This window comes from Macrotis lagotis, chromosome 1 (genome assembly GCF_037893015.1).
Source record: "Macrotis lagotis isolate mMagLag1 chromosome 1, bilby.v1.9.chrom.fasta, whole genome shotgun sequence".
Taxonomy (NCBI): domain Eukaryota; kingdom Metazoa; phylum Chordata; class Mammalia; order Peramelemorphia; family Peramelidae; genus Macrotis; species Macrotis lagotis.
Window position 1 is genome coordinate 775106619 of NC_133658.1, and position 72089 is coordinate 775178707.

The 72089-nt window shown below is 36.2% G+C and overlaps 1 protein-coding gene across 1 annotated transcript; it reads left to right on the plus strand.

The window, feature by feature from the left end:
* Positions 1 to 396: 396 nt before the first annotated feature.
* Positions 397 to 29585, plus strand: CFAP300 (cilia and flagella associated protein 300). Its single transcript, XM_074216552.1, has 7 exons — positions 397 to 554; positions 638 to 719; positions 3455 to 3530; positions 18662 to 18828; positions 20534 to 20706; positions 23657 to 23723; positions 29276 to 29585. Exons 1-7 carry the CDS (start codon positions 448 to 450, stop codon positions 29405 to 29407), a joined length of 804 nt encoding a protein of 267 aa, XP_074072653.1. The 5' UTR covers positions 397 to 447; the 3' UTR covers positions 29408 to 29585.
* Positions 29586 to 72089: the final 42504 nt, after the last annotated feature.

The window sequence follows — 72089 nt, forward strand, 5'->3', positions numbered from 1 at the left end:
GGGGCGGGCATCCCGAGGATGGAGGCGGAGCCCCGCCCCGCCCCGCCCCCCGCCGCAGCCCGGGGCGGGAGGGGCCGAGCCGGCGCCCCGAGGGGCGGGGCCTGCGCGAGGGGCGGGGCCTCCTCCAAGGCCCAGCAGGCGCCCCGAGGGGCGGGGCCTCCGCCGAGGGGCGGGAGAGGCCGAGCCGGCGCCCCGAGGGGCGGGGCCTGCGCGAGGGGCGGGGCCTCCTCCAAGGCCCAGCAGGCGCCCCGAGGGGCGGGGCCTCCGCCGAGGGGCGGGAGAGGCCGAGCCGGCGCCCCGAGGGGCGGGGCCTGCGCGAGGGGCGGGGCCTCCTCCAAGGCCCAGCAGGCGCCCCGAGGGGCGGGGCCTCCCAGGGGGCGGGGCCCGCGCGCCGCGCCTCGTCTCCATGACAACCGCCCCAGCGCGTCCCCCCGGGAGAGCGGGAGCATGGCGACTTACTCTGGGGACCAGGCCGGCTTCACCTTCAGGCCGCTCCCTCAGCGAACCTTCCAGTCCCTCCGCTGCCCAGACACGGTCCAGCGGCTCCGCAAGTGGTGAGAGGGCCCGCCGGGGCGCGGGCGGGCGGGAGGGAGGGAGGCGGCCCGGCCGCTCAGCTCCGCCGTCCTGCCCCGCCCAGGTCCATGCAGGGACGACTCTGCGCGCAGGCCTTCGGCTTCGACCAGAACTTCCAGGCCTACTGCAAGGATGACTTCGTCACGGTAACGTCCGCCCCGGCCCCCCGGCCCCGGCCCCCCGGGCCCCCGGCCCCCCGGCCCCGGCCCCTCGGCCCCCCGGGCCCCGGGCCCCGGCCCCGCGTGAGGAGGCACGTGTGCGGGAGGGGGAACCGTTCTAGAAGGGAATTCCCGCCCCCCACGGCGAGGTGCCGTCCGCGGGGGCCCGAGGGTCTGGCCTAGAACCCCCCAAAAGCCCATCAACTTGTGTGGGGCGCGTGCGCCCCCTCCGCGCCCCCCTGCTGGCCGCGTGGGGAGGGGGCGGGGAGCCCGCCGAGGGGCGCCCGCGGGAGGGTGCCCGCCGTCCGCGGGCCCGGCACAGCGCCGGGTGAAGGAGAACCGAGGGCACGGAGATGGGGGCGCCGGCCCTGGCAGCGTGCCCCCCAGGCCGCCGGACCGCGAGGCTGCCCGCACCCTAGGGGCCGCAGGGCGGACGCAGCCGGCCCTGGAGTCGGCGGGACCTGGCAGGGCCGGCCTTGGGCCAGCCGCCTCACCCCGCTGCCTTGCCAGGACCTCAAAACAATTGAAGAGTCATACAGGAAAATCCATTTTATTCGACTATCGACTCAATAATTTTTTTTTTATTTTTTTAACTAAAAATTGTATCATGCACCTAATTCATGAGATCTACTTGCGGTTTTTTCCCAAAAATCAAGTTCAGCCTTAAAAATTGTCACCATTTAGTAAATTCCAGAGACTATATCACAGACTTACTCCATAAACAAAGGAATTTCAAAAAAAGTTTTTAACCAAAGAATTTTGTACTCCAGAAGAATAGGAGAAAGCTTCTAGTTCAAAATCTTTTCACTGAGGCCCAAGAGAGGCTGAGATTTTATACAGCTGCTTATTTGGCGAAGCCACAACTAGGACCCATATCTCCTGACTTTCAGTCTTGTGCTCCACTATACCACAAAACTGTATTGTTAAAGTTAGTCTGAAGGCTTCCAAAATGACTCTTTTGAAGAATATAAAAACTTATCTTTATGTTTGAATTCTGCCATAATTCCTTTAAAAACCTTCCCTATTACTTTATAGTCGCAGTCTGCATCCACATTTCTTTCTCAGTCCGTAAATTCAACAAAATTTAGGTACATTTGAGATTTTTAAATTTTTCCTTCAAAACTTTCCATTGATGCTCAATAACAATCATACTTTCATAAACAGGTCAGCACAGTTAACTGCCAAACCTTTTCTCATATTGTTAAGAAAAAAGATTTTTGAGGCAGCTTAGGTGGTATACTTAAAAACTACCTAGCTGTTTGAGCTTGGGCAAGTCACTTTACCCTCGCTGTCTTGCAAAAAAAAAAAAAGAAAATAGATTTTTTTTATCCTTCTAAACAATGAAGAGAAAAAAAATTCCTTTTTTTAAAAAACTTCTGGCACTTCAGAATACAATAACCATGTTTCCTTAAAAGTTCTGTTGAATAATGTCATCACAGTAATAATAGAATTTTTTCCACAACAAGGAAGAGTTAGATTAGGACTGTTTCTGTTTTTTTCTCCCCCCAAAAGGGCAAACTTCATATTTATCAGTTCTAACATTCTCACATAGTGATTAAAGCAACCTTTTCCACCTTTTGCAAATGTGGGAACTGATTAAGTGATGTCCCCAAAACTCATGGTTTCAAGGATACCTACTTAGGTGGGTGGTGTCTTCTTCCTAATCTCTTCTAATTTAATTTATGTACCACTGCTACCACTATTTTTTATATTATCAAGAGCAAATACATGTAAATCTCAGTTTGAACCTTGATTTATGGAATGTCTGATTATTTCATCAGTTCCCAGACTAAGTTCAAGGCATTCTGCTAGGATTAGGAAATTCAATGACAAAACCAAGTCTGACTTGAAGGACCATACATGCCATATATGTCAAAATGTCTACAGCTAAGCATAAAGTAAATAAAGGGAGCAAAGAATACATAGGTGGAGTGGGAATCAAAAAAACATCACTCAAAAGTCACATCTGCACTAAAATTCAAAAGTTGTATGTTGAAAGTTAACTTTTTTTTTTTTTTAAAGATTTGCTTTACAGAGGGCGGCCCGGTGGTGAAGCCAATAGAGCACTGGCCCTGGAGTCAGGAGTACCTGGGTTCAAATCCAGTCTCAGACACTTAATAAGTACCTAGCTGTGTGGCCTTGGGAAAGCCACTTAACTCCATTTGCCTTGAAAAAACCTAAAGAAAAAAAAAGATTTGCTTTACATTTAGTATTGTAAGAGAATTGTTTTCAGGTAGTTTTTTTTTTGAAAAAACATGGCATTTTCTCCAAATAGAGTTCTTAGCTAATTATTATATCCTAAAGCAGGGCTATCCAAAATGCAGCCACCTGTGGGCTTACTAAATGCTTCAATAAAACAAAAGCTGAGCTCTGACTAAAATGATAAATCAAATATATTGTCTATTGTTTCCATAAAAACTTTAAAAAATAAGATTGAATAATCCTGTCCTAAGGAACTTGTAATTGGAATATTCTTTGTTAACTTTTTATAGTATTTTATATTTGTGAAATTAATAAAACTTTAATTCTTTTAAAAATATGTCAAACTTTTCACTAATTTACACGAATCTCTTTAGTTTCTAGAGAGATTTTTTACTGTGGTTCTTTCATGAAAATGTTTAGTACTTTACATGGAAAAGTCTATTACTATAATTATATTAGAAATGAAACTTCTTGTTATTAGAAACAAAATGCTTGACTTTTTCTTCCATTTTATATTTTAGGCTTTTTTTAAAGATCCAAATGTTATTTCAGATTTGAAAATGCTTTCAGATTCATCTGGACGATGGATTAACTTAGGTAAGTAACTGGAATTTATTATTAATATTTCCTTATGTAATATTATCCAATTTTTCTAAAGAAAAAATTTACTTCACATTTTTCTTTATGTTTTGAATAAAATCAGCAGTGTAAATTTAAATATTTGTCTTGGTGAAATAATTAACATATCAATCTGCTGGAGAGCCAACATGAGTTGGCTTGGTTCAATTCTGGTTTTTCACAGCTACCAGCTGGGTACATACACCCCATATACCATCACACACACCCTTCCCTGGCTTAGTACATTAATAAAGAGAATTTTCTACACTAATGAAATCTTGTATCCAGCCAAGATCTGCTAAAAATCTTTCCTTCCTTTACTGAAAGGAAGTAAAATCTTTAGTATTTATGATTAAACTGTCCCTATTCTTACCTTTAAAAAATTGAGGTTGTTAGCTATCCTTAGACCTGGATATGTAAAAGATCACAGAATGTAAAACTGAAAAGATATCTTTAAGATAATATTTTTCCTTTCTTTTCTCATTTGATTAGATTAGTAACTGCAGATTACTGGGGGATGTGGGGTAGGGGAGGGAACAGTTTGCATCATCAGAAATTCAATCTAAATTTTCTAACTCAAAAAAAGGACTTGGTGACCTTAGACAAGTCACTTTACCTCTGCCACATTTTTTGTAAAATGGGAATGATAATAGCACTTACATTCCAAGGTAGTTAGGAGGATAAAATGAGATATTACTTCTAAAGTTCTTTGCAAACTATAAAGGGGCATGTAAATAAATGCTTCCTGTTGTTATTGTTATACCTAACCGTTGAATTATAGGATCTTTGAGTTAAAAAGTACTTCAGAAGCAACCTAGCACAATCCTTACCTGAAACAAGATCTCTAATACAACAATATCTAGCTTTTGCTTGAAGACATCTAGTGAAGGAGAAATCACTTGTCTTTTTTGTGGATAGTTCTCATTATTTTCCCATTTGATCATTTCCTGAACAAACTATTGGTGTGTTGGTCAACATTTAACAATTGAATCTCTGAGTCAGCAACTCTGTAACTTAAGTCTTAAGGTACTGAATGTTTAAGTAACTTACCCATGTTGATATAACTGATACATGTCATAAACAGAACTTGAACCCAGTTTTTTTTTCCCAAAACCTAGTTACCAATATAAAAACCAATAATTGATCATCTTCACAGCTTTTAAAAAATTCTGAAGACTTAATGATGAGGGTCACAGTTTGAAGCAATCTTAAAGTTGTTCTCTTATCAATGGGTCTTTCACATTTGGACTTGAAAAGTAGTTTGCTCATAATATTTCAGTATTTCAAAAGATGTTTGATTTCAATATGCACTGCTAAAAATTACAATTCATTTTTTTTTTTGGCAATCACCTAATTTTTTTAATTGCTTCCAATTTCTTCACAACATTATTCATACAAGTTGCCCAAATAATTTTCCTAGCCCACAGTTATAGCTGTATCACTTTTGCTTAAATACCTTCAGTGGCTCTCTGTTCCCTGAAGAAGTATAAAATAGAAACTACTTAAAGTGTAAGTATTTAAGCCTTCTTCAATCTTGGATCCAAGTTACCTTTTCCATTTGTTGTACATTTGCCTTTCACTTTATATTTCATCCAGACTAAGCTACTGGCTCTACTTCAATCTCATCCTACCACTTCACATTCATATAAGCCATAACTACTTACTTTGGAACGGACTCATTCCTTCCAACCTCTACCTTAATCTAATTCCTTCTATTAAAATCCTTTTCTTCCTTGTAAGGCTAGTTCAAGTTCCACTTCATGCATAATGCCTTCCTTATTGCCCAGCTGGAATTTTCTAGTACACTCTTATAATTCCTTTACTAGTCTCCATATCATTATCTGCATAGAAGATTATAAACTCTTTGAGTTGAGGGACTCTGTCATCTTTGTACTTTCATTGTCTAACATTTAACGTCTTAAAAAACATTTGTTGCATTGAATTCATTGTTGCTACATAAATCACAATGTTTGGTTCTAGTGGATAGAAATCAAGTTTCTCCTTCGCTTTAACATTTGGATAAATAAAAATAATGCCAAATTGAGAATGGTAATCAGATAATTTATTACACTGTAGTCAGGGAGGTAAATATGATTTTCTATATTATGATTATTTTTGAAGGTTGAGGTCCAGCATCCAAAACATGTGAAGTTTTAATACTCTAGAAGTTCACCCTGCTAAGTTCAAAGCCAGAGTATTATGAGTTTCCACACTCTTGGAAGGACATTGATTGCCTGGAGATTGTCCAGAAGGGTATGTGGGTGGTAAAGGGCCTTGAAATCATGCCATAGGATTAGTTGAAGGGACTTGGGATATTGAGAGAATAAGAACTTGGAGAAGAGAATACTTGAAGAAGATGGAGAGGAAGAAAACTAGGAAAGTGTGTGGTCAAGTAGTTGAAGAACTGCTACCTAAAAGAAAGGTTAGACTTGTGTTTGCTCTCAGGAGAACTGGGTGGAGGTTTCATCATAGGAGGTTTAGGTTTGGTATAATCTTCCAAACAATTAGAGCTATGCACAAGAGGAGTGGGCTGCCTCAGGTGGCAGAGGCTTGCCCCTTCTTGGAAGGTCTTCAAACAAAAACTCAGTGTTAAGTATGTTGGAGAAGAAATTCTTTTTTCAGCAGTGGGTTTAACTAAAATAAACTCTGAGATCCCCTTTCAAATCCTGAGATTTTTTTGATTCTTTTTGTAATAATAGAACCTTAAATAAAAATCATTTATTAAAGCATGAAATAAAAAAACCTACTGATATTTCATATTTTCATAGTCAGTATTTCAATCCTTCTATGAGTCTGTGGGTTCATCAATGAGGGGATTCCCTCCAATGCCATAGATACCAACCCATTCATACTTTTCTTATCCTGTAAAACTATTGTTTATGTTTTCCCATAAATCCTCTAAGGGGACCTACAAAACATACTTTGAAGCATTTTATTGTCTTTGCACAAAGGCTATTTTTTTTAATTCCAAGAAATTATTCTTTTGTGGTTCATTGATAGTTTTATCACCAAATCATGATTATGTTAGCTTTTATCCACTGACCTCCCTGACACTCCTACTTTCCTTAATTGGTTCAATGTCTGGCTCAGTCTTCTTTCCAGCTCCTGCCCTTTCAGCAATATATAGTGATATTCTACATTATCTCCCATGGCCTGTACCTCTACCCCAGCTATACACAGAGACGATCATAACTTTCATCTAGTCATCATCCAAAAGTGTTCTACTTGTAGGTTCATGAACTCTAAAAATTCCTTTTTCTGATTTTAATATTATTATTCCACCTTTCTGTCTTCCTTGCAACAACTCCACCGATCATTTTTTCCCCTTAGACCATCTCCCTGGCCCTGGCTCCACTCTCCTTCCTTCTCCATTTGATCTCTTGATGAACCAATATGATTTTACCCTATCCTCTTCTCTCAAGTCATTTACACGCCCCCCCCCCCCCTTATCTTGTTGCTAGACTTGCCATGTCAAGCCTCAGCCTTGGATTACTTCCACCATCTGCTTCCTTCACTTCCAGTCATGTACTGCTGAACAAAGCTAGAGAAAAATCACAAAACTGGGTTGATGGTTCTCAAAGAATTCCAACTGAGCCCTCACTGTGGCAAGGTAGTCCTTTTACATAATTTACAGAAGTAAAATTACCTTACAGGTAATTTCTTTTATACCTCCCTAATTAATTCACTAATGTACTCACCACAGCTGCTTTCCCAAATCTTTTTATCCTTCCTCAAATCTCCCATCTCTTTCCTTCCTCCTTACTCTTAACAAAGATTCTTGCTTTTCACTGGAAAAAAAAATGAGGCATTTACTGAGAGCTCCCTCTAATCCCCTTATTTCATATCTTTCAGATATTTCCAATTATTATCTCTGTCCCTATCCAGCTTGAAGACATGGCCTTCCTTGCCAAGGAAGGCCCCATGCCTTGATCCCATTCAACGTGTCTTCTCCCATTCTCATTAATCTTTGATCTCTTCCTGTGACTTGCAAAAATGCCCATGTTGCCAAATTCTTAAAAAACCCTCATTTGATTCTTTAATTCCCTTATATCTGTCTTTGCTTTCTTGGCTAAACTTCTCAATCACTACTTTACAATTAGTTTTTTTTGGGAATTTTTTGGTTTTGTTTTTTGTTTTTTAGTTTTTGCAAGGCAATGGGGTTAAGTGGCTGGCCCAAGGCCACACAGCTAAGTAATTATTAAGTGTCTGAGACCGGATTTGAACCCAGGTACTCCTGACTCCAGGGCCGGTGCTTTATCCACTTCGCCACCTAACTGCCCCTTACAGTTAGTTTTCAATTCCTTTTCTCTCATTCTCTACTTCAGTTTCTACTAGCTAGCTTACAACCATCTTTCATTGGAAACTGCTCTCTCTCCAAAGATAACCAATGGTCTCTTAATTGCCAAATTTCATTCTCTTTTCTCAGTTCTCATCCTTCTTGACCTCTCTACAGACTGACATTTGTTGATTACTCTTTTCTTGATATTCACTTCTGTTTGAGTTTACATGACATTGCTTTTTCTTGGTTCTCTTCGTTCTACCTGTCCAACGATTCTTCAATCTCCTTTGCTGGATCTTCTGGGTCAAACTTTCTAATGTGGGAGTTTTCCAAAGCTCTGTTCTAGTTTCTTTTCTCTTATTTATACTGCTTTGCTTGGTGATCTCATCAGAGATGATTTAGTTATTATTCCCAGATCTATTTATCCAGCCTCAACCTCTTTCTTGACCTCCAGTCTCTCATTTCCAACAGAATATGGATATCTCAAATTAGATGTCCTATAAGACATCATAAACCCAGCAAGTTCAAAACAGAACTCATTATTTTTTCCCCAAGCCACTTCCACCTTTTCCTATTACATTCAAAGCCACCCTCCATCCACCCAATTATACAAGCTCTGTCTTTCTTTATCTCTCTCATTTAAACTTCTGTGTAGTCCTGAAGATTATATCTTTAAAATATTGCCCTTATCTTTCCTGATAAGGCCTTTTCTTTTATCCCCTGCCTGGACTATTGTAGTAGCAATTGTACTGGAAAATCTCCCTTTTGTGGACCAGACCTAAATTAAAGTGGAAGTTAAAATAATAACATTTATGTACTGCTTTAAGGTTTGCTAAATTCTTTGCTGAAAGCAGTTTGTCAAGTTGGATTTGAACTAAAGTCTTCCTGACTCCAGGTCCAGTGCTCTACCTACTCATTGCTTCTGTAGGAGTGATAAAAGGGTGTGGTTCCATCATAGCCACCCTTTCTCCTAATTGCCATTAATATATATATGTAGTAGATTTTTAGAGGCACTGCAGCTAGTAATTCTATTAATATACCCATTTTCTTTTTCCTTACTAGTCTATCAATTGTGCTCCATGTCATACTCTAAGTCTTAGCTTTCTCCTAACAAAACCAGATAATTTTACCACAGAATTCACTGAAAGTTGTGTTATAGTCAGCTAGCAGCACTCTTTATACTTACTACTTTATGCTTTACTCTCAGGGAAATACTGTTCCTACTACCTCCAAACCAGTCCACCCAAGAACTGTATAAGGTATCCAGCATCTCCTGTCAGTGCCTAAAATTTCATAGAAGACTAGAGAACATCAAGCTCTAGAGTCAGAAAGATCAGGGATCAAATTCTGCCTCTTATAAACTACTTTGTGTTACCTGAGAAAGTCATGCAGTCTCTGTGTGACTTGTTTCCTTTTCTTTAAAAAAGGGGATAACAGTACCTATCTCCTACAGCTTGTTGTATTTATTACTGTAATTGAATGGGGTTCCTTAGCCTATTTGTAAGAATAAACAATAATAAGACATGCATTTGAAAGGGATTTCTTCATTTTAACTATGAAAAAACTGAAGCCCTTTGGAAGTGAAATGATCACACATATGAATGGAGAGAGTTGCAATCAGCAATGGCAACGGTAGAAAAATATGGAAGTAGCTTTTGTGATGGACTTATCATAAAGAATGTGATCCACCTGTGACAGAGCCGGAGGTGTTGGAACACAGACTGAAGCATATTTATTATTATTATTATTATTATTTGGGGGGGTTGCCTGGGGCCACACAGCTGGGTGATTGTTGGGTGTGTCTGAGGCCAGATTTGGACTGGAGTGCTTCTGCCTCCAGGGCCGGTGCTGTCCACTGCACCACCTGGCCACCCCTACTACTACTACTACTACTACTACTACTACTACTACTACTACTACTACTACTACTACTATTATTATTATTATTATTATTTTGTATCTTTTTTTTTTTTGGTTTTTGCAGGGCAATGGGGTTGGGGTGGCTTGCCCGGGGTCACACAGTTGGTTGATTGTTGGGTGTCTGGGGCTGGATTTGGACCCAGGTGCTTCTGGCTCCAGGGCCAGTGCTCCGTCTGCTGTGCCACCTGGCTTCACCTATTATTATTATTAATTTTAATTTTTTTCTCTTTACTTTATTACTCATGAGGGTCTATATTTTGGGGGGGAGGGGGTCTTATGTTTACTCTTAAACAAGAATATTTTGGGCGGCTAGGTGGCGCAGTGGATAAAGCACCGGCCCTGGAGTCAGGAGTACCTGAGTTCAAATCTGGTCTCAGACGCTTAATAATTACCTAGCTGTGTGGCCTTGGGCAAGCCGCTTAACCAGTTTGCCTTGCAAAAAAAAAAAACCTAAAAAAAAAAAAGAATATTTTAGTAAAGTATAAAAAACATTTGTACAAAAATAAGAATAAACAAATAAATAATAATAAAAAAATTTTAACCAATGAGTATCTTAAATACTTACTGTGTACAAAGTAGTATTAAGTACTGAAGTTAAAGGACAAAAATGAAAAAAATCCTTGTTTTTTTAAGGATTTCACCTTCTTTAGGAGTACTACTTTAATACATAGATCAGAATCATCTATATAATTAGGATATAAATTACTTTATGATTGCCAAAAGTATAAAACTTAAGCTCCTAAAGGAAGAAACACAAATTGGGTTCAATTGAGTCACATCAAGTCAATTCTTTGATGATGTCTAAGGGAACTATCTGATAGCTATATACCTATATTTTAGAATTTTTTAAATTTGATTTCTCAATTGTAACACTTTTCATAATGCATTTCTGAGAAGGAAGTGGGAGAGAAATTTAGAAATTAAGGCATGGGAAATGAAAGACAAAGGTAGAAGCTCAGGAAAAAAATAAAATCTATCCCTTTGACTTCAGCTCTTTTTGCCAATGATTTTTGGTTACAAAAGTTGAACTGTATTCTTACTCTTTTCTCTGTCATTTTCCTTCTTTGACTAATTACTTCTTTGAGCCTTCAAATTTAATTTGCATTTCCTAATAGTATCTAAAAATTGTAAAACTCCTCAAAGGTCATCATGCTTACTTCAATTTAGCCTATGGTCCGCTAACTTTGGGGTACACTGCTGTAAAGCTTAGTGACAATGTCCCGATAACTGCATATTTCTAAATTATCTTGTCTTGGAACTTAGGCCATATCTTCCTCTTGATGAGCATCCCATTAAGCATCTGGATGCAAAAAAAAATCATTTTACTCCATGACTCTATGAGTACATTAGCAAGTAAACTGACAGTGTAAATGTGTTTCTAGAGTACTTTTTGACAGTCAACACAGTTTATATTCAATTTAAATTTTTTCTCCTTGCAAAATTTTTCTTTACAATTTCTACAGAAGGGTTTTCTAGGTAAAGATACATTTTAGTCAAATTTTGTCCAAAATATCAAGCTCTTGGTTATTGTAAATGAGTTTTACTATATCACAATTTCATTATGTTTCCCTATATCTTTATATTTCTCCTTCCCTGTTCATTCAATCCTGTTTTCTGAATATCCCATCTGTCGCTTTAAAAATAGGTCATGAAACTGGGGCAGTGGATAAAGCACCCGTCCTGGAGTCAGGAGGACCTGACTTATTAATTACCTAGCTGTGTGACCTTGGGCAAGTCACTTAACCTCACTGCCTAGCAAAAACAATAACAAAAAAGGTCATGAAAGGAGTGGGGAGTTCTTTCAGAATTGAAGCTTTATGGTATCATGGAAAATATTATACTTGCAGTTAAGAAATCTGAATTTGAATCCCAGCAGTCTGTCCCTCTTTTTTTTTTCAAGGCAGTGGGGGTTAAGTGGCTTGCCCAAGGCCACACAGCTAGGTAATTATTAAGTGTCTGAGGCTGGATTTGAACTCAAGTACTCCTGACTCCAGGCCCACTATCCACTGTGCCACCTAGCTGCCCCTCTGTCCATCTTCTTAAAGGTACTATAGGGTAGCTGAGTGGTGCAGCAGAAAGAACCCCAGCCCTGGGGCCAAGAGGCCCCAAACACACATACCACCCCTTAGGCCCAGCATATACCCAGCCCTATGGTCCTGGACAGGCCATCCAATCCCAACCCCTTGCAAGAAATAAAAAAGAACATGTGTTATATCTGACCACTCCTCCCCCCCCCAGTCCATCCTTTCCTCCATCATTCACATATCCACCCCTTCCCCCTGTCGCCTTTCTCTCCTCCTTACTCCAGATATCTATACCCCATTGAGTATATATGTTGTTTCCTCTCTGAGCCACCTCTGATGAGAGCAAAGGTTCCCTCATTCCTCCCCTTGTCTTCACTCCTTCCATATCATTGCAATAGTTCATTGTAATAAAAAAAATCTTATTATATGAAATATCTTAGCCTAGTCTACCTTTCCTTTTTCTTTCTCCCATTACATTTCCCTTTTTTCTATTGACTCCCTTTTTACACTATATTATATCTTCAAATTCAGCTCTCTCCTGTGCTTCATCTATAAAAGCTTCTACCTGCTCTGTTAAATGAGAAAGTTCATATGAGTATTATCAATGTCATTTTTCTATACAGGAATACATGCAGTTCATCATCATTAAGTCCCTCATATTTTCCCCTTCTCCTCCACTCTTTATGCTTCACCTGAGTCCTGTATCTGAAGATCAAACCTTCTGTTCAGCTCTGGCCATTCCAACAGGAACATTTGAAATTCCCTGGTTCATTGAAAGTCCATCTTTTTCCCTGGAAGAGGACATTCAGCCTTGCTGGATAGCTGATTCTCAGTTGTATTCTGAGCTCTTTTGCCTTCCAGAATATTATATTCCAAGCCCTATGAGCTTTTAATGTAGTTGCTGCTAAGTCCTGTGAGATCCTGATTGTAGCTCCACGGTATTTGAATTGTGTCCTTCTGGCTGCTTGTATTATTTTCTCTTTGACTTGGGAGTTCTGGAACTTGGCTATAATATTCCTGGGGGTAGTTTTATTTGGATCTCCTCAGGGAGATTGGTGGATTTTCTTAATTTCTATTTTTCCCCCCTGCTTCTAGGATATCCAGGCAATTTTCCCGTAGGAATTCATTAAAAATGAGGTCAAGGCTCTTTTCCTGATCATGACTTTCAGGTATTCCAATAATTTTTAAATTGTCTTTCCTGAATCTGTTTTCCATATGAGTTTTTTTAATGAGATGTTTCACATTTTCTTCTAGTTTTAGTTTTGAAGTATTGAAGTATTTGAAGTATTGTATCTTGATTTCTCATAAAATCAGCAGCCTCCCTCAGTTCCAGTCTACATCTGAAGAATTTGTTTTCCTCAGAGAGCTTTATTTCTTTTTCGATCCGGCCAATTCTGCTTTTTTAAAGCATTCTTCTCCTCAACAACTTTTTGAATTGTTTTATCCATTTGACCTAAGCTGGTTTTCAACATCGTATTTTCTTCACCATGTTTTTAGATCTCTTTGACTAAGCTGCTGGCTTCTTTTTCATGTTTTTCCTGAATCTCTCGTTTCTTTTCCCAATTTTTCTTCTATCTCTCTCTCACTTGATTTTTTCAAAATCTTTTTTTGAGCTCTGTCATAGCATGAGCCCAATTTCTGTTTTTCTTGGAGTCTTTAGATGCAGGAGCTTGTACTTCCTCTTTTTCAGATTGAATATTTTGATCCTTCTTGAGATCATAGACAAAGTATTTCTCAATGGTGTTCCTCATTTTTCTATGTTTACTCATTTCTCCAGCCTATGCCTGGTTTTAGGGTGCTTCCTGAACTTTTGAGTATTATTGGGACACCCCCCCCAAAGGCTCTCCTGTGTGTGTGTGAGGCTCTGTCTTCCCTCCTGGTCTATGAATGACCACAAGCACAGCCCTCTGCCACAGGGCTGCTATTCTGTGGGGGGCCCAGACTGCAATCAGGATCTGAATGTGGTCAGAACGCCAGAGTGCTGTTCCAGGGAGGTCTCTCTCCACTCACCTACCTAGGCTCAGCACTCAGGCCTGGGGGTTCCTACTTACCAGTTTTGCCTGCTTCCAGTTCCTGGGTCTGGGCTGCCACAGCCATGCTGCTCACTGGGTGCCCTGAGGGCTGGGCTTCACGTGCTTGCTCTGGCAGAGGTCCCCCCACTGATCCCCCAAGTTGTGCCTGGTGCTTCCCGGGGTATAGGTCAGAAAACTGCCCCCACTGCTATGTGCTGTGGCTCCCAGTGCCCTGGGGCTGCCTCTGGGAGGCTGAAGTTCCTTCACTCTAGCGGGCCACCCCTCTAACCCCATGGAGCCGAACCTTTCCACTATTTTACAGGTTACCTTGGGCTGGAGAATTGCCTCACTGGATCCCTCTGTGGATTCTGTATCTTTTTTATTTTTTTTAAGGTTTTTTTTTTGCAAGGCAAACGGGGTTAAGTGGCTTGCCCAAGGTCACACAGCTAGGTAATTATTAAGTGTCTGAGACTGGATTTGAACCCAGGTACTCCTGACTCCAAGGCCAGTGCTTTATCCACTAGGCCACCTAGCCACCCCTGGATTCTGTATCTTAAAAATTCAGTTAGAGTCCTTATTTTATAAGTTTGGAAATATCAGAGAGAGAGAGAGTACCTAAGAGACTATCCTCTCCTGTCGCCATCTTGGCTCCACCCCCCCCCCCAGTTAAAATTGCTAATCAATGTAGTGACCAACCAAGATTCCAGCAAAAAAAAAAAGAATGAGTAAAGAGAAGTAATGGATTCAATATGTAGAATGATACTTACATTTTAAACATGGACATGTGGGAATTTGTTTTTCTCAATTGTGCCTATTCGTAATAAATTTGTTTTTTTCTCTTTTTCTCTCTTTGGGGAGGAGAAAGGAAGAAAATATTTGTAAATATATGCTGAGTTTATTGCATTTCTTCTTTCATTTAATTTTTCAGTTAATAAGCTTTTATTTTTTCCTCTCCAACCCCCATCTGCTACCATTGAAAAAGAAAAAGAAAACAAATTTTGTAATACATTCATATTCATGAAAAAGAAATTGTTTTATTGTCCATATCTAAAATTATATGTCTTGGGGTGGCTAGGTGGTGCAGTGGATAGAGCACCAGCCCTGGAGTCAGGAGTACCTGAGTTCAAATGCAGCCTCAGACACTTAATAATTACCTAGCTGTGTGGCCTTGGGCAAGCCACTTAACCCCATTGCCTTGCAAAAAGCTAAAAAAAAAAAAAAAATTTAATATGTTTCATTCTAAATCTTAAAGCTATAACATACCTCTTAGGAGATATGGTTAGAAAGTTTCATCATCAGTTCTCTGGATTTATGGTTCATCATTGCATTGATAAAAGTTTTAAAATCTTTCAAAGTTGTTTTTCTTTATATTACTGTATAAATTGCCCTGGTTCTGCTCACTTCACTGTGCATCAGCTCATGACTTTTCCTAGTTTTTCTGATGCCACTCATTTCTTTCTGGCATAATGATATTCTGTTACATTCATATACGCTAATGTTTTTAGTCATTCTCAATAAGTGAGAACTCCCTAAGATTCCAGATCTTTGCTACCACAAAAGGGCTCCAGTAAATTTATTTGTAGATATGGATTATTTTTCTCTTTATTTTATTTCTTTGGGGTATAAATCTAATAGTGGTATACCTGGGCATTCAGAGTTGAGGAACTTTTTGTACTTATTTCCAAAATGCTTTTCAGAATTCTTGGACCAATTCATAACTCCAGAAGTTTATTAGTGTGTCTATTTACCTGTAACCCCTCCAACATTTGTCATTTTCCTCATTTATTATCTGATAGATAAGAGGTGTTTTAATTTGAATTTCCACAAATATTAGTGCATTATATGTTTTTCAGATGGTGTTGATAGTTTAGATTTCTTCCTTTGAAAGCTTCCTATTCTTATCTTTTAACTACTATCTATTTGTGAAGGACTCTTACTCTTTATATACTTATACTCTTTTTTTTTTGCAAGGCAAGCAAATTGGGTTAAGTGGCTTGCCCAAGGCCACACAGATAGGTAATTAGTAAGTATCTGAGACCAGATTTGAACCCAGGTACTCCTGACTCCAGGGCCAGTGCTCTATCCACTATGCCACCTAGCCGCCCCTATACTTATACTCTTACCAGTTCCTTAGGTATCTTAGATATGAGACCTTCATCAGAAAGTGATTTCAAAGATTTTTTTCCACCCAAGTTAACTATTTTCCTAATTTTAACTATATTGGGGGGTTTTTTGAGTGCAAATCTTTATTTTTTTTTAAATCATCAAAATTGCCCTCTCGGGGTGGCTAGGTGGCACAGTGGATAGAGTAACAGCCCTGGAGTCAGGAGTACCTGAGTTCAAATGTGACCTAGCTGTGTGGCCTTGAGCAAGCCACTTAACCCCATTGCCCTGCAAAAAAAAAGCAACAACAAAAAGAGATTCATTTCTCATGCTTGCAAAACAGTCTATCTAATATAGGAACTAATTATAATTATTCTTTGAATATTAGACAGCATTCACTTGTAAATCCATCTGATCCTAGAGGGAATTTTTGGCTTTTCCTTCCTTTGGGGAGTTTACTTACTACCTAAATCAATTTATTTTTTTTATATTGGGTTATTTAAATAATCTGTTTCTTTTATTAATTTGGATATTTTATATTTTTGTAAATATTTATCGATTTCATCTAAGTTATCTATTTTGTTGACCGATAATTGGGCATAAAAGTTCCTGATAATTTCTTTTATTTCAAGTGTTGTCAATTTTACTATTTGGTTTTCTTTTTAAAAATTAGATTATTTATGTATTTGTTTGTTTTTAAATCTTCTGGTTTCATTTACTAGTTCAGGATGGATTTTTTTCCTCCTTCAATTTTGTTATTCTTGGATTTTCAGAATTTCTAATTTTGTCTTTAGGGGAGTGTTATTTGTTGTTCTCATTTTTTTAAAGTTTCATGTCTAGTTCCTTGATTTGTTTCTTTCTCTGTTTTGTTTATAAAGCATTTAGAGATACAAAATTTTAAAATAATCCTTAATATCGTACAAATTTATCTTCAAATTAGTATAAGTCTGAAAAGGGTACATTGAAGTTTCATGCTATCATATTTTTTTTTTAGGTTTTGTTTTTTTTTTTTTTGCAAGGCAAACAGGGTTAAGTGGCTTGCCCAAGGCCACACAGCTAGGTAATTATTAAGTGTCTGAGACCAATTTGAACCCAGGTACTCCTGACTCCAGGACCGGTGCTTTATCCACTACCCCACCTAGCCGCCCTATCATATTTTTTACTGTCTGTTTTTACAATTAAATATTTTCTTGAGTATTTAGATGCTATGCTGTTTAGTCAGTGCATACATACACACATACACAAGTAATGATAGTGATACATTGATGTGTGGTGCCTTTAAGCACATTGAATTTTCCATTTACCTCTTCTTATTATGCCTCTATTTCTTAACATTGTATAAAATCATGATTACTTTGTGCTTTTCTTTTTTTTTTTGTTTTTTTTAAAAGGCAAACGGGGTTAAGTAGCTTGCCCAAGTCCACACAGCTAGGCAATTAAGTGTCTGAGACCAGATTTGAACCCAGGTACTCCTGACTCCAGGGCCGGTGCTTTATCCACTACGCCACCTAGCTGCCCCTACTTTCTGCTTTTAATTCATCTAAAGCATAATAAAGATTTTGATTTCCCCCATTTTCAAATCTATGTGATCATGTTTCAAGTATATTTCTTATAAAGTAACATATTGTTCTATTTTCTAATCTATACTTCTACTCTCTTTGATTTTATCGGTGAATTCATCCCATTCTCTAGGGAAATAATTCCTAATAATATAAGCTTTATTGTATTTCCTTTCACACATTCTGTAACTCAAGGTTTTTTTCCCCCACTAAAGTATGCTAAACTTCCTTTCAGTTAGCTTGCATTATTGACCATTTTGCTGCATTTAAAAAAAAGATTACAAAAATGAAATGCTGGAAATGATGAATATTTTAAGTATTTGAGAAGTTTAAAGACTTAAGATTTGAGAATTAAAAATTCATTATTTGTACAAATAAAACAAATGTTGCCAAAATCAGATGGAAAGCAGAAACTGGGGGGGGGGGGGCGGGTTTATAGAAAGTTTCTCAGATAGGAGCAACTAGGTGGCATAGTGAATTGAGCACTTACCCTGGAGTCAGGAGGACCTGAATTCAAATCTGGCCTCAGACACTTAATAATTACCTACCTGTGTGACTTTGGGCAAGCCACTTAACCTCATTGCCTTGCAAAAAAAAAAAAAAAAGAAAAGAAAAGAAAGTTTCTCAGAGAAAGGTCTCATATCTCAAATATATAAAGAACTTTGTCAAATCTATAAAAACACTAGTCTTTCCTCAATTGATCAAATGGTCAAGGAATATGAACAGGCAGTTTTACAAAGAAGAAATCAAAATAATTTATAGTCTTATGAAAAATGCTCTAAATTATTAGTGATTAAAGAAATGCAAACTAAAACAACTTTGAGGTTTCATTTTATACCCACTAGATGGACTAAAATGATTGAAGAAGAAAGCAACAAATGTTGAAAAGAATGTGGAATGTTGGTAGAAATGGTCAAACTTTGGAAAGAAATCTAGAATTATACCTAAAGGATTATTAAATTGCCTATGCCCTTGGACCTAGCAATACCACTACTAGATGTATTTCCAATGGGGAGGGGGAACCTATGTGTTCTTCAACATAAATTTTAAAGAAATGTCTTTAAACATGATTTCATCTTAGTAGATTCTTGAACTCTTGGATAGTAGATTCTATTTTATTTACTACTGTCCTTAATGATATTCTGAGAATTTTGCTTTTAGTGGTAGTTAATAGATAAATTTATCTTATTCTCTGTAAAATATCATCTTTCAGGTACAGAAGTAAAGAAAGTTGAAGCCATAAATATTTCCTGCACACAAATTTCAATGACATTTTTCGACCGATTATGCTCTGAAGGAATTGTTCGAGAGGGTGGACATATTGTTAAGTGTTTGGATAATTTTTGTGATCCTTTTCTCATTTCTGATGAATTAAGAAAAGTAAGTACATTAGTAAAATTTTTGGAGTAATCTTTATACTTTGGGCACTGAACAATATATGGTACTTAATTATGTATAAATCTTACCTGTGAAGTATCTAATGTCTATATAATAAATTAATATGTTGTACTTATTTGAGCATTCCTACTCTCACCTTAATTTTTACATAACTACTACTCTATCTTGTCTAGTCTTTTGTGTTCTGTACCCAGTTGGTCTTTGATTAATGTATTGTGTTTGGTCTATTAAGTTATAACTATTGTCCTCAGAGATTTCGAAAGACTATTTAGAAACAATTTGCCTTGGAACAGAGCAATAATTTTTCTAGGTTCAAAAATTATTTTTGTAAGATAAGGATTCCTTATCACAGATCATAAAGGTAGAGCTGGATGGAACCTTAGTCAAGGCCACCTAATCCAACTCAATCTTTACACATGAGAAATAGAGACCCATAAAGGTAAAGTCACTTGACCATCACACATGCAGTAACCAGAGCTGAAATTTGAATTCCATTCTTCTGATTCCAAATCCTGCATTCTTTCTACTACATTATGTCTTATAAGAGCTGTTATTTAAATAAGCAATTAGGTTAAGAAAGGAAATAACAACTTCTACAATTTGCTGATCATTTAATGATTTAGTTTACCTCTATATACACACACATCTGTTGATATACTATTCAGTCAATAAACAGTTATTAATGAATACTATGTGCCAAGACTTTCTGGAGAATGGGAAAGGGCCTATTTATAAATTGTTGACTTTACCAAATTGTAAAGACAGTTTAATCCAAAACTTTAAGCAATAAAACTTAGTAATACTTTTATTAAGTTTATAATTAGTACTTTTTTGTTTGAGTAGTGCTTTACAGTTCATGTAAACAGACATGTGTGCATACATATTGGGGATATGTACATATATAATATAGCAATTGATTCTTCACAAAACTCTAGTCAGATTATTATATTCTTATTTTACAGAAATGGAAATTAGACCAAAATCATATAACTCACAAGTATCACATCCAAGACTTGAACCAGAGTTTAAAAATAGTAATAACAACAAGTTAATGAAAAAGAATATATTTAGGAATGTTTGAAATAAAAATAACAAAAGAAACAACCTCATTGAGTTAATATTGATCAGCAGTGGATAGAACCCCCCTGGACTTTTAATCAGGAAGAGCTGAGAACAAATTTGACCTCAGATACTTACTAGCTGTGTGATCCTGGACAAGTCACTTAACTGTGTTGGCCTCAGTTTCCTCATCTGCAATATAAGTTGGAGAAGGAAATGGCAAAATTTCAAAATCAGGTTACAAGTTAGATATGACTGGAGAGACTGATAATATGTTGCTTTATAAAGCTAAATACCAAGAATAAATGAAAAGCATTTTTAAATGATAAGGCCACTGCCCCAGGGTAAGAACAAAGAGAAATTACATGTGGCAGGTGCTAGAGAAGACCTTCAGTGAAATATCTAATGATAAGGTAGAAGGAAAACAACTACGATACTCATCTGAATTGTTCTGGCTTTTGGTCTTTATGTAGGAATTTCAAAAAAATCATTAATTACTGTGATACCTGTAAAAAAATAATCTTTACTAAAAAAATTTCAACACAAACTCATTTTCAAAAATAGCAGATATTCTTAAGCAAGTCAGTGTTACCTTAAGATTAAACCATATTTTCTCATCTTATATGAGGTTTTACTAATGGAAGACTCAGAGAAATACGAGATATTCAGCCAATTAGATCGTCAAGAGTTCCTTTTCTGTATTTTTAAACATCTTTGCCTTGGTGGACTTCTTTGTCAATATGAAGATATACTTGATCCATATCTGGAAACAGCAAAGACTATCTATAAGGATCTTGTGAGGTAATATTTCTAAACCATACCATATTAACATTGATTAATTGATTGAACATAAGCAAAATTTTTGTTTGACACTGTAAGCTCTCCATTTGTGACTACATTAAAACAGCACTGCTCTGGCTGGCCTACTCTCATCCTTACCTCACTATTACAGGTCACTTCAACCTGAGGTGTTGCTGGCCTTACCTTGGTCCTGCATTCACTAAGCAGCTACCTTTTTCTTCTCCCTACCCAGCATTTACTCCATATCTAGTACTCCAGTCATATCCAAATCTTAAATAATTACCCATATACCCTTTGCTACTTCTGATTCTTTTGGGGAGTCTTTGAATTTTCTTAATAGTAAAATTATATTTTTATACTTAGAAATGTTTTATATGCAGTTTTTATAATTGATTTCATAACAGCATTTTCTCTTCAGCATGAGTTTTAATGGATTGCACAAATTCCTTATGTGTAGTTCATTTACAGTTGCATTTTTTGCTTTTTGGTTTTGGTTTTTTTTTTTTAGGTTTTTGCAAGGCAAATGGGGTTAAATGGCTTGCCCAAGGCCACATGGCTAGGTAATTATTTAGTGTCTGAGACTGGATTTGAACCCAGGTACTCCTGACTCCAGGGCCGGTGCTTTATCCGCTGCACCACCTAGCCACCCCTACAGTTGCATTTTTTTTTTGGTCTCTCCTATATGAGGTTCCTCTCCTTTTCTCCATCCCTGCTTCTTGTAAACTTCTTATAAAATTCTTTAGTAATAAGAACAGAAAAATTAATTTCTCAACTGACTTATAATAGCAACTCTGCTACTATTCACCCTTCTGATGTAGCATTTCCTACAAAGTATGTTTCATGTTTTTTCCCCTGAAGTTGTATTCCTTAGAATCTCAAAATTCACTTTCAACGGGTTAGTTAAGTTGCTTTTTTTTTTGCTTCTCCAAAAAGGTTCAATTCCCAGTTAGGGAGCATAGTAGTATTGGACCTGGAGACAAGACAAGCAGGAGGTAGAGGGTCCTTGAATTGCCTCAGTTTCCAAAACTGTGAAGTGGGGATAATAATAATAGCATCTACATCCCAAATGAGAGCATATTTATAGTGTTTACCCCAGTACCTGGCCTAGCAGATGCTTAATAAAAGCTTCCAGTTATGCAGAGAGTCTCTCAGTATCGTCTCATTCTCTAATGACTCTAGCTCTTGTTTTCTAGTAAACAAACTCTCAGAAAAATCTCCCTGTTGTCTTGGATGCCTTAATTTTGATTTTGTAATATTTAGGGGATACCAGTGTACCACCTGGGAAGCCTATAGCTAGTGTCTTAATTCATAACTGATTCATCTCCTTTCCTACTTGTGTTTAATTAGGACAGTTTTTTACACAACTGACATACAACCATAATATCATACTCATTTTTAGAAGATAACCTACTAACACAATACATTTCCCATTCATCATTCATTGAGTTACTTATAATTTGAATTCTTCAAACATTTATTAAGTACCTACTATGTCCAGAGATTGCTCTAAACCGATACAGATTGTATTAAGATATACAGAAGGATAAAAGACAATATCTATTCTCAAGGAATTCATGATCTAATGAGGGAAACAACATAGAAACAACTATGTACAAGCAAAATATGGACAGGACAGATTGGAGATAATCAACAAAGGCACTAGAATTAAGGAAGTTCACAAAAAGTCTCCTGTAGAAGATGGAATTTTATGTAGGATTTGAAAGGAGTCATGAAAGCTAAGAGGGCAGAGATGAGGAGGGAGAGAATTCCATGAATGGGGAACAGTCAGAGAAAGTGCCAGGTGTCAGGAGATGGAGTGTCTCATTCCAGGAAAAAGTAAGAAGGCCCGTGACACTGAGGCATAGGGTCTAAAAAGTCCAGAAAGGTGGGGGAAGGGTAGACTATGAAAGTCATTAAGTGTCAAACAGCATTTTATATTTTATCTTCAAGGTGACAGGGAACCAGTTGAGTTTATTGAGTAAGGGAAGTGACATGGTCCAAACTTTATTTTAGGACAATTCATCTTCACAGAGGAGGTGAGGATGGATTAGAGTGGGATAATAATTATTATAATTGAGAAAATATTATTATTTAAAAAGGGATTTTTACAGCAAGGAATGGTTAGAGGTTAATAAAAGCACTGGGGGGATTTTCCAAATGTGGTCCAAGTTCAAAAATGCATAATGTCTATTTATCCTATATTCTTTTACATAATACAATGACAATGGTAGAATGAGATTTTTTCCTTTAAACCTCTATTCCTCACAGTCAGTATTCTTCATTTATTTTATCAGTAAATAGATTAAAGTATTTCTAATGTCCCTCTTATTCTACTCTGTTGCTTCACTTATATTTTTGAATCAACAGTGGACTCCACCTTGACAGAGACTGTCCAAGACCAGTTGATGTGAAATCCTGTTATGATTTCAATTTTGGAAGAGGGAGGAATAAATATCTTGGTTATAGACTTTCAATGCAGCTAGGTGGCGCATTGGATAGTGTACTGAGCCTACAATCAAAATTCATTTTCCTGAATTCAAATATAGTTTCAGACACTTAGTAGCTATCTAATGCCAGGCACTTAACTTTGTTTGCTTCAGTTTCCTCATCTGTAAAAAGAGCTAGAAAAGAAAATGGTAAGCCATTCCTGTATCTTTGCCAAGAAAATCCCAAATAGGGTTAAGAAGAATCAGACATGACTGATAAAATGAACAAAAAATAAAATATGCTTTGGTGAATGATATGCAGCATAAGTCATGTAAAAGAGGATCATCTAACTTTAGAGCATTTACTAAATATTTATGGATTATTTATATGTTATTTCTATGACCAGGATGAATGAAAGGATAATATTCTATCTAAATTTTTAATAACTGTTGACTAAAACTATGTAAAAGATACAAGTGTATATAGATATATGTTTAAAATAAATGTTTTTCTTTGATTCTAGTGTTGTTAAAGAACCTCAAACCAAGAACATACGTGTTACTTCTGTCGTCTTTAAGGTTACAGCATATGTAAGTCTTATTCTATTGTTCTTTATATATGCATTCATTTTTTTTTAGGTTTTTGCAAGGCAAACGGAGTTAAGTGGCTTGCCCAAGGCCACACAGCTAGGTAATTATTAAGTGTCTGAGACCGGATTTGAACCCAGGTACTCTTGACTCCAGGGCCGGTGCTTTATCCACTACGCCACCTAGCTGCCCCTATGCATTCATTTCTAAGTGGGTTGTGGGAAAATTGGATAGAAAAGCATTTAGGTACTTGTTACTGATGAAATTATAGTAGTACTACATGTTGGAAGAATGTTGATTCATCTTTCTTATTTATAAGAGCATATATAGACAGGACACAGGAAGAAGCTGAATATAGTGGCATAATATAGTAAAAAGATGGAGTCAATGGGTGATAAAGGAAAGTACTGGGAGGAAGAGAAAGGAGATGAAGAAGAAGCTAGGAAATTTCACATAAGAGTCAAGAAAAAGCTTTTTCAGTGGAGTGGTACAGGGGGAAGGCAAGGGGGAATGAGTGAGCCTTCATTCTCATCAGAAATGGCTCAAGAGAGGAAATAACAGGGATAATAACATTAACATAGGCTATAGGGTATAGAAATAACATAGGGTATAGAAATCTATCTTACCCTAGAAAAATATGAGAAGAAAAGGATGGGATAAGGGGGAATGGGGGGAGGGAAGGGGGAATAGGTGGTAGAAGTAGGTGGTAGAAGAGAGGGAAGATTGAGAGAGAGGGTACTCAGATACAACACACTTTTGGACCGGGCCAGGATGAAAGGAGAGAGAATAGAATAAATGAGAGTGGGGAGGAATAGAGTAGAGGGAAATACAGCTTATGATAGCAACTGTGGGAAAAATATGGAAGCAACTTCTCAGATGGACTCATGATAAAGAAAGCAACTCACCCCAGAGACAGAACCACTGGAATCTGAACAGTCTGAAGTACATTTTTTTTTCTCTCTCTCACTACTCTTGAGGTTTCTCATCTTCTTGGTGGTGGGGGGGTTATGTTTACTCTTATAACAAAATTATTGTAATAATAGATTGGCTAAAATAAAGAAATATTAAGGGGCGGCTAGGTGGTGCAGTGGATAAAGCACCGGCCCTGGAATCAGGAGTATCTGGGTTCAAATCCTCTCTCAGACACTTAATAATTACCTAGCTGTGTGGCCTTGGACAAGCCATTTAACCCCATTTGCCTTGCAAAAACCTAAAAAAATTTTTAAAAATTAAAAAAAAGAAATATTAAAATAAAAAAATGTTGATTCATTGAACAGATAAAATCTTTATGAAATTTGTCTTTATTGCACAAAATACTTAGTGTGAGAAATACAGATATGAATAAAGCATGGCCTAGATTGCCTCATTCTCTCAGTCATTTATGTTGAAGCCTAGTAGGACATGGTTCCTCCATTTACTATGGAGAGTGAGATAAGCATACAAATTACTGAAATATGAGACAGAATTTTATACCTCTCTTATGAAAGTGAGAAGGCTGAATGATTGAAATCTTATTATTTTTTTTTCTTTTTAACAAAGTCATCCAAATTTGGAATGTGCTGCTAGGGAAGTGAAGCAATTTTCCCATTCATTGGATGTCTCAAAGCAAAACCTAGATAAACCATTTGGAAACGGAGAGCAGTTTTGTAAAAGATTTTCTTGGTCAGGTATGGATTGGGCCAGATGACATCTAAGGTCTCTTCCAACTCATAGATTCTGTTCTTAAGGTTAATCATGTGAATGAATCAGGCATCCTCAGCAAGTTAGGTTTTAGTAAAATAGAAGGTGTGGAAGGAACATTGGAGAAAAAGCTTGAGGATATAGGGGAGTTGATTTAGAATAAAGGCTACAGGTTGGTCTCAAGGCACAATGGATTAGACAAGGAGAGAAATGGGCATGAGTAGAATAAATATGAATCATTTTCAAGGAGCAGAGGGAAACAGCTTTATCTCATGTTGGCAATGGGGGAAAAACTTTTGTTCAGTGGTCAGAAATTAGGAGAAGCATGGAGAATGATTTGATCTCTAAATTCTCATTGTAATGTTAGTTTCTTTGAATGTGCCTACTACAGATCTTCTGGGTTGGGGAGGAATCCTGAACACCTCTGCTTTGCCAACCTCTTATGCCCTTGGGATGTAGTGCTGGAAAAGACCATTAAGATGATTTAGTTCAGACTCCTCATTTTAGAGAGGAGATGAGCCCAGAGAGATGGTGACTTGGCAAAGATTACCCAGTGTATACAGCAGAGCTGAGATTCAAACATCTTCCTCTGGCTCTACATCCAGGGCTCTCTGATAGACTATATTGGCACTGACCTTGTTCAGTCTGGCTAAAATATGACATATGTTAAGGGAGTATTAATAATAACAGCTAACATTTAGAGAGAGCTTTAAGGTTTACAAAGGACTTTAGATATATTATCTCATTTGACACTCAGCCCCTGTGAGTTAGATTGTCCTCATTTTTAACAAATGAGGAAATTAAATTTAAGAGGAAAGGTGATGAGGCTAGAAAAGGAATTACAGAATGTCAGAGTTTAAGAAAAAACGAACCCAGAGACCATCTAATTCACTATGTACCTAAATAATAATCCTTACTACAGCATACCCAATAAATATACTCAAGTATTTTCTTAAAGACTTCTAATGAGAATAAGCCCACTATCTCCAAAGGTCACCCTTCCACTTGGAACATTTGTAAATGTTGGGAAGTTTTTCATCACACTGAATTGAAATGTCTTCTTTCTGTATCTATAACTTATTGTTCCTAGTTCTGCCCTTTAGGGCCAAGGAGAACAAATCTAATCTCTCTTGTACAGTCTTTTAGATATAAGAATGTCAACTCCAAAGAATGGAAGATCTTAAATACCAGGTGAAGGAGTTTGTTTAGACTATATTTGAAGGGTTTTATACAAGAAAGTAAAATTATCAGAATTGTATTTTGGAAAGATTAATCTGAAAGTTCTAAGTATTAGAGAAGGAAGAATTTGATACCAGTTAGGGGTTTGTTATCATAGTCTAGATGAAATAATGAGTATGGATTTTAGTGAGAATAGAAAGGGAGATGACAGGAGTTATTATAGTTAATTCAATAGTTCTTGGCAAATGTTACATTTAGGGAGAAATGGTATTTTTGTTTTTTGTTGTTTTGGGGGGGGGCAAGGAAAGCCCAAGGTCACACAACTGGTAAGTGTCAAGTTTCTGAGGCCAGATTGAATTCAGGTCCTCCTGACTCCAGGGCCAGTGCTCTACCCATTATGCTACCTAACTGCCCCAGAAATGGTCTTTTTAAAAATTATACTTGTATTGCAGGGGGAAAAAAAGATTTATCAAAGAAGCAAAATAACTAAGAAGGGATAGTCAATAATAAGGGGTGATAGAATGACATTGAACTGCTTGACTCATATCTTAACTTCTCTTTTGCAGCCAAGGAAAATGATCTTCAGACAGTATAGGAGAGAACAAAAATATTAATAGGCATTGATTCCCAAGATAAGTAGGGAACTAGGAGGGACTATTAAACTGCCCTCAATGAGTCAGTAGACTCAGATGAACTACATCCCTACATGTTGAAAGAATTTAATTGGATTACTGAACCAGAAGGTTTTATGGAATTCAAAAAGAACAAAATTTCTGGCTTAAAAAAAAATAAATGAGAATGGAATCTGAAAACTATAGGCTAGCAGACTTCAGTTCCCAACATTCTAGCAAATTCTATTCTCATAGTTTCTCATGATAGTATGGAAAGTATAGAGGGATATGGAACTGTAATTTGTTAGTAGTTAAGTGATTTCAAAACTGTTGCATAATCAAACCCAAAGAATGCTCATTAATGGTTCAGTGTCATTCTGAAAGGAGGTCTCCCAGGGAGTGCCCCCAAAATTCATTCATGGCTCCAAGCTATCTACTCTTTTTAATCAGTGATTTGGATAAAAGTATGGCTGGTAGGGGGCATCTAGGTGGCGCAGTGCCAGAGCACTGGCCCTGGAGTCAGGAGTATCTGAGTTCAAATCCGGTCTCAGACACTTAATAATTACCTAGCTGTGTGGCCTTGGGCAAGTCACTTAACCCCATTGCCTTGCAAAAAAAAAAAAGGGTGGCTGGGAAACTTGTCAGATTTATTGGTGATAAAAACTGAGAAGAATAGCTAATATCATAGATCATAGAATCTAGATTTTAAAAAATGCCAATAGGTTAGATATTAGGCTAAATCTAATGAAACAAAAATGAATAATGATAAATGAAAAACTTAATAAAAATAAAAAGAATAACATTAAAAATATTAGTTTCAGAAGTACAAGATAGAGATCTAAAGATCTGAGAAAAAAGATTAGGAAGTTATAGTGGACTACAAATTCAATGTGTCAGTGGTGTTGCATAGCAGCCAAGGAAGATAATTTGATCTTAGACTTCCTTAATACATAACTTCCAGGTACAAATCAGAGAGCCCATAGTCAGGTCATTTGTGAAGTATTGTTCTATTTGAGTATGTCATAATTGCCTAAAGATTTTGCAAATTTGAGAAGCATCTGGGGAGAGCAACCAGAATAATAAAGAGACTTGAATAATGCCATATGAAGATCAATTGAAGGAATTAGAAATTTTAAAGAGTTAGGAGTGTTATATTAATCTTCTTCAAGAATTTTAAGGGTTGTCCTGTGAAACAAAAACTATACTTGTTCTGATTGGTCCCAGATGACAGATAGAAATTTCAGACAAATTATGGTTTGCTATTAAAAAGAAAAAAAAAATCTTAGAGCTCTTCAGAAATGATGATCTTGGATAGTCATGAGTTTCCCCTCTCAGCAGATCTATAAGCAAAAGCTTTGTTGTAAATTGTTGTAAAATCAAGTTTGAATTGGACTAGATGCCGCTGCTGTGAGCTTACAGTGATGGAGTGATACTAAGATAATATGTAAGTGTGATAAAACTAAAACTACAGAGAAATTATGCTTCTATTTGGGGGTTATCTACTTTACAAACTTTAATTTTTCTATCCCATTTTCCTTTTATCAGCCCTGTTACCTATTCCCAACAATATTCCTTACTTATCTGAAAGATTAATCTGTGCCAAATTGTAGCCAATCAAGTAGGTTTTGCACTTAATCAGAATTTTAAAACCACATGTTCTAGAAAGCCAAAAGTCTTAAAATCCTAGATACTTTTAAGCATTGACTCCAGTAATCTAAATTATTATCACGAAAAAGCATTATTTGTTATCAAATTTAGGTGGAATAAATCACACTGTTTCCATTTTGACCTAAAAGGAACAAAAAGTAAGGAAAAAAAGAAAATGAGATAATCTTAGGAGTTTCTCAATTTCCAAAAGAATATTTTTAAATTATGGTATCTAATTTAGAATATAAGTTCATTGGAAGCAAATATTATATTTTTCAAGTACAATGTTAATAGATATTAAATGATAACCTTTAATTATTTGCCAAAAGTTCTTTATTGAATATTTCTATGAAGCTTTAATAAAAATATTTAGTATTTTCATAAAACTCAAATCTAGTCCTGTGTATAGTAATTTAAGGTTTGTTTGTTTTTCCTTAGGATGAAAATGGTATGTGCTACCCTTCAACAAAAAATCATGAACAGTCATTCTCTTACTTTATTGTGGATCCTTTAAAGCGTCATGTTAATGTTTTCTACCATAATTTTGGTGTAGGTGAACTATCTTTCTAATTGATATTCCAAGGATATGTGTAACTATTCTTCTGTTTTTATCATTCATTTTATAATGTTTATGAGCATTTTGGTAGAATCAACTTCTGACCAAAATTTAGTTTTTATTTCACTTCACATTCTTTTGGATTACTAATAAAGGAATAGACTTCCATCTTTCATTTCCCATATAATATTACTAATGAGTTCTGAAATTCTTCTTGAAAGTTGCTTAGAATAAAAATCTAGTCCATAATTATATATGTGTATATATAAAAATATAATGTAAATCTTGTTAAATCTTTATTCTATATATTTTATGTTAAAGCTACTTTTATAAAAGTAATAAAATTAAATATATTTAAAGCAAACTCTTTGAATATATATTTTCTTTTATGTGTGACTTACTTTTAGTTATATTAATTAGTTCTATTAATTTATATTAATATAGTTAAATAGTATTAATACTACAGGTTTACTTTCCTCATAACAACACTGTCAAGATGAGATCTGCAAGTATCCCTACCATTACCCTTATTTTACCAATAAGGAAAAAGCAATTTAAAAAGGCAATGATTTTTTTAATTAAAGATTTTATTTATTTTTGAGTTTTACAATTTTTCCCCAATCTTACTTCCTACCCCCACAGAAAGCAATTTGCCAGTTTTTACATTATTTCCGTGTTGTACATTGATCCAAATTGAGCATGATGAGAGAGAAAACATATCCTTAAGGAAGAGAAGTCTAAGAGGTAACAAGATCAGACAATAAGATAGTAGTTTTTTTCCTAAATTGAAGGGAATAGTCCATGAACTTTGTTCAAACTCCACAGTTCTTTCTCTGGATACAGATGGTATTCTCCATTGAAGACAGCCCAAAATTGCCCCTGATTGTTGCCCTGATGGAAAGAGCAAGACCATCAAGGTTGAACATCACCCTCATGTTGCTGTTAGGGTGTACAGTGTTTTCTTGGCTCTGCTCATCTCGCTCAGCATCAGTTCATGCAAATCCCTCCAGGCTTCCCTGAATTCCCGTCCCTCCTGGTTTCTAATAGAACAATAGTGTTCCATGACATACATATACCACAGTTTGCTGAGCCATTCCCCAAATAAAGGACATTTACTTGATTTCCAATTCTTTGCCACCACAAACAGGGCTGCTGTGAATATTTTTGTACAAGTAATGCTTTTACCCTTTTTCATCATCTCTTCAGGGTATAGACGTAGTGGTATTGCTGGGTCAAAGGGTATGCTCATTTTTGTTGTCCTTTGGGTGCAGTTCCAAATTTCTCTCCAGAAAGGTTGGATGAGTTCACAGCTCCACCAACAATGTAATAGTGTCCCAGATTTCCCACAACCTTTCCAACAATGATCATTATCCTTTCTGGTCATACTGGCCAGAAATGAAAATGGTACGTGCTACCCTTCAACAAAAAATCATGAACAGTCATTCTCTTACTTTATTGTGGATCCTTTAAAGTGTCATGTTAATGTTTTCTACCATAATTTTGGTGTAGGTGAACTATCTTTCTAATTGATATTCCAAGGATATGTACAACTATTCTGTTTTTATCATTTATTTTATAATGTTTATTGAGCATTTTGGTGGTACCTCAGAGAAGCTTTAATTTGCATTTCTCTAATAAGTAATGATTTAGAGCAATTTTTCATTTGTCTATGGATTGCTTTGATCTCATCTGTAAATTGCCTTTGCATATCCTTTGACCATTTGTCAACAGGGGAATGGCTTTTTTTAAAAATATAACTCAGTTCTCTGTATATTTTGGAAATGAGTCCTTGAGTTGACAAGTTTTGCTAAACTTTCCCCCCCTATCATTTTGTTATAAGGGATTGCTTAGGGTGGTAGTGGAGGGTGATGCATTGGAAAATGTGTATAAACAAAAATATCAATAAAATCCAAAGTTAAACACAGGAAAACAAGTGGAGATTGATGAAAAGCAAGTTGACTCCATATTCTCCTCTAACCTGGCTCAGAGTCTGACTAGATTATTTTTCCACCTTACCTCCCTTTTTTGTGTTTTCTTTCCCTATTATATTATAAATTCCTTAAGGAACAGGGACTATCTTTTCTTTTTTGTCTTAATTTTTATTCTAAGTGCTTAGCACAATATCTGGCACATGTTAAATCTATAATAACTGCTTAGCTAAGAAGAAGAGAAGAGGACCCTGGAAGATTCCCATGTTTAGTGTATGTGACCTAGATGAAGACTCAGCAGAGGATCAGACAGGTAGGAGGAGAGAGTCAGGTGAGGGCAGTGTGACAAACCTAGAGGGAAGAGAGTTGAAGAAGAATGAAGTTTGAGAAAAATCTATTAGACTTGACAAGAAATTCTAACTTTGGAGAGAGCTATTTCAGTAAAACTTCAGAGGAAGAGAATGAGAGAAAAAGAAATGGATGCACAATTGTTGACCTCAAGTTTATTCACAGAAGGGAAAAGAGATATAACCTGGATATCAAGTGAGATGTTTTTTTTAAAAGATGGGAGGGATATAAGCATATTTGTATGCTTGGTCATTGATGACATAGGCCTGACACCTTTACAAGAAGGGTCTGATAAATAGAAAGGGTTTTGGCACTGGACCTAGGGTTCATATTCTAGCTCTGACAATCATGACGTGTGACCTTGGACAAGGTCATAACCTCCCTTTGTTTTCCTGATCTGTGTTACGATGAGGCGAGTACTAGATGGTCTTTCAACTCTAGATTTATGATCCTATGACCTTGTTAACTCATGGATAACCTTAGCCTCTTGGCTTATGAAGGCCTCCATAGCTAGAGTATTAGGTTGAAAAAGGGCTGCCTCTGGATTCTGTTTTCTGCCTGTTTGGACAGGGTAAATACAGGGTTGACTTGCCTAACTCTGAAGAATGCCTACACAAAGGGTCATTCTCATCTGAGTCATTAACTTCTGAGATTAATATCAGGCTCAGGCCATCTTCCTGCCACTGAAGAGTAGGCTCATCTCAATGACTTCTCAGCTGCTCCTTTTTTCCCAACCATAGAATCCAAACAATTCTTCAGAAGAATGTGATTGTGGACACTTGGCTACTCTCTGGGGCTAATCTTCAGATGGAAAAGTTGCCCAATCTTTCACTATGGTGTGGGATAGCTATGTGGTATGAAATAGCTTTCCATTGCTCCACTAATCTGTGAGTTTTCTGCACACCAGAATGTCTTATAACTTACCTTTTTGAAAATCTTAACAAACTTAAATTTCATACTATTTCTGGATTTTGTTAAACCTTTCTAAATCCTAAGCCATAGGTAGTTAGCAAATTTCTTCAGCAAATCTCTCAACCAAAAGACACACTGGCTGTGTCTTTGTCATTTTCATTTTCTAAAACCTCAATATAGGCAAATTCTTGCCCAAGTCTCAGTGGAGACTTTTTTTTTGGGGGGGGGAATTATATAAAGAAAAGCTACATGTTGATTCACTTGGAGACTCTGCTAAGTCCTCAGGGATACAGAGTTTGTTTAGCAGTGTCTGATAGTTGCTCTTTATAAGGATAGTAGGCTTGTTTTCTAGACTTTTAAGTCATACAGAGAGAAATATTTTCCCTATAGCATCTTAGCAACTGTAGAAGCTTTTTGATTCCTCATTGAGTATGTTTGTGCATACCCAGGGAAATAGTCCTCATTAGAATATTACTTAAACCTTTCCTAACTCTTTCCAATGATAAAAACAAAAAAAGCAAAAAGCAAGCTTATAACACAAGTGTCAGTGGCTTACTTGTACTTATCCTCTCATAGTAAGTACTTTGAGTTGACAGAATTTTCTTTTGATCACAACAAGCACAAATTTCATATTATAAATTTCTGCTGCTATTATGAGTCAATAAAATGTTTCTTACTAATGCAAATGTTCCCTCTTGATTCAAATGTCTAAAGTTACAACATAATACATCCAACATACTATGAGTAACACCTACTATTCTCTAGTACTTTCTGCTATTGTTTCAACAGTTGACCCATATACTTGAAAGCCTAGACTCAATGATCTCCAAAATTGGATTTCTCCTTTTTCCCCTTCTGCTTTTATTTCTTCTTAAATATTCTCAAACAAAACACTTAAAGTAAGATCATTGAGAGGCTTAGCAGTGCTGGTATGATTCTTCACAAATTTTTTTATAAAAACTATTCTCCAGAAGAGTGTTTAGTTCCTGAAGATTCTTTTAAAGTAGACAGCTAACAAGTTTTTCTCTTCTTGGGGTCAGTTCTCCCTTCTGAGACACTGTGTTACCCATGTACCTGACAGAGACCCTATAAAACTAGCACTATAAAATCAAAAGCTCCAGACCAGCTTCTTATAAATCATCCAACATTATCATCAGCCTCTCCTCACATTTCTCTAAGATTTTTCCAAAGACAATCAAGGTATCTAATTGCCCAACATCTCCAGATATTTCTAATGCTTGAACATCATTTATGCAAGTCATCCTGCAAAATCCCAACATCCTAGGTCCTCCATCTCATCATCACTCTCTGTCCCTCTGATTAGAGGGTAGAGTCAAGAACTCAAAGCCTATACTTAAGGAGGGAACCCAGCTTCGAATATCTACTCCTTTATAGGATTTCTCTGACTTCTCCACCATGTCCTTTCTTTGCCCTCCCCCTCCCACACTTCCCCCATTTTTTTAGCTTCCTTATATGTCTTGTTTTCAACTTCTTTTTGTGTCTCTTCCCCATCAAATTGTAAGATCCTTGAGGAGTGGGACTATCTTTTTGTGTATGTTTGTAGGTGGCTTATAAATGTTTATTGACTGCCTGGCTGGCAGAAAATTGATTAGTGCCACTAAGATTCTGAGGACCCCACACTCAACCAGTAGAATTCTGAAAAAAAAAAAAAAAGCTATTTTATCTCCTTGCTATCCATAGTATGGATCCAATACTTAAAGCCATTCTGCCTATCAAATAGTCCAGGGTATCTTGAACTTATTGAATGGTGTTCTGATACACTTTATTTATTTATTTATTTTTTGCCAGGCAAATGGGATTAAGTGGCTTGCTCAAGGCCACACAGCTAGGTGATTATTAAGTGTCTGAGGCCAGATTTGAACCCAGGTACTCCTGACTCCAAGGCCAGTGCTCTATCCCCTGTGCCACCTAGCCACCCCTCTGGTACACTTTAGCTCTCCTATTTAGTGTCCAGTAGTCTACAGAACATTGGATCTTTCCAGTATTTTTTTCATATCGCTACTATAGACAATGCATATAAGATTCTTAATTCCACAATTATATCTTTAACTAATGGTTGTAGATATATATGTCATCTTCATCTTCTCAGATTACAAAGCATAAGTAGTAGGCATATTTAATATATCTATAAAGTTATAAACTGTAGAGTTCTGAGAAACTCAAAATGGTTGGAAATTGAGGGAGATTCTTACCACTCAGGTGACCGCTCTTTTACAAAGTTCCTACTAATCTCTGGATTGCCAACTCTGAAAGCATTTTCACAAATATTTTCTTCTTTGACCTCTTTGAAGCATTTTCCACTAATGATTATCCTCTTCTCCTAGAAAGGAAAAACAGAAAACATTATCTTCCCCCAATCCCCCTCTTCAAAACTTTCCTATTACTGTTCAGAGAACCATTATCCTTCCAATCTACCAAATTCTCAATCCTTCGTCATCCTTGACTTCTTGCTCTCATGCCATATACCTGATCAGATGCCTCATCTTTATTGTTTCTATTCTTACCATGTCTCTTACATTCATCCCCTTCTCTTTCCATATACAGCCACTTCCCTAGTTCAGTTCTTCTATCATTTCTCCCATAGAGTACTGCTATCACCTTCTAATAGTTCTGCCCCCAGTCTCTCTTTCTCCACTGCATTCAATTCTCCACACAGTTGCAATGGTAATTTTTCCAAAGTGTAGCTTTTTACCATGTCACACACTTACTAGCAATGTGATCCTGGTCAAGTCACTTAACCGCTGTTCACCTCAGTTTCCTCATCTGTAAAATGAGACTAATACCACATAACTCTTAGGGTTATTGTAGGGATCAAATGAGATAATAATTAAGTGCTTAACAGAATTATTATTATTCAATAAACTAGTGGTTCCCTATGACCTCTAGGAGCAAATATAAATGTCATTGTTTGTAACTCAAAGACCTTCATAATCTGACTTCAACTTATCTTTCCAGCCTTAGTACATATCATTCTCCTTCATGCATACTGTGATTCAGCCAAATTGTCCATCTAACAGTTCCTCATACAATGCACTCCACCTCCATGCATTTACACTGGTGGTCCCTGATGCCTCCCAACACCTCATTGCTACCTTTTAAAATCTCCAGTTTCCTTCAAGGTGCTGCTCAAGCAAAACATTCAAAATTAAGCCTTTATTGATCACTTTAATTAGTAGTCCTTCCCCAACAAAATTACCACATGCTCTTTTTTTTCCTATATCTCACACTTTGCAAACCTTAAAATAGCAATTAAAAAGTTATTTGATGATGATGATTATGATGATGATGTGGATAGTAGTCTCCCAGTAACCTCCTTAAGGTCATGGACTTTCATTTTACCTTTGTATTCCCATAGCCTAATAAAGTACCTTATAATAAATAAATATAATAAAATAAATGTTCATTCAATCAGAAACACACCAGTCCTAAAACTGAGTCTTTTCCTGAAATGATACTTCTATTTATTGTTCAGCCATTGGAGAGTCACCAAAGTGAGACTTGTTTAGAATCATTTTTTTTTTTTTAGTTTTTGCAAGGCAGTGGGGTTAAGTGGCTTGCCCAAGGCCACACAGCTAGGTAATTATTAAGTGTCTGAGGTCGGATTTGAACCCAGGTACTCCTGACTCCAGGGCCGGTGCTCTATCCACTGCGCCACCTAACCACCCCAGAATCATTCTTAAGAAGACTTAATCAATAAACAAACATTTATAAATCAATTAATTAGGTACCAATGATGTTCCAGACAATGTTCTAGGCATTTGAATACAATAGAAAGAATGGAACAACCTCTATTCTCAAAAAGTCTGTAGTTTATCAGGGAAAACAATAAGTGAGAATATATATTAAAAAGGATAAATACAAATTAAATATATGGTAATTAAATACAAGATAATTAGGTAAGATACTTGGCAGCTGAAGAATCAGGAAAATATTCCTGTAGAAGGCAGTGCTTGAAGTGCCAGGTTTAGAGTTAAAAATTCCACCTCTCACACTTTATTGACACAGTGATCCTGAACAAGTCAATTAACCTCTTAAAAGCTTCAGACAATTTCCTAGGATTTATTTACTAAGTAATAGGTTGAACATTTAGAATCAATTTCCTAGGATTTATTTACTAAATAATAGGTTGAATATTTAAAAACTCTGTGGACATAAAGATAAAAATTTAAAATCATTCCTGCCCTCAACATTCTATTGATAGAGGGGCAGCTAGGTGGCGCAGTAGATAGAGCACCGGCCCTGGAGTCAGGAGTACCTGGGTTCAAATCCAGTCTCAGACACTTAATAATTACCATTACCTAGCTGTGTGGCCTTGGGCAAGCCACTTAACCCCATTTGCCTTGAAAAAAAAAAACCTAAAAAAAAAAAATTCTATTGATATATAGCCTATGGTAGGACACTACCATAGTGTCCCAAGGTAGATATGAACATTTTAAAACAACTCCAGATTTCAGTTAGTGTTTATCAAGACTTGTACCTTTGGTGCCTTGCCTTCAGACATGTTCAGCTAAACAATACTCATTTTCAGGTCTGTCTTATTCAATACGTCCATCAGATTGAAAATTCCTTGAGTTTTGAGACTGGTTTTTGCCTTTTTTTAAATCCCCTGTGCATAACCCAGTTTGAATTGAATTGAATTATTACATATATTACACACACACACACACACACACACACACACACACACACACAGTGCTTGAGCTATATTTTGAAAGGAAAAAAGAGACATGATCAACACAGTTGAGAAATGAAGTGCTATTTATAAAGCATTTGTCCTCTCTACCTCTGCAATCTATTTCTCATCTAACTTCTGGAATCACACAAGTCCCACAGAGATCACCAAATAAAATAGTACAGAGACAGAAGAGGAGCCAGGATGGGGTCTTGGAGAGAAATACTCATAGTTATCAGGCCCAACATGGATGAAGAACCATCAGAGTAGACTGAGGATGGTTAAGGGGAGAAATAGAGAGTGTCACCAAAACTAGAGAGAAGAGAGGGTTGAGGAGAAAGTGAGTGTCAACAATATCAAAGACTGGGGAGGCTAGGTGGCCGCAGTGGATAAAGCACAGGCCCTGGAGTGAGGAGTACCTGGGTTCAAATCCGGTCTCAAAGAATAATTACCTAGCTGTGTGGCCTTGGACAAACCACTTAACCCCACTGCCTTGCAAAAACCTAAAAAAAAAAAAAAAAAAAAAAACCAATATCAAAGATTACAAAGAGGCTACAAAGGATGCAGATGGAGTAAAGGCCAAAGATATATCCATTAAGAGATGATCACTGGTAACTTTGGAGAGTATGGTTTCAGTTGAATGATGAAGTTGGAAATCAGCTTCTCTTTCAGGAACATACATTCACTATTTATTGCTGAACCTATTCATGCCTAAAAGGAAAAATATTAAAATATTATTCCGGGAAAGAAACTTAGGTTAAAAAAAAAAGAAGAAAGAAAAAGAAAAACTTGGATGATTCCAGTGACCCATGTCTTTCTCGTTCTCTTCTTGAAAAGCCCCAAATGCTGACTCACTTCCTATATCATTTTCTCAAGTACTTCCTTTCTCACAAGCTGATATAAATTCTACCTGTGCTCTTCTACTCTTTTTGTCATGAGCATGCTTATTATAGATGTAACAAGAGCAATCATTTTGTTCAAAGAGCTTTCGAGGGAAGAATTAAACAGGACCATCTGCTCTTATCAAATGTTTGCCTCTTTCAGGGAGGATGCAAATCAAAGGGGTTTCCTATAGATGATATGATCATACAAATGCTCTTATTCTCAGATCACACTACTGATTGAATCAACCCTTGGAAAATTCTAGAAACACCTAAATGAGATCCATAATCTTCAAAAGAATTTGACCTTCCTACATAAAGATAAACCGAGTGGTTGAAGAATGCTTATGGAGACTGATATACGATTGGATGAATAATCAATAGAGCTCATCTATTCATAACTTGGACAAACACTGCAAAAGATAGAGAAAACTGAACCAGAGGAAGAGAGCAGAGGCTGTATTGTCTTTAGAAAACTGCACAGCATTTTGTATACCTCCCTCAGGGGACAAAAAAAAAGTGTTTGTTAGTACCAATATTCTTCCAATGATGTTGTAAGACTGTGAGCTACAGAATACCACAATCTCTGAAGATATAAAGTTAGGATTATCTAACAGAGAGTAGAATTTGGTATCTGAGAGGTTTTTAGGAATGATAGACTCCTGGCCAGGGAAAGAATGTACCTAATTAGCCAAGTAAGAATAGATTTACCTGAGGTTTTAAAAATCTAATCCAAAAGGGTTAAAGTGAAAAAGAAGAGGGAGAAACTTCCTACATGTATCCACAAATTTAGGTTTTATAGAGAATAACTACAATTTAGATAGCTGCCCAGTAATTCATAACAGCAATAAAACCTACGAAGTGAAGATAGCTACGCCTAAGGGCACAAATTATGAATAGAAAGCAAAAGGATCCAGAGATCCTAATATAAGAAAGAAAATTAGGCTTCTTTCTGAAAGTTGGTATTATAAGACCCATTTGAAATTATTCTGAAATAGTATTTATTTTTTTTACAAGGAATAGGATACATAAAACTATATAGGTGGGGAGGAGGAGGATACTCTGAGTACCCTGTAGATTAAGAAAATATACTTAAGTGAGGACATCCAGGACCCAGACCAGGGAAACATGATGGAGAACATATGTTTGAAGATCAAGGGAAGCAGGAAAAAATAACAACCAATATTGTCATTGGAGTATACTATAGACCAGGATAGACTGAAAAAAAAGAGATAGATGAGGAGTTCAGGAAACATCACAGGACTAACTTGAGATAAGATATAATAGTGATAAAGGATTTCAATTATCTTGTTATCTATTCTAACTCTCTCTCTCTCTCTCTCTCTCTCTCTCTCTCTCTCTCTCTCTCTCTCTCTCTCTCTCCCTCTCCTCCCCCCCTCCTCCCCCAAAGCAAAGCAGTTAATCATTTCTTGTCTTGCCTTACTTTCATTCTTAATTGGAGGAACTAACCTCTCTTCTGAATTTCAATACTGTTAACAAGAAAGAACTGTTACTCAGATTTAAACAAATGGAATTGTGGAGGGGGTGTAGGTGCAGGGGAAGTGAGGGAAGCCAAGCATGGAATGATATGCCTAAATGTTAAGCAACAGATTTCCAAATATTCAGAAAAGTTGAATTCCATGGACTGAAATTCCATAGAAATCATCATAAGAGGGATAGAAACTTCTCAAGAAATTCTGAAAATATAAAGAGAAATCAGATGATAATGTAAAGAAAGAACTGTCAAAGGAGATGAGACAATGATTTTGATCAATCCACTTAGATTTAAATTTATAATATATGTTTATATATGTATATATGTATTTATGTATATAATATTTGATAGGGGGCATGCAACAGAGATGAATGGAAAATCATGAAAGTTTTGTCAAAACAGTATCCAAATGAGATTAGTTTTTTAAAAAAACCAAAGAATAAAAAGGGTTTGTTGGATTTGTTTTTTTTAAAAATCTATATTGTGGAAAAATGAAGAATGGAGCATCTTCATGTGCTTAGAGTTGCTATTAAGTCTATTCATGTGATTTCATAGGCAGAGACAGACTCAACCTACTCCCTTCCTCAAAACTTTCTTCACAGTCATCAGCAACTAATCTACAAGGTCCATTTTTTGGGGGGTGGGTGAGAGATCTGAGAATTTAACTTGTCTAGAGTTCCTTACCTTAAAAGAGAGAGAGAGAGAGAGAGAGAGAGAGAGAGAGAGAGAGAGAGAGAGGCAGGATTGACTCATCCTGACTCCAGGGACAAGATTCTGTCACTTTTCTGCCTTTCATCTAGACATATACCAAAATATATAAATAAAAAGGGCAAATCAAACAATAAGTCATAATATAAAATAGTTCTGACTTTTTTCACTTTAAATTTTGGTTTATGGCTTAGGATCAAAGACTGAGATCTGAAATGAATTTTATCTAGAATCTAATGTTTTCATGGATAGCTAGGTGGTGCAGTGGATAAAGTATCAGGTCTGAGCTCAAAAATCTGGCCTCAGACACTAGTTATATGACTCTGGGCATGTCACTTAATCCTATTTGCCTCAGTTTCCTCATCTGTGAAATAGGCTGGAGAAGGAAAAGGCAAATTGCTCCAACATCTTTACCAAGAAAACCCCAAATGGGGTCACAAAGAATCAGATGCAATGGAAAAGATCTAAAACAAAATATTTTCATTTTAATGATGAGGAAAATTGGGACCCAGAGCGGTTGTTATTTGTCCAAGATCATCCAGTTAATGTCAGAATTAGGTGATTCAAATGCAGGACTCTGGAATGTTCAGTGTTATTTCTATTTTATCACTTCTTGATTTCTGGTTGGTTTGTGACAGAGTCTTCCACTCCTCCCCTAAACCCTCCGACCCAACATTATCTGTTGCTTTTTTTTTTTTTTTTTTTTTTTTTGCTGAATAGCACAGGATTTGTAGCTATTCAGAATGGTCATCTGGGTCCCCAGGTGGCAGTTGCTCCTTCTCTCAGAGAGCCAGCAGACCCACATGGGATGGGAGGGTGGTCTTTTAGTGCTTCCCTCATTATCAGTTGGTATCAGTCATCGCCAAACTTAAGAGGCCTGCTGCAGCCTGCAAAACCCCTGCCTTACCTCAGGAACCTGATTAAACGATAAGTGGGAAGTGTTTAACCAAACAAATAAAAATACAACATGCAGCCCACATGGATCCATTTCTATTTGAGTTTGACAATACTGAGCAAATTAACTTTTAGAAAATTTTAATTAAGGTAAGATATAGGAAAAAAATGGTATAAAACTTTCCCAAATCTGAAGACTACTTTCCCACAGTCCATTCAGACATCTCAAGCTTAGAAAGCACATGATGTGAAGGGGTAACACACAGCCCCACTTTGAGTGGGCTCCTTTTAGAAGACTATAATGTGTAGGTCTAGTTTAGTCTCAGCTCCCATTGCTAAGACAATGGATAAGTCCACATCTTCATAAAATCTGAAATCACAGTCATCCTCTGATCAGAGAAGAGAATGCCATAGAGGCTTTCTTCCTTCCCCCTTCACAGGAGCTCCATGAGAACTAGGCTTTCCTCTAAGTTTCCATACTTTCAAATGCTGAAACTGGTTTGTTTTATAAAAGAGCCATAGGGTATGACAAGGACATATAGTAGTTTAATGCTTTTGTTTGACTAACTGGTCAATTCAGGAGAGAGGTTTTCACCTAATAAAGGTTTCAGAGCAAGAGTATTTTGTAAGTTATTTTAAGCATGGTAGAATGATTACTTGACTGACAATCAACCATATGGATAGTCACCTCTGTTGTAAAGAGCATGTGTTACAACAAGGACCTCAGACTTTGAGTCAGGAGACATGATTTTGGACAAGCTATTTTTGCTCAATTTCCCTATTTACCAAATAAGGGAATCGAACTAATTAATCTCTAGAATCCCTTTCATCTCCAAAAGTTAAATTTATATAATGTAACAAAAATCAAATAGATCTGCATATTTTAGTGAGACACCAGAAATTGGCTGGCTATGAAACTGAAAACTTAGCTATGGGATGATAAGTTATCAGCCCCGAGCGATTCTTATAAATCTGTTCCCCCCCCCCAAGAGATCTCAATTCCCTCATTTACAAAATGAGAGGGTTGGAACTACATCATCTCTTACGATTCTTCCCAGCTCTAATTTAATATATCTTAAAAGTTTTGTTATGTTTCTTATGTTCTTATGTTTATTGACTTGCTATTTAGTCATTAATGGAGAAAATGAAAAAGGAGACTCTTGGAAGAGTTTAATCATTCTGTTGTCTATCTAACCAGAGTCATAAACAATGTTTAATGTATTTTATGGTAAACTAAGAAAAGCTGTGCCTCAACAACTTGAGATGTGCATAGGACACTTGGAGGCTGTTCAGAGGAATGTAAGATGATTAAAGAGGTAGAGAGTAGAACCTCTGAGTAAAGGTTAAAGGAATTGGGATTGTTTAGCCTACAGGAAAAAGAATTGAGGGAAGATTTAATAATAGCTTTCATATATATGAAAGGTTATGAAGCAGAAGATAGTATCCAGCTGTTCTTCAAAGCAGAGAGAAAAAACACTGAGGAAATAGATTTGAGTTAGCTAATAAGAGGGACTTCCTTGATAGTAACGTTTGTTAAATGCTGGAATAGGCATCAAAGTGATGCATGGAAAAAACAGATTTATAAGAACCGCTCAGGGCTTTTAATTTATTATCCTAGCTAAGTTTTCAATTTCATAACCAGCCAATTTCTGGTGTCTATTTGAGCTATATGATTTTTTAAATAGATTTAAATAGCTTTTATTCTATTTTTCCTGTTAATTCCTTATAATAATGATTTTTTAAACTCAGTTTCCATAAGGTAGGTTGATTTCTTCATCAGTTGTTAATGATCTGCCCCTGTCCCTCCCACATTACTCTCTATTTTTTCCTTATGTTTTGTATTGACTTATCTCAGTACATGTTATTTCTTACCTCTCCTCTCCCCCTTAAATTTTTAAAGTCCTTTAAGGAAAGAACTGGTTTGTTTTTGTTTCTATACACCATCACTTTCCCTAGCCCTAGAATTTTGCCTCAAAAATACTAGCCCCTTAATAAATGCTTATTGGGTGGAACTGGTTTGAGCAACTGGTGAAATTCTCAAAACAACTATTTTTAAATAAGTTAAAATGCTAAATTCTTAAAAATTCAACACTTGTACTAAGAGTGCATTACAAAATCAAAACAATAGTAAAAAGAGTTGCTGGTACAAACAGATTGGGACTCAAGTGAGAGCTTTGAAAGTAAGGCCAGTAATTGCTAACTATTAGTTACTGGAAGGAAGTCACTTAATTTATTCCTCCTTAATTGTAAAATGAAGATAATAGATTTTTCACTTTCTGATAGGTTTGTTTAGAGAAATCTTTACAGACACACACATATATAATGTTTCATAAATATATATATGTGTGTGTGTGTGCATATGGATATATGGATATAGATACACACATATACTCATACAAACACATACACATGTGTAAACTATTTTTTTAGGGTTTTTTTTTTGAAAGGCAAATGGAGTTAAGTGGCTTGCCCAAGGCCACACAGCTAGGTAATTATTAAGGGTCTGAGACTGGATTTGAACCCAGGTACTCCTGACTCCAAGGCCAGTGTTTTATCCACTACTCCACCTACCCCCCCCCAACCTATTATTATTGTCCCCAGCATGGTATAGTGGCTAAACCTCCATCTTCATATCGCCTCAATTTCACACAGGAATAAACCATAACCTAAACCCAATTCTGTGATCCAGAACTGGAAAATTCCTCTCTCTCTCTCTCTCTCTCTCTCTCTCTCTCTCTCTCTCTCTCTCTCTCTCTCTCTCTCTCTCTCTCTCTTCTCTCTCTCTCTCTCTCTCTCTCTCTCTCTCTCTCTCTCATTAAGCCTCTAATCCTTCAATCTCTCCTTCTGTCTCCTCTGTTCTAAACTTACTCCTCACTGTGTCCTCACAGTGACCTCTAATTTCTCAAACTTTCTCCCTTTTCTCCTAGTTTCTCGTATTTGCTTTGGCTCCATTTTTCCCCTTCATAGTATAGCACCTGGTTCATCCCCTCCCCCATAATAAATATTCCCCCAGACAAACTAACCGAGAATCAAGATACTTGGTGGGTCTGTATCTACTCAGAACCATAGCTCATGAACCCTTGGATATGTTTACTTTTATGAGTCAGCCAGAGGACACAATTAGTTCAAAATAAAGGTATTTGAAGGCATAGCAGAGTTAGAAAAGAAGCAATAGAAAATTTCCTCCACAAATCTGCCACACATTTTCCCACAAGCACACACACAAATCTACAATCCAGTTCTACTGGCTTACTTTCAGTTCCTCCAACAGGACCCAAGACCTCCATTCACAATGCTTTTACATTGTTTGTCACCTATTCCTGAAATGTTCTGTCTCCCTCAACCTTGACTCTTTCTTCCCTTTTTAATTTATAATTTATAATATTTTAATCTATAAAATAAATAAATAAAGCATTTCCATAAGATAGTATAATTTTAAAAAATGATTACATATGAAACTGTAAATCTATTACATGCAACATGCTATTTTTTCAATTATTTAATAGTTAATATGTAAATTTCTTTTTTTTCCTTTTTCCTTCCCTCCTCCTCCCCAGATGGCTATCATTAGACATAAATCTGTGTGTGTATGTATGTGTGCATGTGTGTATATGAAATTATTCTATACATATTTCTATTTATAAGTTCTTTCTCTAGATGCAGATAGCATCTTCTTAAATCCTTCCTTTTCCTGGCTTATTTCAAGACTCAGCTCAAAGTCCACCAGAATGCCTTTTCCCCTAAACTATAAAGCCTTCCTACTTAAGATTATCTCTCATCTACTCAGCATATGCCAAAAACCCTGAGGGTCTTCCCCTCCCAGTTTTTTTTTTTTGACTAAGTTATAGAGGTCTCTTTTCTTTCCTACCTAGCCTTAATCACTGAATGGTAGTTGGCTCAGTCAAATGGAGTCTAATCTAGTTTAGAAAGGTCAAGGTTTCCCATTGTATCCAGGGTCATCTCCAGTCATATCTGGCCATTGGACCCAGAAGGCTCCAGAGTAGAAAGTGAGGCTGGTGCCTTTGTAGTCCCTCCTTAAATCCAATTCATTGCATGTCATGACATCACCTCCCTGAGATCATGGTCCTCTTCTAGAATGAAGGATAAACAACAACAATATCTTAAATCTGCCTACTTATTTAGGTCCTTCCTCTTCCAATACAAAGTATTCACCTTAAGGACAGGATCTGAATTTTGCCTTTCTAGGTATCCCCAATATTTAGCACAGAATAAGTTCCTAATAAATTCTTGTTAACTGACTGATTATATTCTCAAAACCTAGCATTAGTTGGTACTTAAAGTTTGTTGAGTTGACTTTGAGCAGGAAGACCTGGGTTCAAATTCTGTCTCTATTACTATTAAAAGTGTGACCTAGGGTAACAGTGTGACTGAAGAAATTCCTTAAAAGTTACTGCTATTATTCATAAATGAGTTGTTATCTGTGTTGGTAGAGGGAATTTTCACACTAGAATTTCCCCTCCCTGAAAAAATTATACATCTTTCTATATTCTTTTTACTATTATTGTCAGTAAAAGTCCAACATGAGTATTCTTTTTAGGTTTCTGCAAGGCAATGGGGTTAAGTGGCTTGCCCAAGGCCACACAGCTAGGTAAATATTAAATGTCTGAGGTGGGATTTGAACCCAGGTACTCCTGACTCCAGGGCCAGTGCTCTATCCACTGCACCACCTAGCTGCCCCCAACATTTAATCAAAAACAAAACAGCACCATTTGAATCACTTTTCAAAACCATTTTATCATTATTGTGAATTTAATACATATGTTTTTTAATTATCCACTATAAGTTTACAGAAAAATCAATACAAGGATACTTTCAAGGTCTCTCTTAAGAACTTTGGAATTGATTGGGGGCAGCAAGGGAGACAGTGGCACAGAACATCAGAGAGGGTGTTGTGCCCTATTGGCAAGGCAGATGGAAGAAGCTCAAAGGAAATATGAAATGCTAAGTTTAGAGAATTCACCAAAGGTGTTCATATGGACTATTTGTGCCTAACCTATGGTAGAGTAGTCCAAGCTCGTATTGGTCTGATTAGCCACATTATAACTTGTCTCTAACATAGTGATGTCATTTTGGTTTTCTTCCATAACAAAGGACAAGAAACCAACCATATATTTAAGGGTGATGAAATTTTAAAAAATCCTTGTCAAAGTATATGATAGGTACTTAAAAAAACTCTTTTCATAAAACTTTATGTTTCATAGGGACAAGGCCTGGGCTTGTAAATTCATTGTCACAGGGAACTCCCATGAGAGGAAACTTCCTCTACAAAACATTTTCTCTGCAACTTAATCCTCCTAGAGATTTTTGTAGACTACTATACTCTTCATGTTCCACCTCCCTGACTTTGTTCCCTTCATCTAGATGGCTGTTTCATCAGTCAACATTTTACCTGTTTTTTTCAAAGATAGACTAAAAAGTTTTATCTTCCATGAAGCTTCTCTGATACCCTGAGCTGAAAATAAATGATCCTTCCCTTATTATACAAATTATACTTTCTGGGCAAGACCTCTAAGCTTACCAACCAAATATGAAGATTTCTTGACCATATTCTATAAAATTGTTGGGAATTAGGGAGACAATCAGGGATATATCTTTTACTGACTCTTTTTATGAATTTGTCATACCACATTACATAGTGCTGGGATGCATGCCTGGACCTTTGGCAACTTAACAATCTGGCCAGCCCTTCAAAATTCTCCAGGAGAACCCTTATAGGATGAAAGTAACATACTAAAAGATGCAAGAGAAAAGCGCCGTGGAAAACCTCATCTTTCCAGTTGTGCTACTTCTACAGTTAAATGATGTTACTTGTTTCCTTCTCACTTTAAAAATTGCATAACTTGGAACACTATTGTTCTATTAGAAACCAGGAGGGATGGGAATTCAGGGAAGCCTGGAGGGATTTGCATGAACTGATGCTGAGCAAGATGAGCAGAACCAGAAAAACACTGTATACCCTAACACCAACGTGGGGGTGATGATTAACCTGATGGTCTTGCTCATTCCATCAGTGTAACAATCAGGGCCAAATTGGGACTGTCTGTGATGGAGAATACCATCTGTATCCAGAGAAAGAATTGTAGAGTTTGAACAAAGACCAAAGACTATTACCTTTAATTTAGAAAAAAAATGATATCTTATTATCTGATCTTGCTATCTTTTATACTTTATATTTCTTCCTTAAGACTATGATTTCTCTCTCATCACATTCAATTTGGATCAATGTATACCATGGAAACATGTAAAGACTGGCAAATCCCCTTCTGTAGGGGGTGGGGGGAGAGAAGTAAGATTAGGGGAAAAATTGTAAAACTCAAAATAAATAAAATTGCATGACTGAGAATTTTATAAGAGATGGTTTCCAATCATTAGTTCTGGAAATCTCATACCTCCCTGAAGACAGGTCTAGTTTAGGTGAGAGGCAGGTACTCTCCCCAAGGGTTATAGTCATAGTTACTCTCCTACACCAACAGCCTAGATAAAGTTACTTCCTGATTGTTCTGACCTTGTAATACAAATAAACATCTTCATCTATATTATTTTATTTTCTTACATGTTTAATCATTCCTAATAAATTATAAACTTCTTGATGGTAGGGACTGAGTCTTTTGTGACATGTAGTACTTAATAAATATTTGTTGAATGATTATAAATTTAGACCTGAAAAGAATCTTATAGGTCATCTAGTCCATTCTCTCTCTGTCTTTTCTCTTATAAATGAGGAAACTAGGGCCCTGAGAGATTAATTGATTTAGCCACAGTAATAAAGGCAGTAACTTGCAAAGGTAGGATTTAAACCCAGGTCTTCTTACTTCAAATGTAGTATCTTTTTTCCAGAGTACCCCCTGTTTTGAATGAGGCAATAGAAATTCATTCATCGTTTATGATCTCCACATTGGGAAGAAACAATCTCATTATCTCCTAAAAGAACATTCAAATTTTGAAAAAAGTAATTTGTTAACAAAATGAACCTCTTACTGCTCAAATCTATTGGGATAGATAAAGTATAAGACATTTTTCAATGATATTAACATTGGGTTGCTAGAAAAATAAGTGTCTGAATAACTTGGCCTGCCACTTTGGAAAGTTACAAATTTTTATATATTATTAGAATTTTAAAAAAATTCAGAATCTTGAAGTTATACGGTATTGTGTTAATCTAGGAGTAGACAGTCAGTTCAAAATTAGATTCTATGGCTGTGTGATTCTAAGCCAAATGGGAAACAAGAGTGAAATCCAGAATTTAGTTTCAACATTGGTGGAAACAGAAGATGGAAAATAAGATATGATAAAATCTCTGGGACAAAGGTCTAGGTTGATGAACCATGTATCAGTTGACCAGTGTGGGAGGAGCGAAGATGCTTTGAGATCCAAGCTCCAGGAAAAACTTGTACCCAAAGGGAAGGAGTCAGAAAGTGGGAAATTGGCAGGGAGGGAACTGGAGGAAAAAACTGAAATTGCCAAAGATATCAAGAAGAACATTCAAAAACCTTAAACATAAGTAGAACAGGAAAAACATTAACAGTAGAAGGAATGATTTCCAAAACTAGTAAACAAATTCAGGCATTTACTATAAAACAAAGGAAAATCATCTGACACTTGGTAAATCAGAGGATCCCATGGAGTATGCAAAGAACATGGAATCATAATACACTATTCCCAACAGGCTTAAATGAGAATGGAGAATTATGAGAGAATAATTGATGGCTTGTGCTCTAAACCAAATGGCAGAATAGGAAATTCAATTCTCCTATGACAAGTCTCATCAAAGAGCAAAAGAAAGAATAGTTGATTTGGAATGTAAATAAACTAAAGCTAAAAACAATCTAAAAGAAAAGCAAAAAAACAGTAACAGTAAAAGAAAATATTCTGTCTGTCCAAGAAAAACATACTGATCTTGAAGACAGGATAAATAGAGACAATGTAAAGATTTCAGGTCTCCCAGAAGAAAATGATAAATCAAAAAACCTGAACAATATAACATAGGAAAACTACTCAGAATTCTGAACACAGAAATTTCTGAAATACAGAACAATTGAAAAAAATTCAAAAATTGTCTTAAGAGAAAAAAACAAATGTTGCAACTCCAAAACACATTTAATCATTAAATTCAGTTAAGATCTACAAACAATACAAAGGAAAGAAAATTTCAGTATTGTGAGACTATTCTGTCTCCACTAGAAAACATTGAAGGGAATGAAATAATGTATTCTGAGGTGCAATGGAGCTCAGGATTAGAACTAGGATCTACTCAGCAGTCCGAGCTAAACCATATATAAAAAAGAGGGATGGCGGCAGCTAGGTGGTGCAGTGGATAGAGCGTTGGTCCTGGAGTCAGGAGTACCTGAGTTCAACTGTGACTTTAGACACTTAATAATTACCTAGCTGTGTGGCCTTGGGCAAGTCACTTAACTCCATTTACCTTGCAAAACCCTTAAAAAAAGAGGGATGCTCAATAATAAAGAGGCATTTGAAGTGTCCTAGGGGGAAAACAACAGACTTGAAGAGATAATTTGCTTCTCTGAAACACCAGACAACAAAAAATGCAAGAGGTGAATGAATATTGCAGCCAGAAACAAATATATAATACAGTGACAGCAGAGAGATCACCAGAAAGAGACTTTTTATAATATTCATGAGGGGATGGGGTGGAAAGGGGAGAAGGCAGATGTCAAGTGGAAGTAAAAGTGAAAAAAGTATGTCTGGCATATTATGGATAGAACCTGGTAATACTCTGACTACAGGTGAATTAATGTTGTTTTGTTACTATTGTTATAGAACTACATTACAAATAGGAAAGAGATAATAAGGGGGATAGAAAGGAGTGTGTGATGTACCCAGGTCAGATAGAAGGGTAGTAATGAGGGGAAGATGACCACTGTGGTCTCTTAAGGAGGAGAATAGCCTAAAGGAAACTGAGTGAAAAGGTGGGGGAAGGAATGAAAAAGGGAGGAGGAAAGGAAGGAGGACTTGCTTTGATGGTGGGAGGGGGTTCCACTGTTAAATGCTTCTATGAATGAAGAGAGATGAGGACTTTGTATTGGATAGAGTCTGGGGAATTTGTTATTTGAAGAGACCATTCATCCTACCTTGAGTAGGGGGTGGAAGCAGAGTTGGAATTCCTGGGGGGCAACTGGCACCTGGAGGAGTAGGAGGGTTTATAAAGCAAATGAGCTAAAAAGGTGATGGGAGGGAGAATAAATCAGGAGAGAACTGCTTAATTAGGGAAATGGAGAAGGGTTCTATTAGGAGGAAAATGTCTTCTCTGTTACCTTCTGGAATTGACATCATTTGGGGTGTAAGAACAGTGGGTAAAAGGGAATGAATAGGCAACCTATTGCAAGGCAGGGGTAGAATCTGTCTGGAATGGTCATCCCCAAATGGATGAATTAGAAGTTTTGATTCCAATAGGAATAGATAAACTAGAAAAGAACTAGATAATTATAAGGGGCAAAAATCAGAAAATGAGGGTCTAAATTAGATAGGATGCATAATAGTGTGAGAGAAATTATCTCTAGAAAGGGAGGACAAATGAAATTTGAAATCATAATGAACAGGACTAGTTAAAGGATAAGACAGGAAGGGAAATCTATTGGACTAAGAGGGAAAAAAGGAGAAGAATTATATAACCAGATAAAAGCAAGAGAAGAAAAAAGGAACTAACAAGTAAAACTCCAAAGGGAAAGGAGAAGCAAATGGAAGAAACAAGAATGAGAGAAAGAGTGCCTATGGCACTTGAAGTGATCTGGGGAAGAGCTTCTAGGAATTCTTGCCTCCTTGCTACCATCTTGGCTCTGCCCTAAATCACCACATAGAACTTTTGAAAAATAACCATTGATCATGAGACATGGCAAATAAATGTAAAAAAGGCAAAAATTATAAATACATTCTTTATATAACAAAATAAGTTATTGTTTCAAGGACCATAATCAAAAGACAGACCTAAATGGAGACTTAATGATGAAATGCTTAAATGGATCAAAGGACAAAACCATAGAAGCAATAATTATGTGAAAGAAAGTGATGATGATAATAATAATAATATATCAAAATTTCTGGGATGCAACTAAAATAGTTCTCAGAGAAAAAGTCATATTTTACAAACATACACAAACAAAATAGAACAAAACAAAATAGAGGATTAATTAACTGAATGAGGCAGTTGGGGGTTCAGTGGATAGAGCACTGGGTCAGGAATCAGGAAGACCTGGATTCAAATTCAGTCTCATATACCCACTAGCTGTATGATTCTGGGTAAATCACTTAATCTCTACTTGCTGTAATCCACATAGAGAAAGAAATGGCAAACCACTTCATTATATTTGCCATGAAAATCTCTTAAGGAGTCACAAAGAGTCAGGCACAGATGAATGACTGACAACAACAATTAGCTGTATATGCATTTGAAGAAATTGGAAAATCAGCAAATACATGTAAAATAAGTAAAAAAAGAGAAGATATTAAAAATTAGAGGAGAAATTAATTAGAAGCAAAAATTAAAAATAAAAATGAAAACTGGTTCTTTGAAAAGACTAATAACATTTTAGAAAAACTTTAGCTGTTCTGATTAAAAAAGAAAAAGTAAATCAAAATAAGAAAATGGGAAATGAGAAAGATGAAATCATATCTGAAGAAATAAAATAATGAAAACATATCATGCACAGTTATATACTAACAAAACTGAGAATATAAATGAAATAAAAGAATACCTTCAAAAATATAAAATGCCTAAACTATCTGAAGACCAGTTTGAGATTTTAAATAAAACAATATCAGAATAAAAAGAAATAGATTTAGCTGTAAAGAAACTATCAAAAGGAAAAAAAAAAACTCTCTTGTCCTGATAGATTCATAGGAGAATTCTATCAATTTTTTAGAGATTAGTTACTATCTACTTTTTCACAAATTATTCTCCAAATTGAGAAAGTACCATATCAGAATCTTCTTATGAGACAAATATAGTCCTAATATTTAAACTAGGGAAATATAAAAAACAGAGGAAAAATCATAGATCAATATCTTAATAAATATTAATTCAAAATTTTTAAACAGATTTCTCAGAGAAGACAATGATTTATGCAAGAAATATTCATTATAAACAAGAATATTTACCAAGATGCAAAGATGTTTCAATATTATTAAATCAATCATCATGATGAATCATATTCAAAACTAAAACATTTAGCATAATATGATTGCAGGCAGTTAGGTGGCACAGTAAATAGAGCATTGCCCCTGAGTCAGAAGAACCTGAGTTCAAATTCAGCCTCAGACACTTAATAATTGCCTAACTGTGTGACCTTGGGCAAGTTACTCAACCCCATTGCCTTAAATAAATAAAAATATTTTTAAAATGATCATCTCAGTAGATAAGGAAAAAGTCTTTGACAAACTACAATTCTCTTTTATGCTACAAACTTCACAAAAAAAAATATATATATATAAAGATCTTTTTGAATATTAACAAAAATATGTATCTAAAAACCAAAGGCAAACATCATAACTAGAATTTTTTTCCAAGAAAAACCAGTATTATATAAGGATTTCTATTCTTTTTATTCATACTTGATATAATTCTGGAATTAAGACAATAAGGCAATAAGACAAGAGAAAGAAAAGGCAAGAAGATAAAGTAAAAAAGGAGGTAAAACTATCCCTCTTTGCTGATGTGATATTTATTCTACTTGGAAAATCCTTGGAAATCATTAAAGATACCGAGACAATAGCTTCAGCAAAATTGAAGGCCAAAAAAAAAAACCTCTTGAAAATTCAACATTTCTATATAAAAATTTTTAAAACTCAAGAAACAAATTAAAAAGAAAAATCCCACTCCAAAGAACTACAAAATACATGAAATATTTGGAAACTTCCCTATCAAAACACATAAAAGATTTATATAGTTTCAATTACAAAATGCTCCTTAAATAAAGAACTACTTAAATATCTGGAGGGATATTCAGTTCTTATGAGTTGCCTGTGCCAATATAATAAAAACAACAATAATACCAAAGTTAATTTACAGTTTTAATGCTATCCCAATCAAAATACCAAGGGAATACTTTATAAAACCTGGTAACATTAATAACAAACTTTATTTGGAAAAACAAAAGATCTAGAATACCAAGGGAAATGATCAAAAGAAGTGACAATGTGGCAATAGCACTTACAGACTTCATTCTATATAATAAAGCAGTAATCATCAAAACCATCTGGTATTGATTTTTTAAAAAGAGAGATCTAGGACAATGGAACAGACTAGATACAGGAGAATCAGAATGAATGTATCTCAATAAATCAGTGTTTGATAGAGTGAAAAAAAACCTTGGGGGGGAAATGGGAGAGCAGTCTGGCAAAAATTAGGTTTAAATCAACACCTTATATCATTCTCTACAATACATTAAAATAGATATATAACCTTAATATTAAAGAGTGTTTATAAGAAAAATTAGAAGTGAAACAAATTATATACCCCTCACAGCTTTTGGAAGAGGATGTAGAGATAAAGGTAATTGCAAAAGGTCCAACTGATACAATTAAAAGACACTGAAAAGTGGCACAGTGGACAAAGCAGTGGCCTTGGAGTCAGGAGTACCTGGGTTCAAATCCTGTCACAGACACTTAATAATTACCTAGCTGTGTGGCCTTGGGCAAGCCACTTAACCCCATTTGCCTTGCAAAAACCTTAAAAAAAAAGACACTGAAAAGCTTTTGCACGTGCAAAACTAATGCATCTAAGACAAGAGGGGAAGCAGTCAAATGAGAAAAATCTTAGTATCAAATTTCTTTGATAAGAGAGATATATAAAGAGTGTATGGTGTGTCTGAAGGTAACTAATAGCCATTCTCCAATAGATAAAATGGTCAAAGGATATGAACATACAGTTCTCAAAAGAATTGCAAATTATTCATAACCACATGAAAGAATGCTCTTAAAATGATCATTAATAAGAGAAATGCAAATCAAAACAACCCTGAGATTTCACTCCATGTTTTGCAAGTTGGCAAAGATGACAAAAAAAGAAAAATAGTCAAGGTTGAAACAATGTAAAGAACAACTTTGAGGGAATCATTCATTTTAAATATTATAAATGCCCAAGTGTGAAAAAAGATGCTACCTGTATCCAGTGAGAGAATTGATAAATAGAGCCATTTCAAGGGTGGAGGGGGGAGAAGGAAGAAAAAAAAAAAGGAAACAAAAGAAAATTGGGACAGCTAGGTGATGCAGTGGATAGAGCACCAGCCCTGGAGTCAGGAATGTACCTGAGTTCAAATCTGGCCTCAGACACTTAATAATTACCTAGCTGTATGGCCTTGGGCAAGCCACATAGCCCCATTTACCTTGCAGAAAAAAGAAAAAAAAAGAAAATTACAAGATAATTTTGTATATTTGAAAGGAATAACAAGTTCAGAGAAGATCTGAAGTTTCATGTGCAATCATCTTTTTTTTAATGTATTATATTATGGAAATGATTGTTTTATTTCATTAAAATTAAAAATAAAATAATACAGAATGATAGGGACATCAATACATTTTGAAATAATACCATCATTTTGGAAAGCAATTTAGAATTATGAAAATAAAGTGACATACACATACATGCACACAGACACACACAGACACACACACATACATACATACATACACACACACTCTTTATATATCTTGGATGCCAAACCTTTACCAGAGAAAGTGATACAAAGATTTTTCCCATTTGACTGCTTCCCTTCTTACCCTTACTGGATTTCTATCCCAAGAAAACTATTGATAAGAAGAAAGTACTACATACTTTCAAGATATTTTCAAACTATTGATTACTCCAAATTACTTTTTGTGATGATGATGATGATGATGACAGTTAAAATTCATATAGAACTTCCTCTGATAGCAAAAAATTGTAAATAATGTAGATTTCCATCTGTTGTTGAATATCTAAAGAAAATGCAATGCATGAATGTAATAGAATATTGATATGCTGTAAGAAACTATGAATGAATATAGAGATGAATTCAGAGGAGCATAAAAAGTTCCATATGAACTAATGAAGAGTGAAGGTACCAGAGTCAAGAAAACAATGTACATAATAACCACATATATACACATAAAAGCAGAAATGAATATAACAAATTTGTCAAGATCAAGTAGGACTCAAATAGATGTAGAAGTGAGAGGCCCAAAGTATTACACTTTGCACATGTTTTTAGACTTGGTCAAATTATTGATTTGCTGTGTTAATTTCTTTTACTCTGAAAAAAAACCTTATTTCTTACTTGGAATGACTCTCAGAGAGAGAGGAAGAAGGATACTGGGAATAGCTATGAAGATATAAAAAACAGAAGTCATCAATAAGAATTTATTTTTCAAATCTTTGTTTTTTGGTGTTTTTTGCAAGGCAATGGGATTAAGTGACTTTCCCAAAGTCACATAGCTAAGTATAGCACTTATTTTTAAAAAAATAAAATAGGGGCAGCTAGGTGGTGCAGTGGATAGAGCACCAACCCTGGAGTCAGGAGTACCTGAGTTCAAATCCGACCTCAGACACTTAATAATTGCCTAGCTGTGTGGCCTTGGGCAAGCCACTTAACCCCCTTTGCCTTGCAAAAACCTAAAAAAGTATATATATCATCTCAGAAGTGAAGGACTCTAGTTTCAAAGAGAATTTCTTCAGGGAAGACTGGAGAAAAGATAGTTTCTCCCTTTTCTCTCTCCTCCTTTGTATTGGACTGTTGTTTGTGGGAATACTGTAAACTTTTATCACCTGGTGTCCTTGAGCACCAGAGCACTATTTTACTGGTTGATTGAAGAGTACCACAGGAGTGGTTAGTGGACCAGGGACTGGGGACGATATTTAAGCACTTGTATTCTGGTAAATAAATGGAGATCTAGGAGATCTTGGAGAACTTGTCTTCCTTGTCTCCCTCCTCTTCAACATTCACCTGAGTAAGGATAAGTGAGTCCAGAAAGGAACTCAACACACCTTAATTCTCATTTTTCTCTCTTTTCCATCAACCCATTAACTATGCCGCTAGAAAGGAGCAGTAGGAGACAATAATCAGCAAATAATCATTTTTTTAACCACTTACACTGTGTCAGACACTGCACTAAGTGCTAGCGATACCAATAAAGACAAAGATTCCCTGCCTTCAAGGAGCTTACATTCTAAAAGGAGTGACAACATTTAAATAACTAGAGCCACAGAAGATATATAGAAGCCATCTGAGGAGAAACAAGATGGACACAGACAGATGCAGACAAAGAGCCAATCAAGGTAGGATGAAGTTTTAAGAAGTAGGACCCCTTGCTCCAGAGATTGTCAGCTGTGGATTCAAGAAAGGATTTACATTTCTAACACATACTGATTGTATGATCCCTGGTCTATGACTTAACTTCTTAGTGTCTCCACATAGCTTTCTAAGAATATAAAAGGCACAACAGTTGTTGGTATGCTTTAACAGGAATTTTTTCACCAGAAATTCCTGATAACAATAAAACCACAGGTCCAGACAAATGTGGACCACCCCACTATCCCTATGCCCATATACAAACCCATATAAATAAGACTGATAAATCAGAGAAATGCTTTAGATATTGCATCTGGATTTAAATGAGGTAAGTGTTGGCAACTTGACTTAATTAGTGACCTGGCTCATACTGGTAGCAATCTCTATTTATAGTAGTTACATATAAATATTTTCCAGATAACAGTCGTAAGCACCCATGTTACTATGAATCATTCAAGATGTTCTTGATTATTAGTACAGTAAAAGTTCTCTTATTTGGATTAGTTGGCAGGAAGGATGGTATATATTTGGAAAAAGTTTTAATTATGCAATATTTTAGATTTTTAGTTTTTTGGGGTTTTTTTTGGCAAGACAATGAGGGGTTAAGTGGCTTGCCCAAGGCCACACAGCTAGGTAATTATTAAGTGTCTGAGGTCGGATTTGAACTCAGGTACTCCTGACTCCAGGGTCGGTGCTCTATCCACTGCTCCACCTAGCCGTCCCCAATTATACAATATTTTAAAGGAAATACAATTTTATTGCTTTCATGTACGTAATTAATACCAATATAGGTCACATATGTTCACCAAATCTGGCTCATACATAGTCTAAGTGGAACTTATAATCATTTTCTTAATAAAAGCATAAAAATTAATGTTAAAAAATAATAATTTGGTGAACATGTGGGATCTATATTGGGACTGATTCCATGCACAAACATTTATTAGGCATCTACTATGTACTAAGCACATAAGATACATTCAAAATGAAATGTGATATCATCATTGTTGGCATTCCTCCCAGTGATATAGTTTGGGAGGCATTCATGAATTTCCTTTATATTATTTCTCTTGCCATATCATATTTTTCACGCATACATTTCATGACATCGTTTACAGCACTTCTCCTTCTTAAATCCTTGTTTGTCAAATGCAATAGCCGTTAAGGTACCAGGAATAAAAAGACAGAAATGAAAAACAGTCCCTGACATCAAGGAGTTCAATATTTTGATGGATCTATGATCTCGTTGGTGTGGGAATTCTTTCAAAGTGGCAGATTGCAGCCTAAGCACACCTTTCTCCCCCATGCAATATTTCACCTCCCAATATGCCAGGGAACTTTTTCTAGATTCCCTAACTTGGTATTATTGCTATCTGTGGAACATGTGGCCCTGTCCATAAATTATTCTTCTCTCTTGTTATATGACTGGCTGGTTCAACTCCTTTTCTGGTTATAATTTTTTTTAAAAAAATACAGTATCTCTCTTTTCCCCTGCCCCCCCAGCCTTCTTATTTTTTATTTCATTTTTTAAATTTGTTTAGCCAGCCAAAATCATCTTTTCTTCCTCCTTCCGCCTGACACAAGAAAAACACAAGAAAACTAAACCCATTAAAAGCATATGTCATCAATCAAAACAAATTTTTATATTGACTATCCAAAAAATTTTTTTCTTTTCATTCTTCATTCTGAGTCCTACACTTCTCTATTAGGAGGTGGCTAGTAGTTTCTTCATTAGACCTCTAGAATTCTGGTTGGTCATTATACAGATAAGAATTTAACACTTTTAATATTTCATCTTATTTATATACCATAACTTGTCCATACATTCCCCAATTTAAGGACACCTCTTCAGATTCTATGTTTTGTTACTTCAAAAAATAATTCTTAGGGGACAGCTAGGTGGTGCAGTGGATAGAGCATCAGCCCTGGAGTCAGGGGGACCTGAATTCAAATCTGACCTCAGATACTTAATAATTACCTGATGTGTGACTTTGGGCAAGTCACTTAACACATTGCCTTAAATAAAATACATATTTAAAAAATAACTTTTTTTTATACATCCTTAGATGGTGTTTTGCATATGGATTAATCCCTCATTTAATCTATCCTAATTTCTCCTCACCCCTTCTCTTCTTTCCCTTTTATTACTCTGTTGAATGAAATGTATTTCTGTATTCAACTCTTTTAGTGTGTGCATTATTCCTTCTTTTTAAAATCTTAATATTGGGCTTGGGGATGGTACAGAGGATAATGCATCAGGACTGGAGTCAGGATCATCTGAGTTCAAATCCAGCCTCAAATATTTATTATTTACTTAGCTGTGTGACTTTGGGCAAGTCACTTAACCCTAATGCTTTATAAAAATAAAACAAATCTTAATATTTTACTTTACCAATTTCATGTAAAAGCAATTTTAACATGCTTTCAAATTTGAAGTTCCAAATTCTCTCCCTCTCTCCTACCCCCCTCGTTGAGAAAGCAAGCAATTTAACATGTGTAGTAATGTGAAACACATTTCCATGTAAATTATTCTGTGAAAGAAAATACAGATAAAAAAACCCCAAGAAAAATACAGAAAAAGTATATTTGAACTGTTTTCAGGCTCTACTAGTTCTTTTTTTTTTGGAGGTGGACAGCATCTTTCATCATAAGTTCTACAGAATTGTCTTTAATCATCATATTGCTGAGAATAGCTAAATTATTTACAGTGGATCATCATATTATATTGCTATTATTATGATCAATATTCTCCTGGTTCTGCTCATTTCACTTTGTATCAGTTCATGTCTTTGAAATTTACATTTTATGCTTCTGAAAAAGTTTACCTTTTCTATCTTCCTTCAAAGCTCAGTGAATCTCTGGATTTAAATCAGACAGACAAAGTCAAGATAGAATATTAATGTGCTGGCAGAAACCACTGTTGCCTGTTACATAAATAAATGATTCTTAAGTGCTTCCAGTTTGTTCCCTCAACCAGATTAAGCACACCTCTGTTAGCCTGGGTTTTTCCTTATTGACTTAACACTTATTCAAGATAATGTCAAGCTAAGTTTTAGCTTGACCACACCTAATATCACAAATTTCAAAGTAACATGTTCTTTATTCATGAAATTTCACAATATCTCAGTTTTTAATCCTTGGAAGTCTTGTGCCCTTTAAAGCATGAAAATGTCCTCATAATAAACCAATTTTCAACTGTTTTGCTACTGCCTAAACAAGAGTAGTTGCCTGTGTGTGTATGTGTGTGTGTGTGTATGTGTGTGTCTTTTAAAGTATATATTTTATAAAGAGGTAGATGGGGGGACTGTAGGGAGCATGTGATTATAATTTTTAAGTGAAGCTCAATCCCATGAATCTGATTTAGCAACAGAAGGATTGAAGAAACAATCATAACTACTGATAAAGAAGGTATGTGATCACTGCTATTGATACTAGAGAGTATTCACAGTTGTTTCCACCTTTTGTTGGGGGGAATCACTTGGAAGTTGCCCTATCTATTATAAATATAAAGTCTAATAAGAACATAGCCAACATTCCACAAAACATGTTGTTAACTGTTCCAATTTGAGAATTCAAGTGAGGAATTAGTGAAAATGCCCAGAGTGGGAGTTTGGAGGGTCTTATCTGAGGAATGGGGGAGTGGGGGTGCGGGGGTCCTGCTGCCCTTGAAGAGTTTGTGGGGTGGGGGTGGGAGGACAAAAAAAGTGTAAAAAATTGGAAAGGTGGGGCTGGGGGGGGGGGGGGAATTGTTTTAAATGAATGTAAACCAAGGATATTAGATTTGATCCTGGAGGGGACAGGAAGTCGATAGTATTGATTAAATTGTAAAGGGGTTGGGGGAAAGTTGCAATGCTCAATTTTGTACTTTTAGGAAGGTTATTTTTACAGATCGGTGGAAGATGGACTGGAGTAGCAAGAGACTTGGGTCAAGGAAGTCAATGAACAACGCAATAGTCCAGGCATGAAAATAGATGAGACTTGGCAACAGATTGGAAATGGGGATTGAAAGAGTAAAGTAGCTGGGAGACTTAAGAGTATCCTTAACAGTAAAAATGTATCAAGATGCAAAATGTATCAAGAACTGGGCTCCATGTTAGGGGAAAAGACAGAAATGAAATAGGTGCTCTCTTCCTTAAAAGAGTTTACATATTATTGGACAAGGCAATGTATATGCAAATAAATAATAAAAAAAATACAAGAAAATAGAATTTTGTCAAGGCAATCAAATTTGGGGAAATAGAATATCTACTAATTGTGTGACTTTGAATGAGATGTTTGATCTCCCTGGTTCTCATTGCTCTTACTGGTTGGATTAGATAATTGCTGAGCCTCTTTCTTGGAAACAGGTTTAGATATCACGTTTCCCCATGTACAAGACATTCCCATGTATAAGATGCATTTAATTTTGGGGCCCAAAATTTGGAAAAAAGTATGTTACATAAAGTTATTTAATTCAAGTTTTATTCATCCATTAGCTCATCCTCATCTGTATTTGATGACGAATCCCTTTCTCAGGAGAGGTTCTGATCACTTTCCTGCCTTTGCTCTGGTCTGGGGTTGACCACAAGCACTCCCTGGTCAAGTCTGGTGCATGGACTCATGCTTGGTCCATTCTGTTACATAAACCTGAAGCACCAATCAAGTCTTTAAAATCATCACTTCTTTCTCATCAGTAATTCTTCTGGCCTCCTCCTGAACCATCTTTGCAGACACAGGAATTCCCATGACCCATTACTCTTCAGTCCATCCCCTCAATTTTCTCTCTACCTCAGGCCATTTGATTGACTGGCCTCTTCTGGTAGCCAGTCTCAGATTGTTTTCTCAGTTGAAGGAGGACTAGGCTGATGTTCAGCAGTATGATTTCCATTCACTTTTTTTTTTTGTTAGGTTCTTTTGTAAGGCAAACAGGGTTAAGTGGCTTGCCCAAGGCCACACAGCTTGGTAATTATTAAGTGTCTGAGACCAGATTTGAACCCAGGTACTTGTGAATCCAGGGCCGGTGCTTTATCCACTACCCCACCTAGCCGCCCCACCCCCCATTCATTTTTGAAAACTGGATTGCTTTGAACTTAAATTCAGCACTGGAAGAAAATCTTTTCTGAGCCATTTCTGGTTAGTACATGGCAAAACGTCACCTAATATACCAGTAACAAATGTGAAACAATGAACACAAAGACAACAAGTGCAAAAAGTGGGAAAGACAAGTAAAAAAAAAATCTATAGTCACTGTATAAGACGCTCCCAGATTTTAGATTCCAAATTTTTCCAAAAAGGGTATGTTTTATACATGTGGAAATATGGTAATTCAAAGTACTCTGATGAAGCCTCAATGGCACCTGATCAAACTATAGTATTTCTCAATAGCATATTATAAAAATAAAACAATTTTAAAATGTAAAAAAAAAAGCATTTTTAGCTCATGAGTTATTTAGAAAAAAAAGCAGGAAGGGGGGCACATTTGGCCATAGTTTACTAACCCTGGTCTCTACAAACCAATTTGGAAGACAGGCTCTTCCTTATAGAAAGGACAGAAGACATGCATTCTTCATCCCATTCTCATTCCAAGTCCTAACATTGCAGGCTGAATCCCAGAAAACTACCTTGATCCAGACTGACACATGGTTCTGGCTGACCCATAAATGTTAGCAGCACAGGGACTTTACACTGAGGAATTCAAAGTTTTCTCTCTTCACATTCAGGAACTGAACTCATGCATATTCCTCGATCAATCTAACCGGCTTTACCTATATGTCTTCCCTCTGAGTAAAAAGGATCTGCTCTCAATATCTTTATCTTTATCTTTATCTTTATAAAGCGTTTCAAAAAAGCTTAGTGCAGTTTAAACTTAAGGCTTAAAATATTCACCCTGTAAAAACAAAAAAACAAAACACTACATACAGAAATTTTTCCTTAGAATTCTCCTTTTACCTGAGCACATTAAGTAAAAACTAAGCATACTTAGATAGTCAAGGATCATCTATGGCCAAAAGTACATGAAAACGTCTAAAACTTTATGTGAACAAGTAATCATTTGTTATTTACTTCTCAGTACTGTATTGTATTAAATTTCTCTTCTTTGTAGTAATTGCATCTTAAACCACATGGACTATATTTCTTTCTGACTCCCTGTAGAGTAGGGAAGGAGAGAATAATTTCAATAGGAACTAGACATACTCTATCCCTAAGCTAATTTGGAAGATTCTTCTGGAGTAATTTTCAGGAAGGCCAAAATTGCAATAAGATTATGAAATACCATATAAGAATGATTTTTTTCATTAAAAAATAGGTCAAGTTTAAAGGAGTTTAAAGGAAATACAGTGATGAGGGGCAGGTATCTGCTGCAATTAGATAACTTTCTAGATTAGCTATAGCCAGAGCATCAGTCTTTTTCCTTTGGTGGTAACTACCATCCTTTCCTTAAGACAAGGAGCTGTTGTCTAATCATATAAAGATCAAAATTCCCATTTCTCTATACATAATAAAATATTTCTAAATACTTCAAGAGATTCCTAAAGTACAGATATGAGCTTTGGAGGTTCCCTACCCCACCTCCCACCCCCCCATTCAATAAATACAAGCAACTTCCTGTCCCCTCCAAGCTCAAATATAATATCTTCTGTTTGACATTCAAATCAAAATATTTCAAGGTATTTCTCTAAACATAACAAAATGTTAAACATTATGAAATTTCGTGACAAGGTTGGCAGGTTTTATTTTTTCAATTTTGGATATACTTCTTTATGACTATGACATAGTAATGAAAAAATATAATCAATGCTAAAATATTATTCCAACTTAAAGTCTCCAAAAAAAATATTTAATCTATCCTCTGTTCTCAACCATAGTTTATAGGAGCATGAGTACTGTATATTCTCTGAATTTGTTGTTATTTTAAAAGCTATACTATTATATTATACCCCTCAAATAGTTCATCAACTAACAGTCATTTATTAAACACCCACTTTGTTCCAGATATTGTGCTAGGTGCTGTGTATATATATATATATAATATATACATATTATATATATATAATACACATATTATATATATATATATATATATATATATATATATATATATACTACAATTTGTTTAGTCATTCCTCAATTAATAGACACCTAATTTGTTTCCAGATTCTTGCTAGCACAAATGCTGCTATGAATATTTTTGAATTTGGGAGCTTTCTTTCTTTGATCTTGTTTTGTTGGATGAAAGGATGTGAACATTTTAGTAATTTTTATTGAATAATTCCAAGTTGTTTTTCCAAAATGGTTGGATCATTATCCAACTCAACCAACGTGTATTAGTGTGTTTGTTTTTCCATATCCCCTCCAATTGCCCTTGCCAATTTATAAAAGGTTAGAGTAAATATCCATTATTTTAATTTGTGCTTTTCTTATTATTAGAGAACTGGAGCATAGTTTCATACAATTATTGATAGTTTGTGATTCTTTTGAAAATGTTCATATCTTTTGGCTTCTTATCCTTTGGAAAATACTTATTTTTAAATAGTGGCCCTGCTGCACTTTGTGATAACTTCATTTGGGTTCTTCTCCTAGATGACATCTTCTTTTAGTGTTTCTAGGAAGCCAAAATATTTGTAACAACAACTTTCTTGGTCTAGGGATTACAAAGTTTGGTTTCTTTGATGCTGAAATATACTGTTCTCCCTTCACACGGCTATTTCTATAACTCCTCCACTGATTCTTTTTCTTCTTTCAATTCCCTTGAACCTGACATTTGCTAGTATCTATCCTTGGTCCAGTTTTCCTCATCTCTATGCCTTATCTCTTGTTTAAAATCACACAAATAAACAAACAAACAAACAAACAAACAAATAAATAAATAAATGGATAAAATAAAATAAAATAAAAAAGATCACATCACCTATTTGAGACTGGCTACCGGAAGAAGCCAGTCAGTCAAATGGCCTGAGGTAGAGAGAATTGAGGGGATGGATTGAAAAATAAAGGGTCATGGGAATTCCTGTGTCTGGAAAGATGGTTTCAGGAAGAGGCCAGAAGAATTGCTGATGAGAAAGAAGTGACGATTTTAAAGATTTGATTGGTGCTTCAGGTTTATGTAACAGAATGGACCAAGCATGAGTCCACACACCAGACTTGACCAGGGAGTGCTTGTGGTCAACCCCAGAGCAGAGCAAAGGCAGGAGAGCAGTCAGAACCTCTCCTGAGACAGGGATTCTACAGTTCTAACCATGACTTCTATTAGGAAGTCATTCAGATTTACAGCTAATTACCAGTGTCACTGGTAATTCAAGCTCAGAAAATCTAGAGTTGAACTCATTATTTTCCCCTTAGATCTTGTCCTATTCAGTAATTTCTTAACTTTGGAATTTTATGTGTTAAACAAAGTTTTAATTTTAGTTACACATAAAATGTTCAAGGGGACTCTCTGGATCCAACTGAATGTTTTAAATGTCTTTTTTTTTTAGCATCATAGTCATTTCTTCTCCCCCCCCCAAAAAATATACATTCTGTTGTAAACAAAAAAGGTAAAGTAAAAACAACTAATACAGTGACTGTATCTGACAATATTTACAATATTTTGCTCTAGTGATCTTCTATTTCTCTGTTGATAGAAGGGTATGTTTCCTATTAAAGTTTGAGAGACAATTTCTGAGTAATTAGCCGATTTAATAATAATGCTAGTAGGGGTAGCTAGGTGGCGAAGTGGATAGAGCACTGGCCTTGGAGTCAGGAGTATCTGAGTTCAAATCCGACCTCAGACACTTAATAATTACCTAGCCGTGTGGCCTTGGGCAAGCCACTTAACCCCATTGCCTTGCAAAAACTAAAAAAGAAAAATAATGCTAGCATTTTTAATAAAGGTCAGTGGTGCCATCCAATGCCAAAAACAATCCTGGAGGAGTCAATAATAAATGTCTGTCCTTCACTCTCTCTTTTTTCTTTTTTTTTTCCCCCAAGGTAATGGGGTTAAGTGACTTGCCCAAGATCATATAACTAGGCAATTATTAAGTGTTTGAACTCAGGTCCTCCTGCTTTCAGAGCTGGCGCTCTATCCACTGTGCCACCTAGCTGCCCCTTGTCTTTCACTGTCAAAGAAGACCATGACATCAGGGAGGTGATAGCAGGACAAGTAGATGAATTGGATTTGAGTGAGGGGAGCTTCACTTTCTCCTCCAGAGCCATCTGGGTCCAGTAGTCAGATATGAATCAGGGTAACTTCTAGTAAGTGTCAGAGGCTGGATTCAAACTCCTGTCCTAATTCCAGGAGCAGTGCTCTATCTACTGCAGGTCTTGCTGCCACTTACTCATAGTTTATATGTCCTTGAAAGATGGATGTTCCAGAGGTTGGCAGTCAACTTTGATTGGTTAACAAGTAATGAAGAATGAAGGTTACAGTGGCTCTAGGCAAAAACCTAGCTGCTCCAGAATGGATCTATTCTAATGAACTTCAGGTACCTCTAAACTACCCCCAGTCTTAGATAATCTATTCAAAGGATTTATTCCACCTAAATCTGAGTGGAGCACAATGCTTCCCCACCTGGTCAAGACTGTTAAGAAAGTTAATCCAATTTGTCAGTAATATCTTTCAAGAGACTGAACTTTGAAATGAGGATTATAGAAAAAAGAAAGAACTCTGGATCTCCCCAAATCATTGGTTATTAACAGGCATTTTTCTCATCAGCTCAATGTTAATAGTAAATGTATACTGAAAATTCAACATTGCCAAAAATTTTAGAACTGATTTAAATATTCAAATGACCAAAAGCTAAAAATTTTATGATAAAGTAGGTAGATTAAAAAACAATCTCAGATACACTTTCTTCTTTACAACTATTAGGAAGAATAAAAGTAATCAGTGGGAAAATATTGTTCCAATATAAGGTCTACAAAAAAAATTAATCTGCCTTTTGTTCTCATAGTTTATAGTGACCCAAGTATTGTTTAATTCCTCTTGTAATATTTTGCTAAAATGCTAGATATTTAGCAGCATGAGTAAAACTTTTAAGTATATTAAGAAAAAAGATCAATTCCTGGAAATGAAACCTTAGACACTTAAATGCCCAGATTCATAGTTAGTCTGCTTAACATTGAATGTGTGTGTACACATCATGGGAGAGGAGGGAAGGATGGAACATCTTAGCAAATAGTATTGTTGCAAACAAGAGAGCAAAAGAAATTTAAATTCATTATCCTCCTGGGCTCCCTGTTTCATTTCATGGGCATTTTCTTGGCCATGCATTTCTGCTGACTTTTAGCCGGGCCAAACAAAATCTTCTGTGTTGACCAGCATGCAATGTTGTTCTGCCTGCAATCCATTTCAAATGAGAAACAGCTGAACTGTCTCTTCATTCATGCTTTCAATCCAGGAACGGAGGTCATTGACTAGCACTTGTAGCTACCCAGATGTCAAATATCTCAGGTCATCACACTTTAAACTACTTTTCATCAACTGTTCACTTCTGGGGCATGTGTAGCAGGAAAAGAACTAACAGAGAGTTTTTTCCCCCGTTCTGGTTTTTTACTTCTATTTACATTTTGGCAATTGGATGGGTCATTGTGAGAGTCAATTTGCTTTCTTCTTTCTGCTTCCTTTGACTAGGGAGGAAATCCATATTGTCTAGGACTCTTCTCTTTGGGACCAGAGGGCAGAACCAGGAGCAAAGGGTGAAAGTGACAAAGAACAACATTTGTGATTGATAGCAACAAAACAATTAGAACCATCTGTAAATTGGAGGGCTTGCAGGTTCCCTGACTTTGGGGGTCTTCAAGCTGAGGCTAACTGACCAGTACCATGATATAAAAGATTTCTATATCATTCCTCTAAATGGACATAAAAGATTTCTATATCATTTCTCTAAATGGACCTGGGATTGGGAAGACCTAAATTTGAGTATCATCTTAAAAATTTGTCTGCTAGATAATTGTGTGCAAGTCATTTTATTTCTTTGGACCCATTTCCTAATCTGTTGTTTTTGGTTTTGTTTGTTTTGGTTATTTTTGAATGGCAATAGAGGGGGGCAGCTAGATGTTGCAGTGGATAGAGCACCAGCCTTGGAGGCAGGAGTCAGACACTTAATAATTACCTAGCCATGTGACCTTGGGCAAGCCACTTAACCCCATTACCTTGAAAAAGCTAAAAAAAAGGCTTGTGGTTTACCCAAGGTCACACAGTTAAGGTGATTATTAAGTGTCTGAGGCCACATTTGAACTCAGGTCCTCCTGATTCTAGGGCCGATGCTTTATCCACTTTGCCATCTAGCTTCCCCTAGCCTAATTTGTTTAATAACAACATTTACCTCACCGTGTAGTGAGGATCAAATAAAATTATTCATGTAAATACAAATAGTGGAGGTGATAGTTGTTGAAATAGCCTTTTTTGACTAGCTTTCTTACAAATGATCCTAAGTTCATTAAGAACAGGGGAGTAATATTACTTCCCAGCTGAGGAGGAAAAGTAGATAATATAAAAGCAGAATGGGATAGTAAGATTTTCAATTTCAATGAGGTATTTTATTTTGTTTTAAAAGTCTTGGCCACATGGAGCAGTAGTGCAGCCACAACAGTCAATGTAATACAATTGATAGTTTTGAACTTCAAATCCTTATCTCCTCAGGAGACTAGAAAGATGCAAGTTAAAGGGGTAAGTAATAACAGGTCTGACTGGTTTGTTTTGTTTTATAACAAGTGTTCCCTCAGGTGGCTGAAGTGATGAGAATTTAAAAAAAATAGCTATGTCAGAATTAGCAAGCCAAATGTCCTATCCTGCTTTCCTTTAGCTGGGGTTTCACTGGCACTCATTTCTAAGCATTGATATGACTGAATTAATCCTATTTTTTTTTTTGCATTCCTTGGCAGGAGGACATAGGAAAACTCTGGAACTGGGAGTGTGTCATAAGTCATTCAGAAGAGGGCAGAATAACTATGAATTGGGCCCCAGCAAATGTTGAGTCTAATGTTAAAACCTAGAATTCTGATTTGGGGGGTAGGGATTAGATTTAGCTTGATTCTGCAAGACTCTTTCCACTATCAACATGAAACTTCACTAATGTTGAGTCCATTTCTAGACTACCCTCAATCTTCCCCAGGCAAGTGCTGGAAGGGTGGAAGACAAGTTTCTCCCTGTACATCAAAGTCTCCATTTATTTACCAAAATACAAGTACTTAAATATCCTCTCCAGTCCCTAATCCACACCATTCCCATGGCACTTAGTAAAACAAGGCTCTGGTGATCAAGGACACCAGGTGATGAAGGTTCACAGCACTCCCACACACAACAGTTCCTAACACACTAGTCTATTCACATTTATTTAGTTATCTAGAGGATATAATTTAAAGCAAAAGCATTTAATGAAATAACATAGTATAAAAAAAAAATTCCCAAAAAACTTGAGACCCTCTGCCACAAATACATATACTATCAATGGGAAGAGTGGACACTCATAAAAAATATACATGTGGGAACTGTCTATGGGTCAGGCACATTGTGGAGAGAAACACCCTTCATGTATGTAGGGGAAAACTGACACCTATGATGATATCACCATATAACTATAGATGATATCACTGTATTCTTCTGCATGGCTCTATGCCACCTATGATATAACATTTTATCCCAAGTGTGGTTCCTGTCACATTTTTTTTTTTAATTCTCTCTAGTGACTATGAATGAATCTTGCTTCACTGACCCCAAGATCTTTGCTGTTCACTGCCAGTCACAGCTCCAACTGGTAGGTATTTATGCTGCTTTTCTCTGCAGCTTCTGGATTCAGCCCCAGTCCTTTGGTAAAATGCTCCCTTCCTCAAAGGAGAATGAGTAGGCTCTGCTGTGTACTTGTAATTTAAAACCCCAAGGTTTTCCCAGTTGCAGTTCTTTATAGAAAGTAGAAGATAAATAAATGGTCTCTAATGTTTGTCATCTAATTGGGGCCAGGTATGATGTATATATTCATGTAAATGCCATAAATTATTTATATGATAAGTGTAAAAAGAGTTTCACAGTCTTTTGAGGTAACTGGAGAGAGAGAGATATAATTTTTAGCTAGGGAATCAGAGAAAGCTGAATAGAAGTAGCCATTGAACTGGGTCCTGTGAGTTAAGAGAGTAAAGGTAGGTTGAAATTAAATTATGAAGATCCTTGAATATCAGGTTAAGAAGTTTGAGCTTAATTTGAAAGGAAATGAAGATACATTCAAGGGTTTTCAGAAGAAGACTTGTAAGTTACAGAGAAGAACTGGGTCAAAACATGTATCCAGTCAAGATAGGAATTGAAAATGCCTCTTTTTTTTCCCCACTTCCCATTTGAAAATTTCAGTCCTTCCCTATGTGTTACTCTTTCCCAGAAACAGTCATAAAATAAAAAAAGGCCTTATGTACCATGCAGGACAAACTCTTCAACACTAAAAATGTCTGTAACAGATTTCTAATTAGCAATTTTTAGAAGTAAATTCTATTGTATCCCTATTTTAAAAGATATAAGAGTCAAATCCTCTTCTGATCTCTGTTTGGAAGGTAAATCAGATAGCAATGCTGTTAGAATCTAAACTTATTATGGAAAGACAAACAGCTGTATAGGGAAACAGTTAAGTCTTGAAGAAGCCTATAATTGCTATTTATCCCTTGGGCTATTTTTAGAAAGCATCACGATATAACCTTGATGTGATATTTTGAGAGAAGGTTTAATAGTAGATAGATTCCCCAAGTCAGAGTCCTAGTTTACAATAGTTAAGGTAATTACTATAGTATCTAAGAAACTTATTTTGTACCATTTAAAAATGCATTTATCCAGCAAATATTTATTAAGAAGCATCCACTATGTGCTTGACTATATTGTAATTGCTAGGGATTCAAAAATAAAAATGAAATGATGTGTTCTCAAAAAGTTAATATTCTACTTGTATAATAAAAGCTGCAACTATATCTCTTCTTTAATGCATATCCATATAAATGTAGAGAGTCAGTAAATAAGCATTTGTTTTTTATTAAAGGTTTTCTCTTATATTCTATTATAAACAAAAAAAGTCACGTTAATCTTTTTTACTTGTAAGGAAAGGGACATTAACACCAAGATGCTTTTGAAAAAAACTTTAGGAATATGCAGTTATCAAAGGGCTTATGAAATAGGATCCTTTAACATAAAACCCTAAAGCAGTCTTAGATTAGAAGCCAGGAACAATTTGAGAAAGTCCAAAATAAGTCAGGAGAAGGTCTTGAGAGAGAGAGCCAGGAGCAGTGAGCATGTATGTGGAAGACATGTATGGGGTATCTACTTTAAATAATAGGATAATGGCTTTCTTTACCCTGAGGTAAAAAGAATTGCATGTACGATTCTGGATTCTAGAGCATCATAATCCAGAGATTGATCAGTTTGAGAAACTGAGAAGCAGTCATTAATCAAGTTTGGATTTATACCATTTATGCCACGCATTTTCTGTGTTCCTTACAACCTTCAAATGGGAAAAGAGTAGTGTAGACATAGGAAGTCCTGGGGCTTAGATTTGGGGTGAATTCAGAGACAGTGGCATGATTGTCATTGAGTGTACAATGTCTCTGACAGTGGCACCAAAGACCATGTTAGCAGTTGTAAAGTTTATTCAACCCCTTTGAGTTAACTTTAAAGGTTACTACCCCAAACCATCTGTATATACAGTCCATTACATAATCACTTACATTTATATACTGCTTTAAAGTTTGCAAAGCCTATTGCCTATATTAGTTCACTTGAACTTCACTGAAGTTTTGTGAGGTGGACTCTGTACTATTATTACAGATAAGGAAACTGATATTCAGAGAAATTAAGTGACTTAATTAGGTATTAGAGGTGGGATTTAATTCCAAAATCTTCCTGATTTAATTAAATCTAAAACTCTAAGTATCAAATGATGATGCCTTTCATGAATTCATAATCAAGTTCCCCCATTCCCTGATTTCCATTTTAATTTTTCATACCTGCTGAGAGCAATAAGCTTCATGTGTTTATCTTACCAAGATTAAATTTTTTTTGTCTTAAGCTTAAGTCTATCAAGTTCATGGGCTGTCCCTCTTAGAATGATGACAGATTTGTTCACCAAAACTATCTCCACATTGTTGTATTATTTTGTCCACTTTGACCACAGACTTCAGCCTTCATCTTTCCAGGATAAAGATTCCTAATCTTGTTTTGCTATATTTCAGCTTTTCATTCCCATGAAAACTCTCCACAGAGAGTTGGTTATATGCAACCAAAATATGGAAGTCTTGTTACCACCTGCTTTTTTTGTAGGTGAGAACAGATTTCCTCTAGTTTTACTTATTCGATACCAAGAATTTAAATTTGATGGATGATTGCTTAGAAAAGGGAAGGGACTGAAAACCTTTGTTACAAATAACATCTTAAAAGATATAAAAGAGGCACTTAGAGAAGATGAAATCACTGCAAACTAGTGTTCTCATTTTAAAGTCAGGTGAGATAATATTGAACATAGTAACATCCTAAGTCCTTTAGGGTGGTAAGGTCAATAGAGCACTGGCATTGGATTCAGGAGGATGGGAGTTAAAATTGTGACCTCAGACA

Coding starts and splice junctions, on each gene's coding strand:
- CFAP300 (XM_074216552.1), top strand. CDS start 448: ATGGCGACTTACTCTGGGGACCAGGCCGGCTTCACCTTCAGGCCGCTC. Junction 555..637: donor GTCCAGCGGCTCCGCAAGTG/GTGAGAGGGCCC, acceptor TGCCCCGCCCAG/GTCCATGCAGGGACGACTCT. Junction 3,531..18,661: donor TGGACGATGGATTAACTTAG/GTAAGTAACTGG, acceptor ATCATCTTTCAG/GTACAGAAGTAAAGAAAGTT.